Source organism: Aulonocara sp. 'chitande type north' Nkhata Bay, linkage group LG4 (assembly GCF_057382095.1).
Source record: "Aulonocara sp. 'chitande type north' Nkhata Bay isolate Kocher_YH1m ecotype deep benthic linkage group LG4, A_spYH_male_GT1.1, whole genome shotgun sequence".
Taxonomy (NCBI): Eukaryota; Metazoa; Chordata; class Actinopteri; order Cichliformes; family Cichlidae; genus Aulonocara; species Aulonocara sp. 'chitande type north' Nkhata Bay.
The window spans coordinates 7,174,006-7,246,094 of record NC_141347.1 but is presented as its reverse complement, the minus strand read 5'-3'; the positions used below and the strand labels follow the sequence as shown (position 1 = coordinate 7,246,094).

At 43.0% G+C, this 72,089-nt stretch overlaps 2 protein-coding genes across 5 annotated transcripts; both read left to right on the top strand.

Annotated features, from left to right (window-relative positions):
- Window positions 1-8,205: 8,205 nt before the first annotated feature.
- On the top strand, window positions 8,206-9,489 carry LOC147331878 (uncharacterized). Its single transcript, XM_086288181.1, has one exon. The coding sequence runs from the start codon at window positions 8,337-8,339 to the stop codon at window positions 8,943-8,945; it is 609 nt and encodes a 202-aa protein (XP_086144307.1). The 5' UTR covers window positions 8,206-8,336; the 3' UTR covers window positions 8,946-9,489.
- A 16,748-nt stretch (window positions 9,490-26,237) lies between these two features.
- On the top strand, window positions 26,238-65,699 carry LOC147331877 (NACHT, LRR and PYD domains-containing protein 12-like). Of its 4 annotated transcripts, none has more exons than XM_086288177.1 (13): window positions 26,238-26,290; window positions 30,781-30,916; window positions 39,861-40,010; window positions 40,117-40,230; window positions 48,682-48,923; window positions 49,030-50,833; window positions 52,335-52,508; window positions 54,977-55,153; window positions 57,299-57,475; window positions 59,621-59,797; window positions 60,827-61,003; window positions 63,342-63,515; window positions 64,176-65,699. In XM_086288177.1, exons 2-13 carry the CDS (start codon window positions 30,807-30,809, stop codon window positions 64,186-64,188), a joined length of 3,489 nt encoding a protein of 1,162 aa, XP_086144303.1. In that variant the 5' UTR covers window positions 26,238-26,290; window positions 30,781-30,806; the 3' UTR covers window positions 64,189-65,699. The 4 variants fall into 4 exon arrangements, with proteins under 4 accessions (XP_086144303.1, XP_086144304.1, XP_086144300.1 ...); XM_086288178.1 differs by having other exon boundaries at window positions 49,027-50,833; window positions 63,342-63,512; XM_086288174.1 differs by having other exon boundaries at window positions 49,027-50,833.
- The last annotated feature ends 6,390 nt before the right edge of the window (window positions 65,700-72,089 follow it).

Below are 72,089 nucleotides of genomic sequence, written 5' to 3'. Positions count from 1 at the left end.
CATACAGCTTTGTTTGACAGAAATGAAGGAGAAAAATGTTTTGTTGGTCATTCATTTTTGTCATGACATCACTTTGATTAGTTGAGTATCTGAGGCTGAGACCACGGGACTGTAAACATGATTGTTGGGCTTCATTTCTGTGCTGAACAGTCATTTAAGATTAGCTAGTAAATAACAATTAGCTAATGTTGTTCATGAGACTAAAGTCATCTCACTGTGGTAATGTAAATATAATATGGACAATATTATAGTATTGTCAGATTATTATGAAAAAAAAAACAAAAAAACAAAACAAAAACAAAAAAACAAAAAACACCCAGCACGCCCCTGCGGGCGGTTTATCCTTCAAGCTCGGGTCCTCTACCAGAGGCCTGGGAGCTTGAGGGTCCTGCGCAGTATCTTAGCTGTTCCCAGGACTGCGCTCTTCTGGACAGAGATCTCCGATGTTATTCCCGGGATCTGCTGGAGCCACTCGCCTAGCTTGGGAGTCACCGCACCTAGTGCTCCGATTACCACGGGGACCACCGTCACCTTCACCCTCCACATCCTCTCGAGCTCTTCTCTGAGCCCTTGGTATTTCTCCAGCTTCTCGTGTTCCTTCTTCCTGATGTTGCTGTCATTCGGAACCGCTACATCGATCACTACGGCCGTCTTCTTCTGTTTGTCTACCACCACTATGTCCGGTTGGTTAGCCATCACCATTTTGTCCGTCTGTATCTGGAAGTCCCACAGGATCTTAGCTCGGTCATTCTCCACCACCCTTGGGGGCATCTCCCATTTTGACCTCGGGACTTCCAGGTTATACTCGGCACAGATGTTCCTGTACACTATGCCGGCCACTTGGTTATGGCGTTCCATGTATGCCTTGCCTGCTAGCATCTTGCACCCTGCTGTTATGTGCTGGATTGTCTCTGGGGCATCTTTACACAGCCTGCACCTGGGGTCTTGCCTGGTGTGATAGACCCCAGCCTCTATGGATCTTGTGCTCAGAGCTTGTTCTTGTGCTGCCATGATTAGTGCCTCTGTGCTGTCTTTCAGTCCAGCTTTGTCCAGCCACTGGTAGGATTTCTGGATATCAGCCACTTCCTCTATCTGCCGGTGGTACATACCGTGCAGGGGCCTGTCCTTCCATGATGGTTCCTCGTCTCCCTCCTCTTTCTTGGGTTTCTGCTGCCTGAGGTATTCACTGAGCACTCGGTCAGTTGGGGCCATCTTCCCAATGTATTCTTGGATGTTCGTTGTCTCATCCTGGACTGTGGTGCTGACACTCACCAGTCCCCGGCCCCCTTCCTTCCGCTTAGCGTACAGCCTCAGGGTGCTGGACTTGGGGTGAAACCCTCCATGCATGGTAAGGAGCTTTCTTGTCTTGATGTCAGTGGCTTCTATCTCCTCCTTTGGCCAGCCTATTACCCCAGCAGGGTACCTGATCACGGGCAGGGCGTACGTGTTGATGGCCCATATATACACACACACACACACACACACACACACACACACACACACACACACACACACACACACACACATCACTGACTTTCAGCTTGTTGTGTTTGTGGATATATGACTGACTTTAATTATTAAACATTCGTACATAAATAAGTGACGTCATATTCAGTACTTTTGACAGTTCACTCTTCGGCCGCTCCATCTTATTAGGGAAATTCCATATATATATATATAAATGTAAAGTTCAAAACTCAACCCCATCATTAATTTGTTTTTGATTGAAATTGAATATTACTTAAACTCTCTTAAATTAAATTCCAATAAAAAAGGTTTATCATTGATTGAAGTTCATTCAGAAATGTTTAACGAATGAGCTGTCACAACTTTCAAGTACAAAGTTGTTATGAAGTCTGTCACATTCCCCCCTTTTTTTCTTTTTTTTATCCTTTATTTATTTATCCTTCTTATTTCATTGTACTGTATATTGTTACTCTTATTTGCCTTGTATGTCTACCATACAAACTGAACTGGAATGACTGACTGTTCGCTTTATAAGTTCAATAAAGTTTGGAAAAAAAACCCCTCTTCGGCCGCTCCCTTCTGCCGTATTTTGCGGCAAAATTATCCACACCCACCGCCGCGCTATGAATTGTGGGATATATGGGACCACGAAGCGTGCACCGGACCACGCTTGATATTTGGGGAAATCAACGGCGCATTTGAAGTACACTTCGAATTGGGACAGCCGTAGTCGCGTGGCGGTGACGTAACCGCACTTGAAATGCGTACTTCAAGCGCGCAGACTCTGAATTGGGACACAGCTAGTGCGGGAGCAGCGGCTTCGCTCATGCGCGATTCATTTGCCTTTTGGACGCACAGGTGTGAACGTCTCATGCCCGGATAGCAGCTGGGGAGGACTGTCCTCCGCCTGGGAGCGCTTTGGCACGGGTGAGGTGCCCACCGCAGCACCGCTGCTTGTTGAGAGTAAGAGCGATACGCGTTTTCACGTCAAAAAGTCGTCATAAATAAGTCTCCAATAATACCAGAAAAAGTCGCCAGATTTGTCGCTAGTCGCTTTTTAGAAAAAAAGTCGCTAAGGGGGTCTGAAAACTCGCTAAATATAGCGACAAAGTCGCTAAGTTGACAACACGGCCACAAGCACTGCTAGGAGGAGGAGGAGACTGCACTCGTGCACCCACCACTGTGGGGTTGAACCAAGGGCGTAGATTTGGCATGGACGGAAGGGACGTGTCCCCACCAATATCCAGCGATTATTGAATTGTCCCCACCAATAATTTGATCTCTTCGAGTATGTTAGGTGACGGCTGTGTGCGGACAGGAATAGGACCCAAGGTGCAGACTCCGGAGACAGAACTTAAACCAAAACAGCTTTAATGCTGAACGCAAACATCACATAACTAGAAAAACTCAAAATATACTAACACCGGTGGACTGGCAAAACACACAGCAAAATAAACGGTAGATCGCGACACTGACATAGAGAAACACAGGGCTTAAGTACACAGAGGGAGCAATCAGGGAATGAGTAACAGGAGGGAAACACAGCTGGGGCAAATCAGAACTGACGAGACAAAAGGAAGCGTAAACTGAACACACTGAGATAAGACAGAGAAACACATAACACAGACTCACATGCAGGCACTACAGAGGGAACAGAGACGTGGGACCAGGGCAGACACAAACACTGACTGAACACGGGGATATAGAAACTAAGGATACACAGAGACGCAAACTAGACAAGGGGATACAGGTGATAGGGGAGACAGAGCAACTAAAGAAGACAGAGACATAAACCATAAGACAGAACTCAAAGAAACCAAAGACTAAAAAGTATAAATAATATAATAAACTCAAATACCCTGGGTCAACGACCCAGGCATCCTAACAGAGTAAAGAAAAACTAACCCGATAGAAAAAAAGAAAAAAAAAACCCCAAAAAAACCAACATCTGTCGACGTCTCATTCACCCAGCGGTGCAGAAAGAGTTAAATCACGTGCTCTACTGAAGTCCTATGTCATGTGACAAATATGGCCAATGTGATTGGCTGAGCCTTTCAGGGAGCTGTTTAGTTCTAGCAGTGGCAAACCTGCGCTGCCAGGAGGAGAGGAGGACGACAGCAAAGAGGAAGAATCTGGATATAAGAAAGTCTTTTTCAAAGAAACCTGTGAGTCACTTAAAGCCAAGTTCACTCATAAAATGTGTCATAATAACGTTACAGGCTATGCCAGGCTTTGGCCCACATCAGTCTAAGACTGTATGTAACCATGAATAACGTGTTTGGGAAACTAACTGCACAACAGGCAGCACTGTTAGTTCTCTCAGTCTCAGAGCAGCATTTCTAATTTTGATTAAAGCTGTCAGAGAAAACTGCAGCCTCGAGCAGCCAGGATATTAGTTTACAGAGGCTGTTAAAATTATATGTCTAACGTTAAATGTTGGTGACACAATAATTTCATCCTAATGGTGCTGACATATTCATAGGGTTAAATTTTGAGACAAAATGTCATGAGGTAGTCATGATTTTGCAAATATTCCAAACAACACAAAGCTCAGAGAGTAATGGTGACACAAGATCACAGGTGAAATGATGACTTGTTGGTTCATGACTGTATTTGAAGCACATGTGTGACTGCATGTATGTGGAGTGTCTCACTGTTATTCATCAGGTGACAGAGGCAGCGCTGCCATGTTGTAGCTCAGAGGTGAAGAGGCGAGCTCACAGGTGACTGATGATTAACTAGTATTTATTATCATGACAATTGTTAGGCTGCTGATGTAAATTGATTCATTAGTGTATATTTGACAAAGAATCTGAATTGACATGTCTCACTTTTTATATGGCACGAATCAATGTGTTATTTTGTCAGGTGGCAATATGTCCTAGTGCAGTCAGAGGGGAGGAGCCAGGGCCAAAGCTGAGGCACATCAAGCACAGAATAATACTTTTAATCTGAGGATAAAACGCAGGTACTGAGGCTGAAAGAAGCTTCAGTGCTCTCAGAAGACTAAAAAGATGGGTAAGGTTAACAATGACTCAAATGAGATTAAACAATGCTGCTGTGTGTCCACCAGGAGAGGCTGGACAGTATAGATGTAAAACCAATATGCCAGCAGTTTATCTCAGTTAACGAGAGGAGCAGGCATGTGTTTGGCTGCTTCACATAGTGGACATTGAGTTGTTGTGTGGGACACCAGTAGCTGTAACAGTGTGGAGCAGGGAAATTATTTTACTGCTATTGTTAAATAATCATCATCATTACCATTGCATTAATAATAGAATCTGCAGCATTGATATTGTATTCAGAGGTTCAAACAGTGTGTGTCTTTTAGAAAGAATAAGTTGCAGGCTGACAGGAAGTTGCAGAGAGTTTGCAGAAGGGAAAGCAGAAGTGAAAGCAGAGTCTAAGTTATTCTGAGCAGGTTAGACGAGGCTATTTGAATTACTAGGTTATTCAAATTGTCTGTTATACTTTTATATTCTTTTATTAAGCTCTTAGTAGAGGTTCTTGATTAAAACATTTATTCAACATAGTACATATAGTTTCAGTTAGGTTATTACACATAAGGATGAGCCTCTGGTCTGGTAAAAGGTCAGAAGTGCAACGGGTGAGATGAGAGGGCATGTAGGGTCAACACATACACACACACACATTAGTAGACTCATTTATAGGTGAGAGGTTGGTCATGTTTGTCTCTGGAAAGAGGAACAGCGTCTGGTAGGATGTGGGGCTCGTGTTCCAGACGAGACGAAGACAACGTTCTTTTAAACTGTGTTAAAAGTCATTGTGGTTTTGATTTGACGTATGTATATATTCTGTCTGTGACGTATGAAGGGGCGTCGTTAATTCAAACCCTGATGCTATAAAAATCTGTGTATGCTTTGACTAAGTCGAAGATCAAGTGCTGTCTGCGTACAGACTGGTCTTCCCACGCGTGTATTCATTAAAATCAATTGTTTGACCAAGATCTTCTGGACCTGGTTGTTTGTACTCTCCTTCCTCAATATTTGAACCTTAACAACAGTAGTTCATGTTTAGAATAAAAAAACATCCCAGCTCACTGACTTGATCGGGGCAATAGTGCCTAAAATGTTGCATAATTTTGCTGAGAGATCTTTTACTTTGTGGTAATCTTAGACGAGTAGTTTTATGGACAAAACCCAGCAGGTCATTCAGTGTTCCCTTAGTGCTGATGTGTCAGAGATGTTGGTGTAACTGAAGTAATGTTGTTAAGTCCTTAAAGTCATATTCTTTTATTGTCATGACTGTATTTGAAGCTAGTTTTATTTTTGTATGATACCTGATTTATATGGAATATGGCTGAAGTAAACTAAAGCCTAAAATACTTCGTCAGTCATTTGTTTAATAGTAATTTAACATTATATAATTCAAATGTAAAACTATGAATTGTAATTTTAAATGGTTTAAAAGCAGGTAGAATAGCATATGTAGGCAAGTATATTTCTCCTTTTCTCAAGAAGCGAAGACAAAAAGGGGAAAAAAAAGAAACAGGGCAGGGTTCGGTGGTTGAATCATCCGTCCCCACCAATGCCAAAACCAAATCTACGCCCTTGGGTTGAACTGTTGTCCACTGACCTCACTGTAAATATGTCCACTGTCTTCTTCTTTCTACACCAGCTCTGACAATCAGTCATAACCAGAGCATTATCATTCACAGCGTGTAAAATACCGACAACCCGTCACAATCGTCTGTGTTTTATGTGCCGGGTTGAGAATGTGTTGGCCTAACGCCTGAACCTCAGCATTATTGAAGCAGTGTGGGATCATCTTGACAAGGAAAGCCTGCTCTAGATATGACTCTAGCTAATCAGTGTATCCCTGTGCCATGGTGAGTCCTGACCTGATAGGTGTTCCCATGAGTATCCGTATGACTCATGGCTGTTATAACTGTTGCGGCTCCTCCAACCTATGGCCGCGGCAGGCTAAACATGAGGACACCGATGACGCGCAGCAATGAACACATAAAATACACTGTAACATTTGCTCCTTTTATTCCACATGCAACTGTCCAATATACAAATCAGCACATGGGATTAACTATTAAACAAATGCACAGATTGCACAAACAAATAACTGCAATTTACCAATAACTGCACTAACTACAATGTCAAATTACAACTTAGTCTATGGTATCAATTAGTGCACAAATATACAAAAACCATCAAGTTACAGTTAAAATACATCAAAATCATTCAAGCTGCGGTCCACAGAAAGTTTTGCCTCAGGCTCACCCTACCTTTCTGCTCATCAACATCAGGTGCTGTGAACAGGTGAGTGCAACCACATTTATCATCTACCACACCCATGAGACACGCCCCACACCCGTGCACCAATAGAGATTGACAGCCCACGTGACTTTCGCACATTGCATGCCGTGAACTCGTGGCAAAACAATCCAAGTACCGCATCAAATGCAAGCATTTGCAGCACCGCAAAACGTTCATTCTTCTGTTCCAATACCTTCTTGTTTTTCTTTGCCCCCCAAAAAGGTTCTGTACAAAACGAAGGAGAACAATGCCGGTCCGTACAAAGACAGACTTAATGAAAAGACAAAGAAAAGATACGAGGAAAAAAATCAAAGGAGTGAAAGGGTCAGACCCTGACGAGCACACAGAGGGACAAAAGACGTCAGCGTGCTGCCCAACTTTCACCACGCTCAGATTTATAATCATACGGTTCTTGGAGTGAGTGCATACACTCATGAAGTTTAGTAACTTCAGGTCACTGCAACAAGCCCAGGTACAGTTTACCGACGGATGGGTGCAGGACCTTGAAATGCACCGTGTAGAACGAAAGACCATCGTACGTATCATAAGTTTACCAGTCTCACAAATTGTCTTCATAAATACACATTCGTTAACCGTTTATTAATATAACCTTTGAGCTCAACGGTAATTAATTAGTAATGGAAATAATTTCTGGTACGCATTACAGAAATGTAGCAGTGACAATAATACTGTATGCTGTAATCGTACTGGACAATTAGTGATACAAAACAACTGTTTTATCCTGTGAATAAAAGTATATGTTTTTGTCAATGTACCATAATAACAGAAGCGAAACACAATATTGTGTCAGGACAATTCACTATTTATGCACAATAAACAAAGGAGCATAGCGCGACAATTTCTGTTCAGCGCCAGACTTGCTTGTAACCTATATCACCAATTATGTTAAGAAAAATGACGCATTAACTACAACAGCAGACTGACCTCTGTGGAAATGCTTGGAGCAGACTAACCTGTGAGCTGGAGGGTTCTGGGACGTTATATTTTGTCTTTGAATGGCTGCAATCCAGGCCACCCGTCTCTTTGTTACTTCGGAAACACGGCTCGAACAATTTCTCTTCAACGACGTAATCCGATAACAACCGATCTCTTTACCCGTCGGCTTCCCGTGGCTGTCATGCGACCGGCTATTGCAGTTAATAATACAACAGCTTCTTGACATTTTTGTGTTTCTTTTTATCGCTGTGTAACTGAGTTCAATTGAAAACCTGCGTGCGCTAGTACCTCTTGCCATGAGTTCCCAGAATTCTTTGCGGTTTTACCCCTGAGTGACGTCACATTTTCAATCTCTATACAGTGAGTCCATTTAAACCAACCCACTTAGTCAAAAAAGGAACTCGTATGGCTCCTACATACCAGCCCCTAATTATTTTAGAGCAATAATTACATCATACTTACCATGTACTTACTTGGCTCTCTGTGAAGGCGGTCGCACTTTTCTCCTCTCCTCCTTCCCCTTATCTTCCCTGCTTAGCCTCTTGTGTCCTGTCTTGTCTCGCGTGCACTACTTTTCCCTGGAACAGTCTCTCACTGTCGTTCTCTAAAACCTAACAGAGAATTATGGATTTGATCAACTGGTCTCTGAACGCTATTGACACCCTCTTCTCAACGAGAAGTCTGGGCTCGGGAGAGCCCGAGTGCCCTGGAGGGACTTTCCCTGCCGGATACACGATGGATGGGTGGCAAACCTGGAGGATCTTGTGCCTGGCGGGACTGTCTATCGAGGACACTGAGGATATTTACCTATTCGGAACCATGATAACAGGGTTCTTGCTGATCGGAGCTGGCTTGGCCCTGACTTATCGGAGAAATAAGAGAGCGGAACCAGCTGTTCAAACCCCCCCTAAGCTGACCGCTGGAATTGAAGCGATGGGACGAGGCGCGGCCTCCCACACCGAACGCAGCATGGTTAACACCTTGGAGACGCTTACAGCTGCCGTGAAGACTCAAACTAACACCATTGAGCGTATGATGGGATACATCAGAGAGAGGCCTGCTCACAATAACACCCTTGAGCGAAAGTTGGATAACATCGCAGAACGGCTCACTGCAGGTGTGGGGTCTCAGAACCAAAAGAATGACAACACCACGGAACAGAAGCTTGATACCATCATGGGGAGGCTCGCAGCGCTCCAACGGGAAATCGAGGCCCCAGTGTCAGAGTGCTAAATTCACTGCTCGCATAAAGGAGAAATCAACAATATTCTACATTTGGACACCACGGCGCCAGCTGCTCAGGCCCAAGGCTGGAGCCCACCAAAACAACTCCCTGATAACGACTGTGTGATGACTATTCTTCCCATCCCATGAAGGACACCTGGATCGGCTGGAGGACTGTTTACTTAGCCTGATACAGCGAAGGACACTGTCTCAGCTGAACTATGGCCACGCACACACATACACTTACACTGATAAGCACGCACTCATCCCCTCCCTTCCAAACGCCTTCGATGCTTGTTCCTGCGGGGGAAGGCAGCGGGTCTGCGTGCCGCGCTGAAATGGTAGCATGGTGCAGGACGACTGCTGTGTTCCTTCGAATCACCCCCCACCCCCCTATCCATCCCCTGTGGCTAGTCACGTGCTCTAATGTTGTGATGTGGACATTAATGTGCTCTCTGTGCAGAGGAATTTTTTTTTGTTTCCTGTTCTCATGCTGTCCTCCCATAGGTGCCCAGCGTGAGAAGAGGTCTCTTTTTTTTCCTCTTGTACTTTTCCCAATGTTGTGTAATTTTTTCAGTGTTATTCTCCCAACGCTGCCGATCTCCGACTGTATTCCCTTGTGTTGTCTTGTTGTTGTGTGTGTAAGTCGGGGGGGGGGGGTCCTATTCCTCTGTGGGGCAACCTGCATATGGCCAATAAAGCATTCATTCATTCATTCATTCATGTAGGAGACATACTGATAAACATGATCAATCCTTTATCAAACATTCAAAGGTACAATTTTAATTCAAAATAAACAAATATACATACTAATAATACAAATAGACATTTGAAAAAGTCAATCTTCATGACTCTTCTGCTTCCTGTAGAAGACACTTTAGTGATCTGCCTGTCCAAACAACCAGTCTTTGTTTTAACACGAACCTGACGTACAAGTCCTTTACCGTCAGAAATTGCTTCCACAATCCTTCCAGTCACCCAAGAGTTACGAGGCGCAGAATCATCGACAACGATAACTACATCCCCAGGAAGTTCCGTCCGATTCTCTGCCACGTCTGACGCTCTGGGGCAGGTACTCCTTAACCCAGCGCTTCCAGAACAGGTCAGACATGTACTGTACTTGCCTCCATCGACGTCGTCCATACACGTCCCCCTTCTGAAACACTCCTGGTGGTATCAATGGCTTGGTCTTAAGCAGCAACAGATGGTTAGGAGTCAAGGCCTCCAAATCATTAGGATTAGTAGAGGCTTTGGTTATTGGTCTACTGTTCACAATAGCCTCTGCCTCACAAAGAACTGTACAAAGGCCTTCTTCGTCCAAATTCTGCACTTTCAAAATGGAATTTAACACCTTCCTGACAGACCTTATGAGACGTTCCCAAACACCGCCATGACGGGAACCAGCAGGGGGATTAAAAAATCCACTTTATGCCCTTTTGCAGCAGCATCTCATGAATCTGTTCCTGATTCCATCCTTCCACTGCCTCTTTCAACTCACGTTCGCCACCCACAAAGTTCACAGAGCACACTTCTTCCAGTGTAACCTCCTGGTCCAGTATTATGTCATTTCCTCTGGGAATATTCCTGTCCTGTTGCTGTCGGTTGCCACCAAACATGAACCCAAAATCACCAAAGAAACTGGAGAAGATCTTGCTGTGAGAGCTGTGGTGACCCTCTTTTAGCCTGTACTCTCCATACATGTCATACTGTTTCCTTTTCTCCTTATCTGAGAGGACCTCATAGGCTGCCACCAAGTCTGCGAACTTGTCCAGGGCTTGCGGGTCGTCTTGGTTTCTGTCGGGGTGTAACTGCAAAGCCAGCTTTCTGTAGGCCTTCTTGATGTCCCTGATTGATGCACTCTTGTATTCATTTGCATCAACAGCATTAACTAAATTGGCCATTTTAATCTCTGGATCATTTACAGAGAGCTTTCCAAAATCAAGGTTCACTGGCCAATTAATTTCTGGTTCAGCAAGAAACTTTGGCCCTGACAACCAGGAATCATCCTTGACAAACTTCCGTTTAAGGCTCACAGCTCGCTGTTCTACAGCCTTCCTATTATTTGACATTTTTACCCGATTGCACCTAAAAGGTAAACCAATGGTGTAATGACCATCAACCAACTTAACAGAGTCCATCACTGACTTCATAAGCTGCTGATCTTCTCTAGACAAAGTAAACTGCTCATCCTGAATACATTCTGGAAAATCAGCCTTCATTTGACCTTCCCACAGCTCATCCAATCTTGACACGGAAATCCTATTGACACTCACATCAAAAATGTCAGTCTTACGATCTTCTCTGAGAGTCACCGTCCAACCCAGCATAGTTTTTACCGCATAGGGACCTCCATCCTGACTTCTAACAACCTCCCATGGCTCTAAAGCCTTGGGCACATTGGTCCCGATCAACAGGTCTACCCCGGAATTTATCTCCAGTATCTTAATATGGCGCAAATGTGGCCATCTACTGAGATGCCATCTACATACTCAGCAGGCATATACTGACAGCTTCTGACCATTTCTCTTGGATGGCCTCTAGTGTATTGCTCGAGAAAATATAAACAATCCTTAGCACTGTGAGCTTGACTCTCCACCATGTGCTCAAAAGCTCTCATAAATGTTTGATATTGCAAAGGATCACCATCAAATAACTGAATGTCACGACTTGGTAGCAAAAACAGAGACTGCTGCTCAGCTAATAAAGTTGTAATTTCATTTTGTTTCTTCAAAACTGTGACTAGATGATCATAACCCTCACTACCTTGCACTGTATGTGTAAGAGGTTTCGATTGTGCGTGAGACTGCGACATCATCCGAGTAGTCGAAACTGCACCTGGAAATACTTGATATAACTTCGTCTCTGACTGTTCCAACGAAACGACCTTGGGCTGAGAAATATTTTTAACCTTGGGCCTTACATCCAATACCTGCGCTTGATGATCACTTGCATCAACACCCTGATATGGTCGCTCTGGTAACACAGGTTTGAACGTCGGAGCATTGGGATTTAAAAACGACTAAACTCCCCTGCTCTCGTTCTAAATTTAAGTTAAGATGGCGCCGGTGAGGTCGGCTGCTGTCACGACTGCTCCGACCACTTTTTCTTTGTCTTTGTTTTTTAAGTTAGTTTTCAGCGTTTCTAAATCGGCAAAATCATCACCATTGGGTACATTAGGTATGACAGTGACACTCTTGTTTCTATTGGTATACAATGTACTCACAATTCGAAGTTTTTAACTCCGGATCCGAGCTGGCCGAGTGAGATCTCGAGGGAGAACAAAGGGAAGCGGCGGCGGCCTAGAGGGGCTGCAATCGGGACTGCAATCTCCTCTGCTTCACCGAGACATGGCTGAACCCAGCGGTGCCGGACCACGCCATCCAGCCGGCCGAGTTCTTCTCGGTTCACCGCATGGACAGGACACGGGACTCGGGGAAGTCAAGGGGAGGCGGAGTGTGTTTAATGGTGAACAACAACTGGTGCAACAGTGCGAACGTTGTTCCTCTCACACGCTCCTGCACACCAAATCTGGAACTACTGTCCATCATGTGTCGTCCTTTTTATCTACCTCGGGAATTTACATCGGTCATTGTAAGTGCCATTTATATTCCACCACAAGCGGACACGGTCACCGCCTTATGCGAGCTGCATGAGGCACTCACACAGCACCAGACACAACACCGGGACGCTGCGCTTATTGTGACGGGGGACTTTAATAGCGCCAACCTCAAACGCGCAGCGCCGAACTTTTATCAACACATCACCTGCCCCACCAGGGGTGAAAGGACACTGGACCACTGCTACACTACGGTCAAGGACGGCTACAAGGCACAATCCCGCCCCCCGTTTGGCAAATCTGATCACGCCGCCATCTTCCTCATGCCAAAATACAAACAAAGGCTGAAACAGGAAGTTCCGGTTCAGAGGAAGGTCGCGCGCTGGACAGATCAATCGGTGGCCGCGTTACAGGACGCACTCGATGACGCAGACTGGGGCATGTTCAGAAACAGCTCCGACGATGACGTCAACGTGTTTACGGAAGCGGTTGTGGGATTCATCGGGAAACTAGCGGATGATACCGTGGAGACAAAGACTATCACAACGTTTCCCAACCAGAAGCCGTGGGTGGATAAAACCATCCGCGACGCTCTGAGATCCCGCACTGCTGCCTACAACACGGGACTCATGACGGGGGACATGGACCCGTACAAAGCCGCGTCATATAACGTGCGGAGGGCGGTGAAAGAGGCGAAGCAGCGCTACGGGAGGAAACTAGAGTCACAACTCCAACAGAGTGACTCTAGGAGCCTGTGGCGGGGACTAAGGACAATAACGGACTATAAAGCACCAACAACCGGTATGACGAACGCGGCCGTGACTTTGGCAGACGAGCTGAACACTTTCTATGCTCGCTTCGAGGCTGCAGCTAAGGTCTCCAACAATGCTAGTGTTAGCGGCGCTAACGGCTGCAGACAGGAAGATACTGCCAGCACCGGAAACGTGCTCGTCATCTCCGAGCATGAAATAAGGAGAGCCTTCAAGAGAGTGAACACCAGGAAAGCAGCAGGACCAGACGGCATCCCAGGTCGTATCCTAAGAGACTGCGCATACCAGCTAGCTCCTGTGTTCACTGAGATATTCAACATCTCTTTATCTCAGTTGGTGATCCCCACATGCTTCAAAGAGTCCATCATTGTTCCTGTCCCGAAGAAACCCCACCCTGCTTCTCTCAATGACTATTGTAGAATAAGGAGGGGATGTTTTTCTCATTATCATTTAATATTTTAATATGTCATTATTAGTTCATTAGAAGTATATAACCAGCTTTGCATTAAGCATAAATTGAAGTTTTTGATCTTACATTATTCTTTGCATTACAGTGATGGTGATAACTTTAATTTGATCTTTCTTACAGGTACCAGAATAATAACATGATTTTCCATTGCAGATGTAACCATGATCATTCCATACACATTGCAGTTTGTTGCTCATTTTAGAGTTGTGCTCAAGGTAATTAAAGGTTAAAAGCTACAGCCAGCGCGAGTCTGGCTGATCTATGGAGGGCAAAGGCTTTGAGCTTGGAAGGCCGCACGCGCTTACACAGCACATATAAGATGTCATTCTTGGTGATTTTGTGCTTAGTCATGTTTTAATATGTTTTAAGTAGAAGTAGCTGATCCAGCAATATTCATTTAATATTATATACTTGATTTAGAGCAATACACACTGATGGTCTTAATAAATGAAAGAGTCCTTGTAGTTGCCATGTTGTGTCTCAGCAGGGTACAGACGGTTCCAGGAGAAGGGGGGCAGTTAGCGTCTGCCCTCGGGAAGGAGACAATGTTATTCTTTGTGTTAAATAAAATTGTCAACATTGATTGTATTACACCTGTCACTACGCATGAGGGGGCGTTCTAATACCCTGATTTCATAAAACTATGATGATGTGTTTTTTGAGATGAGATCTGAGACTGTCTGCATACAGTGTCCATCTCCCACGTGTGTGATCATTAAATCATCGTTTGACTCAACCCGACCGGACCAGTGTTGTTATTGTGGGTTTTTCCTCTGGTGTCCATCTCCAATATTTTTGAACCATAACACTATCGCCCTGTAGCCCTCACCTCAGTAGTGATGAAGTGCTTTGAACGCCTGGTCAGAGACTTCATCATTTCTTCACTACCAGACACACTGGACCCACTACAGTTCGCTTACCGTCCAAATCGTTCCACAGACGATGCCATCTCTCATCTCCTCCACACATCACTCACTCACTTGGACACTAGAAGGGGGAATTATGTTAAAATGCTCTTCATAGACTACAGCTCTGCATTTAACACCATAATTCCCTCCACACTCACCACCAAGCTGGAGCATCTGGGACTCAGCTCATCTATGTGTCAGTGGATCTCCAACTTCCTAACTGGCAGACCACAGGCAGTAAGGATGGGCGGACATGTCTCAGCCTCCACCACTCTCAGCACTGGAGCCCCCCAGGGGTGTGTTCTGAGCCCCCTGCTGTACTCTTTGTACACATATGACTGCGTGGCCACTACCAGCTCCACCACCATCATCAAGTTTGCTGACGACACCGTCGTGGTGGGCCTGATCTCTGATAACAACGAGACGGCCTACCTGAAGGAGATTAGGAATCTGGAGAACTGGTGCCAGAGGAACAACCTCCTTCTAAACGTCAGTAAGACAAAGGAGCTGATAGTGGACTTCAGCACTAAGCAGGAGAGGAACTACCAGACCCCCGTCATCAACGAGTGCCCAGTGGAGAGAGTGGACAGCTTCAAATACCTCGGAGTTCACATCACGCAGGACCTGTCATGGTCCTGTCACATCAACACCGTGGTGAAAAAGGCCCGTCAGCGTCTCTACCACCTCAGACGCTTGAGAGACTTCCAACTGCCCTCCAAGGTGCTCAGGAACTTTTACTCCTGCACCATAGAGAGCATCCTGGCGGGAAACATCTTAACCTGGTTCGGGAACAGCACCATGCAGGACAGACGAGCTCTACAGAGGGTTGTGCGGTCAGCTGAGCGCACCATCCGCTCCGAGCTCCCTGACCTGCACTCAATCTACAGCAGGCGGTGCTGGACCAAGGCCAGGAAGATCGTGAAGGACCTCAGCCATCCCAACAACAGACTGTTCTCTCTGTTGAGGTCAGGAAAGCGATTCCGCTCCCTGAAGACCAACACAGAGAGACTGAGGAGGAGCTTCTTCCCGCAGGCGATACGGTCTCTCAATCACACCACCACACAGTACTGACCCACACATACAGTTCTTACACACACACTGGACTTTCTGGACTTTGGTTTTGCACAACACTGGTCACTATATTCTTCATTTCCAGTTAATACTTGTACAGCTGCTGTTATTGTGTATATATTTATTTATATTTAGATTTCTTCATACATTCTTATATAGTTCTATATTGTGTATTGTGTATTTTGTTGTACAGTTATTTTATTTTCAACTTTAATTTATATATTTTATCTTATTCTTCCCAGTTAAATTTACCCTTCATTCTAATTTGTGTTGTACAGTTATTTCATTTTTAACCTTAATTTATATTTTATTCCTTTCTAGTTAAATTTACCCTTTTTAATTTTTCATATTTATTTCCTATCTTATTCATAGCCTTTTCCTTTTTTGTTTTCTTTAGGTCACGAGCAGTTGTCCAAGCATTTCACTACATATCGTACTGTGTATGACTGTGTACGTGACAAATAAAATTTGAATTTGAATTTAAATAAGAATTCATTCCATCAGATTTAACATTAGCAGCACTTGAGACTCGGGACATTTCAGAAGTTTTTAAAACATTCACCTTTGCTGCTGAGGCTGCTATTTCAGTTTCTAAGTCAAGCAGCTCCTTTCTTTTCTTAAGCTGTATTTCTTGTTCTTCCAAAGCATGCTTTTCTTTCAACAACCTCTGTCGAACAAGAAGGGCAGCCATGTCAGCTTCTGCCATTATGCGTGCTGACAAGGCAGATTAAACTATTGAGCCACTGAGTTTGCTTTTCCTACAACTTCTGCTTACAACATTAGAGATGCTATCACTTGGATTAACATCATCTATCGTAGTGTGCCGTTCTGTTTGAAGCCTTTCAATCTGATTCTCCAAAGCCTTAGCAGTAGGTTTCGGCTGTCTTTTCTTTCCATCCACATCACCACATTGTATTAATTGGTGTGTCTCCATTTTTTTCAAAACATTACAAAATCCAAACGCTGAACTGCACCTATGCCACACAGCCTCATTCCAACACATCAACTTGATGACATTCCCTTCAATAAACCTTGGACACACACAATTAACAGGAGCAATATCCCCCACTATCTGCCTATTAAACCTAACTAACTCAACCTAGTCTTCCGTACATACTAGCGGTGGGTATTTATGTACCTCCATACCATCAGATGTGAGGAAGACAAACTGTCTTAAACACAAACTGCGGCGGTACTCCCAAGCCAATGGCTTCAGCCGCCTGATGCACAATAACTAGAAAGAAAATCAGTACAAGGCCTTGTGCAGCTGTACTGCTAAAACCTAACAGGGGAATAAGACTCCTGAAAGAAATCTGTATTGTGTAGCCAAAGGCTTAATCTAACAGCGTGTCGACAAAGGCAACAGCAAACTATAAAACTCTCACCAATAAAACTCATCTATATATAAATAAGACAATAAAACCTACAAAATTTTCTGTTGACAATTTGTTGCGGCTCCTCCAACCTATGGTCGCGGCAGGCTAAACATGAGGACACCGATGACGCGCAGCAATGAACACATAAAATACACTGTAACATTTGCTCCTTTTATTCCACATGCAACTGTCCAATATACAAATCAGCACATGGGATTAACTATTAAACAAATGCACAGATTGCACAAACAAATAACTGCAATTTACCAATAACTAGTGATGTGACGTTCTGCATCGAGGCTTCGAAGCTTGTGTCAAATCAAAATCAAATCAAATCACTTTTATTGTCACATCACATGTGCAGGCACACTGGCACAGCACATGCGAGTGAAATTCTTGTGTGTGAGCCCCACAAGCAACAGAGATGTGCAAACACAACAACACAAACGAGCAAAATACAAGAATGGCCAACCTGAAACTAATAAATATATGTACAATATATAATAGTGTATGCATTTCTGGATGTGTATACTAAATATTTTCCTACGTGTGTGTGTGTGTATACATATTTTTACAAATTAAATAGTAAAAAAATAATAATAATAATAATAATTAATAAATATATAAAAATATACAGAGTTGAATATGTGCAAAACAAGTGGCATTTATATACAGTATGGAGTGCATAATGTTAAAGTTCCAGTAGTGAAGCTGAGGTGTCTATGACGTGTTCAGCAGTCTGATGGCCTGATGGAAGAAGCTGTCTCTCAGTCTGCTGGTACGGGACCGGATGCTGCAGAACCTCCTTCCTGATGGAAGTAGTCTGAACAGTTTATGGCTGGGGTGACTGGAGTCCTTGATGATCCTCCCCGCTTTCCTCAGGCACCGCTTCCTGTAGATGTCTTGGAGGGAGGGAAGCTCACCTCCAATTATCCGTTCAGAGCACCGCACTACTCGCTGGAGAGCTTTGCAGTTGTAGGCGGTGCTGTTGCCATACCAGGTGGTGATGCATCCAGTGAGGATGCTCTCAATGGCACAGTGATAGAAGGTCCTGAGGATGCGGGGGCTCATGCCGAATCTTTTCAGTCTCCTGAGAAAGAAGAGGCGCTGCTGCGCCTTCTTCACTGTTTTGTTTGTGTGTACTGACCACGTAAGATCCTCAGCCAGATGTACTCCAAGGAACCGGAAGCTGCTCACTCTCTCCACAGCAGCGCCGTTGATGGTGATGGGGGTGTGTACTTCTCTGCACCTCCGGAAGTCCACTATCAACTCCTTTGTCTTTGCGACGTTGAGGGTGAGATGGTTGTCTTGACACCAGTGGGTCAGGGCGCTGACCTCCTCCCTGTAAGCCGTCTCATCACCGTTGGTGATAAGACCCACCACTGTAGTGTCGTCCGCAAACTTCACAATGATGTTGGAGTTGTTAGTGGCTGTGCAGTCGTAGGTGTAGAGTGAGTACAGGAGAGGGCTCAGTACACACCCCTGTGGAGCACCAGTGTTCAGTGTGATGGGGGATGAGGTGATGCTGCCCAGTCTGACCACTTGGCGTCTGTCAGACAGGAAGCTAAGGATCCAGCTGCAGAGGGAGCTGCTCAGTCCTAGATCCTGCAGTTTCCTGTCCAGCTTCGAGGGAACGATGGTATTGAATGCTGAGCTGTGATCTACAAACAGCATCCTCACATACGTGTCTCTCTTCTCCAGGTGTGACAGGGCAGTGTGTAGTGTCAGGGCTGTGGCATCATCAGTGGACCTGTTGTGGCGGTATGCAAACTGTAGAGGGTCCAGTGAGTCGGGTAGTGCAGAGCAGATGAAGTCCCTGACCAGCTTCTCGAAGCATTTGCTTAGGGCTACAGGTCGCCAGTCGTTCAATGAGGAGATGGTGGAGGATTTGGGTACAGGGACGATGGTGGCCATTTTGAAGCAGGCTGGGACTACAGACAGAGAGAGGGAAAGGTTGAAGATGTGCGTGAACACTCCAGCCAGCTGAGCCGCGCATGACCTGAGGACGCGGCCGGGAATCCCGTCCGGACCAGTAGCTTTGCGTGCGTTCACCTTCCTGAAGCACTTCCGCACATCCTCCTCAGACACAGTGTGCGCACTGACGTCATCCGCGGCGCGCACACTGTCCGGTCTCATGGTGTTCGCTGTGTCGAATCTAGCGTAGAATACGTTTAGATCCTCACACAGAGAGTAATGGAGGGGGCGTTTCCGCGATGCGCGTATCGAGGCTTGCTTCATTTATGGGAGGAGCTGAAAATGATGACGTCCGAAGCCTCACTGCCCGGCTGTACCACGTGACTGGTTCATGAAGTGGTTCGAACTTTGCCGCGAGATATGACAGCGATATAAACCCCTCAGACTTTATTCAAAAATGTGGGTGTTTGATGGAGAGTTGCGGTTAGAGAGAGTTTGGAGACCGTTTGGAGGTTTATGAGAGTGAGGAGAGAAAGTCAGGAGAGAATGGAGCCAGCTAAGAAGAGGAGGATGTCCTCCCCTGTGTGGGAACATTTTGATCTTATTCCTCCCAACAAGGTATGTAAATTTCTACAGAAGATGTATTTTCATAATACTGATGCTGCAATAGAATTAATGTTAAGCTGTCTTGACTTTTGTACAAGGTGAAGTGTTTGCTATGTGCCAGGGAGCTGGGATATAACAACAACACCTCATCCATGCTTAGGCACTACAGAGCTTTGCATGAGAATAAGGGGAACAGCGATTGTGGAGCAAGACCAGGTGAGCATCAAATGCCATGATAATATAGCATGCAGTAATGTTACTAAATGATAATAATAATAATAATAATAATATTATCATTAATAATAATAATAATAATAATAATAATAATAATAATAATAATAATAATAATAATGGATTTGATTTATATAGCGCTTTTCAAGGCACCCAAAGCGCTTTACAATACCACTATTCATTCACTCTCACATTCACACACTGGTGGAATATAACAATATTATACAACTGTTATAAGTTACGTGTGTGATATTTATATTTGTGCTTTGTCTTTATTGTCTTTCCTCAGGAGAACAATCTCAAATAGATGAAGACCAGGGGTCCGTTCTTCGTACCTCGCTAAGTAAGTTAGCTGGATTTGATTGCTGACGATTTCACGTGATCTTGGATCGTTCGGTTCCCCGAAGCTCATCCGGGACTTGCTGCCATAGCAACAGAGCCGTAAGCAGGTCCCGAGCAGGTTTACTTTATGTAAACAGGATTAGATCGCGGCCACTCAGGTATGTCCGCTTCATTTATACGAAAGCAACAGCGATATTTTTCCACTGTTTCACCATAAATAAATAACATCAATGTAACTAAAGATAATGCAGCACTTGATCCTTTTATTGATGTCACACAGATACATACAGGTCATTTCCTAAAAAAGGGAAATGTACTATTAACATTCTATTACATGTATGTGATTATTACAGATGTAATCCATATTTCAGAGTAGTAATTGTAAATTACTTCGTGTAATCAAGATGAGAGACCACAGCTATAAAAGCGAAGGTGGATTTGGGAAGTCTGTCGCAGCCATGTCCTGTCCGTTTACGCGAGCCACCCATTGTGGAAGGTGCAAGATTGATAAGGAGAGTCCTCAGAATTCAGCGTATATTGCGGGACAGACAGGATCCTTTAGCTCAGCGCGACAGTGTGCTCATAGAGAGATATCGATTTTCCCGTGAGGGTATTATTTACGTAACCAACTTGTTGACGAGGGGGTGCAGGACCACCACCTGTCTTTTTTTGCTCTGCCCTTTTCTTGGTTGCTGTTATAAACAAACAAACAGATTATTTCAGGGTCTCTTTCCAAGAGACTAAAAGCAATATAAGTGATAAATATTACCATTCTATAGAATATTCTTATATTTCACTTTTACTTGTTCCCATGTTCTAGTGGGTCCTGTTGTGGCTCTAATGTGAAAGGGGATATAATATAACATATTATAATATAATATAATGTAATATAATATTGGATAATATAGTGTGATATGATAAATCTACCCTACCGCCTACTGGTGTTGGCCAGAGGGGCTGATGGCGCGATATGGCAGCCTGGCTTCTGTCAGTCTGCCCCAGGGCAGCTGTGGCTACAACTGTAGCTGCCTCCACCAGTGTGTGAATGTGAGAGTGACTGAATAGTGGCATTGTCATGTGCTTTGGGTGCCTTGAAAAGCGCTATATCAATCCACTCCATTATTATTATTATTATTATTATTATTATTATTGTTATTATTAAATTACTTACGAGTTTAATTTGTCAGCAACTTCCTGCCAGCCCTCTCTCCTTGTTTTTGCAGCCTTTGCAGTGTTCCCTTGCGTTCTGATTAAACTCTGAAACTCCTGAAATCCCTCACTCAGGAGTTCTTGCTCTGCTGCCGAAAAATACCGAGCGCTCTCCTTCGACATTTTCGCCGACCAATCAGAGGGTTGCTGATCAATGTTTCTACTATCGATGCGTAGCCCCTTTTACGACACCCAGTGATCTCACATTACTTCATCCAGCTGTACTAATCGTCAACAACAGGTGTGTTCGGAGAACCGGATTAGCGAGCTCAAAGTTAGCGCGATGATTTGGTCTTGGATGTAGTAAGCGAGGTAGGAAGAACGGGCCCCTGGTTAGCATGGTGATTGAGGACTCCCAGCCATTTAGCATTGTGGAGGACAAAGAATTTAAAAGATTTGTTAAATCATTAAATCCTAGCTATGTTCTCCCCACTAAAAAGGTCATAAAAGCAGTGAAAATTTAGTTTTTACAGAATAAAATGTGAACAGGCAGTGTGTAGCTGTCCATACTTCAACGTTACAAAAGCACAACCACTGTCCACACCCCAACCACACCTCACCTCACAGTAAATGATCATTTCCATTTTAAGCATTTCCAAATAATCATTTTCCATACTGCCAGTATAAATATACACAGTATACTGCATCACTACAATATACATGTTTCACACACTCCTTTTGTTGTTGACATTTACAGGCTGTGTGCAAAAGGCCACACACTTCAAATTCATGCCAACTAATATTTTTACGTCCAGTAGGTGTCCTACTAGAGCAAATGAAGCTTCAAGAAGCTTTGTGCTGGGGTGAACCAATTGGAGGAAGAGCTTCAGTGCTTCATGAGGCTTCGTCTGCCCATCACTACACAGCAAATTCAAAAGTGTTAAATGTTTTGGTGTTAATAGTCTTCTTGCAAAAGTAGAGTTAATTTTACTCTAAGCAGAGTCACATTCTTTTAATGTAACTCTGAGGTGTAAAATGATAGTAGTTAAAATCGAGTGTTAAGAATGAGTGTTTCTCTGTCAAATCTGGAGGTGTTACAATGGAAACATTAACTCTTGACCTCTTAACTCTGAACTCCTAGAGGGGCTATGACACCAACAGAGTAAATTCACAGACTCCGCCCCCAGCACGGCTCCAATCGAAGCTGAAGTGAAGCCGTTTCAGAACATTTTGCTCTACATATTTGAGTTGTTTGCCATGCTTGGTAAGTCATTTTTTCAAAGATTGTTTCAATTATTATTATGAGCTTTTACTTCTGTGGCTCTTTGGAGTTGAGACAAAGCTGTGTGAAAGGCATTAGCCATGTTGCTCGCTGATAGCATAATATTCTGTTTTAGCTAGCTGAAAGGTATCGTTTGCGGGCAAATACCACAGCCTTGAAAAAAAGCTTGCATGTGAATTTTCAGTCAAACTTTTGGTCAAATACGCCTAAAACAATGTCTAGAATGTGAAATGTTGGTATAATGGTGCTGCTTGAAGCCTGAAAACGATCGCCCATAAAAAAAACAAAAAAAACCGAGCAAACAGCAGTAGCTGACGTCCTGACTGGGTTCTACGTTAGCATAGATCCCTCCAGAGTTTTGTGCACACGGTTTAGGTAAAAATGAAAAAGGTTGAGGTTTTACATTTAGTTCAGTATTACCTGTTGCCTGTGTCTTTGTCTTTTGGGAAAATACTTTACACAAGTAATGGCTCAAAGACGATTCCTTTTTTTTTTACTGTGCTGCAATTGTTTACTGGATTATTTGTGCCATTAATTAGTGTCAACTAATTTTTATTCAATCTCTGCACAGGATATGCTTGTGAAGATGGAATATGGGGGAGAGCAGAAGTGCGTTGAAGTTCCACAAAGTGATGAATGAAGGACATGCATATTGTATTGAAGAAATAAGTGATGAGATGCTGTTATTTGCATTTACCATGTCAGACCTTTTGATAAACAAAGTTCTAATGAAAGTGCGAACATGTATACTGTTACATCTTTCAGAAAATGTTTTGAAATTGTGGTGCACAGTTCAGAATAAATGTTTTTCAAAAACCATTGCGTCTTTTTAGTAAATGTTTATTTCCAAAAGAAATTTCTAGAAGTTCAGAACGGTGAAATTCCCGCTTTTTAGAATGAATTAGAAGATAACTCTTACGTAGTTAAACTAAAATACTCTTTGAGAGTTTATATATTAACTCTTAACACCAAGTGTTAAATTATCAACTCCAGACAGATTTGGTGTTTAACACTAAATCAGAGTTAACGTACCAACTCTCCAAAAAGAGTTAAATTAACACTCTCTGGTGTGGACCCATATAGACACTTTAATAGTGTTGAAATCAAATCCGACAGTGTTAATTTGGACATGCTGGATTTGCTGTGTACCAATAACTGCACTAACTACAATGTCAAATTACAACTTAGTCTATGGTATCAATTAGTGCACAAATATACAAAAACCATCAAGTTACAGTTAAAATACATCAAAATCATTCAAGCTGCGGTCCACAGAAAGTTTTGCCTCAGGCTCACCCTACCTTTCTGCTCATCAACATCAGGTGCTGTGAACAGGTGAGTGTAGTGATGGCCCGCTTGAAGCTGACGCTCCGGAGCGTGTGTCGAAAAAAACAACACACTGGTTCAGAAGCACTGTGTCGAGGCTTGCTTCGTTTGGCAAAAGTCACGTGACCAGTGACGTCCGAAGCTTCGTTACGCACGTAACTGCTTCGGTACCTGATTCAAACAGATATAAGGAAGTGAATCATCCACGGGATTCGTGGAGTGTGTTGATGGTGACAGAGAGCGAAGAGGTGATCATTCCACTGACAGATATGGAGCCAGCGAGGAAGAGAGGACGTTCTGGCGTGTGGGAATATTTTGAGTTGATTTTGCTCAATTCATTTTATCTGCCGAAGTGAAAAACTTGAAATGTCCAAAATCATGTTTTCATAATGTAAATATCATTACAGCATATGACTTTAGGAACACTTCCATGTGAATTAAAGCTAATGAAGACTACAAAAATGTATTTGACACTATACGTACATGACATTGCTACAGTTTAGAAAATCATTTTGTTTATTGTTTTTAGGTGATAGTCTGCAGGACCCAGGAATACCTGCATATCTACCAGCTTGCAGTGTGGTTCCTGCACTCCACAGCCTCTTCTGTTCCATGCAAGTGGATTTTCTCCAGGGCAGGAGAAACTATTTCTAAGAAAAGAAACAGACTCAGCCAGCGCACAGTAACACTAATCCTCTTTTTAAATGTAAATAACAAAAGGGCTACCTGACATAGATCATGTTTTTACTTTGCAAGTTCTTGATTAGGGGTGGGTTTTGATTATCGCCTTTCTGATTACAATCCATGCTAAATTGAATAAAGTGATATTGATTCATTAAAATCCCGTGTCGATTTGTAAATTAACGTTATTATGCCTGAAACGCCAGCATCTCAGGTTAAACCTCACAACATGTCGTCAAACACCATGCAGCTAAAACAGTAACTGGGAGCAGGTTTACGGATTCTGCATACAAAGGTGAACACAGAGCGCGGACCTGACGCGTCAGAGTCAGATTTTGATGTGTCGGCGGGTCCGCGCTGTGTTTGCCTCTTTTTTTTCGCTGGCTTCTGCAGCTGCAGGTTTCATAACTCTCTGTTTACATCTCTAATTAAGTCTCACATGTGTCAGCTTTCTTTTAATAGATACGAAATTATGGATATATACTGATACATGACCAGAATTGTAATATTTCTGACTGAGGCAAAACTTTCCAGATTCCAATCAAATTGAATCGGATCCTGTATCGAATCAAAATGATTCTACAAATCAGTGACGATGCAGCCGTACTCAGCTCCCTAAGCATTTTCCCTTTCCAGTTCACAATCAATCCCACCCCTAGGTCAAAAATATGTATAGGACAATTGGCCTCATCTAATATTTTGTATGAACCTGTCCAGCTGTGATTAAACGACAAGTAGATGGAGGCAGGACTCCACAGCAGGGGCATACTCCATAATGTGCTGTGTGTTATCATATGTATATTATATATATTGCTCACTTATTGTATTTACCAACATCAAGGAGTTATGAGCAAAGAAAGGCCACACCATAGTGCATGTTTAAATAGGGAAAGTTTATTGATCAAAATGTATTACGCAAATACGCATTACATTTTTTTCAGCCCCCCAATCGAGAAAACAAAACCAATTACATGTTCAAAGCAACGGAACGGTGGCCCAATATCAGAGAGAACTCCACTCTTGAGTGAGCAGTGATGATTGAGCAGTCCGTTTTATTTTGCAGATTCAAGCTGCTCTTCAAAATTTTCACCACCAGATGTCACCGGAGAGGACTGTGTTGAAAAGCTTCGAGTAATGAACCGTTTTTCAATACAAGCTTCAGTGCTTCGGAAAGCTTCATTTGGCCATCACTAGGTGAGTGCAACCACATTTATCATCTACCACACCCATGAGACACACCCCACACCCGTGCACCAATACAGTGAGTCCATTTAAACCAACCCACTTAGTCAAAAAAGGAACAACTCATATGGCTCCTACAATAACTATTAGAAACTGGATTCACAATAATATTTCTAACAGACCATTTCTAACTGAGCAGCATTGTTTCCTTAGTCACACTGTTACTCTGAGAAATTTCAGAATGGACTGCTGGACCATAGTGACTAACCCTCAAACCCTCCTACCCACCTCGACATACAAACTCTGTGTGGCTTCACGTGTTCTGTTGATGTTTACATGATCGAAATGACTTGAACACAAACAAACAAACAAAGAGGAAGACCACACCGGAAGGAAAAAACTACAAGTCCCAGCATCCTCTGTGTTTAGGGCGGAGCAGTGAAAGTGAAAGCCTTCAGAGTAGCAGGAGGAGGAAGGTGGAGCTGAGGCCGGTCAGTGTTAACATGAATATGTTTCTTCTTATGACATAAAATAATTCCACGCTGTTCGTGTCTGTGGGTGAAGCGTGAGGCCGGTCGGCTCCTCTCAGCACTTTCTGTCCACTCCGTTGATTTCCTGTAAGTAGAGAGGAAGTGAAGCGAAGTGCGCAGTTTAGCTGAGCCTCCGTTTAGTGTGAGAGAGCAGGAGGAGAGTGAGAGCTGTGCTGAGGCAGGGTGAGTGTAAACACCGCTCTGACATTACTGTGTCTCTGTGGCGGGAGCAACAGGCTCCGTCAGTGGAGGCAAAAATAATCAGACTTTGGTTTTTCAAAGGAAACAACTTTATGTCGGAAGTTCCCGCACGCTCATTGGATAACGGTGTGTCAATCGCAAGTTATTAGCCAATGAGCGTGCGGATTCACAGAAAGACCCGCCTTTATCACGGGACTTTAAAAACAACAATGGCGACAGAAACTCTGTGAGTGGAGTTCAGGGTGACGTTATGAAACTGTGACGTTTGAGCCACTTCCTGTTCTCAGTCCCAGCGTCCTGATCACCGAGGTTTCTGTTGCTCTGATATCTGATATTGATTATATCGGTAAACAGGCTGTAGCATAAACATCAGGTCTGTTCTTCCTACCTCGCTTACTACATCCAAGATCAAATCATCGCGCTAACTTTGAGCTCGCTATCCCGGTTCTCCGAACACACCTGTTGTTGACGATCAGTACAGCTGGATGAAGTAATGTGAGATCACTGGGTGTCGTAAAAGGGGCTACGCATCGATAGTAGAAACATTGATCGGCAACCCTCTGATTGGTCGGCGAAAATGTCGAAGGAGCGCGCTCGGTATTTTTCGGCAGCAGAGCAAGAACTCTTGAGTGAGGGATTTCAGGAGTTTCAGAGTTTAATTAAAACGCAAGGGAACACTGCAAAGGCTGCAAAAGCAAGGAGAGAGGGCTGGCAGGAAGTTGCTGACAAATCAAACTCGTAAGTAATTTAATAATAACAATAATAATAATAATAATAATAATAATGGAGTGGATTGATATAGCGCTTTTCAAGGCACCCAAAGCGCTTTACAATAGCACTATTCAGTCACTCTCACATTCACACACTGGTGGAGGCAGCTACGGTTGTAGCCACAGCTGCCCTGGGGCAGACTGACAGAAGCCAGGCTGCCATATCGCGCCATCGGCCCCTCTGGCCAACACCAGTAGGCGGTAGGGTAGATTTATCATATCACACCATATTATCCAATATTATATTACATTATATTATATTATAATATGTTATATTATATCCTCTTTCACATTAGAGCCACAACAGGACCCACTAGAACATGGGAACAAGTAAAAGTGAAATATAAGAATATTCTACAGAATGGTAATATTTATCACTTATATTGCTTGTCGTCTCTTGGAAAGAGACCCTGAAATAATCTGTTTGTTTGTTTATAACAGCAACCAAGAAAAGGGCAGAGCAAAAAAAGACAGGTGGTGGTCCTGCACCCCCTCGTCAACAAGTTGGTTAAGTGAATAATACCCTCACGGGAAAATCGATATCTCTCTATGAGCACACTGTCGCGCTGAGCTAAAGGATCCTGTCTGTCCCGCAATATACGCTGAATTCTGAGGACTCTCCTTATCAATCTTGCACCTTCCACAATGGGTGGCTCGCGTATACGGACAGGACATGGCTGCGACAGGCTTCCCAAATCCACCTTCGCTTTTATAGCCGTGGTCTCTCATCTTGATTACACGAAGTAATTTACAATTACTACTCTGAAATATGGATTACATCTGTAATAATCACATACATGTAATAGAATGTTAATAGTACATTTCCCTTTTTTAGGAAATGACCTGTATGTATCTGTGTGACATCAATAAAAGGATCAAGTGCTGCATTATCTTTAGTTACATTGATGTTATTTATTTATGGTGAAACAGTGGTGGAATATCGCTGTTGCTTTCGTATACATGAAGCGGACATACCTGAGTGGCCGCGATCTAATCCTGTTTACATAAAGTAAACCTGCTCGGGACCTGCTTACGGCTCTGTTGCTATGGCAGCAAGTCCCGGACGACCCAAGATCACGCGAAATCGTCAGCAATCAAATCCAGCTAACTTACTTAGCGAGGTACGAAGAACGGACCCCGGGGCCCTATTTCAGGAAGCCGGTTTAGAAAACTCAGAGTGAAAAACGATACTCAGGGTTGAGTAACCCCGAACTGTCCAACTCGGAATATTCGGTTTCAGAAAGGCTGATAACAAGTAGTTCAGTCAACGCGGAGTTGCTTTAACCCCAAGTTAAACGCGCGCACGAGGATACATAAAGCCCTGATTAGTGGAGCACAGATTAAGCGAGTCACCATGGAGACGGAGGGAAAGAAGGCGCGGTCAATGCATCTTACAGCGCTTGAGGCTGAAATTCTGATGGCAGCATATGCCGATGACATGCAAATTTTGCGGAAAAAAAGTAACACAGCCTCAGCTGCAAAAGAAAGTGAGCATGCATGGCAAAACATAGCCGACAGAGTCAATGCGTGAGTGTTAATTTAAACATTGATCTAGGGATTTCCACCCATTCAACACGTTATTTTATTATATTTTATTTTATTTTTTATTTCATACATTTTATTTTGTGATGTGATGTGAGCGCAGGTGCAACCCAACAGGCCCCAAACGTTCCTGGCAGCAAGTAAAAATGAAATATAAAAATATAGTCCAAACAGGTAAGGTGTAATTGTATTGTGAGCCATAGTGCTTGGTCTGTTTGTCCCATGTAAATCAATTGCAGTTAGAGGCTACATTAATTTCCCCTCTGTAAGCACTTATTGAAATTATCTGAGCACATTACAAGTACATATTTGCTTACTCTGTATGCTCAAATGTGACCCGTTATAGCCAACAGAAAAAAAGCAGAGGCCCGAAAAACAGGTGGGGGTCCTCCACCACCACCACTCACAGAGGCTGAGCAGTTGGCTTCCACATTTGTGATAATGTTGGCAGCATCACATATGATCTTCACAGTGCAGAGAACACAAATTAGCATCCATTACTATAATGAAATAATTTGTTAGTTTGAAATGCTACAGGGAACTATGTACCTGTACATTAATGCTGTGGAAAGACTTCCTGTTCACATAGTCTCCTTCATTTACTGAAGGAGCAATGATTGGAATGTGAGTGCCATCTATACAGCCAATCACGCCTGGGAACCGTGAGAATAAATGTAAAATTTAAGTAGTAGTTCAAGTATCACCACATCATGAATTAAGTTCTGTTCATCCTGATACCTGCAATTTTGTGGAATCCCTCTTTGATAAATCTTGTGGGTCTATGACCGGGGAACACCACAAACGAGTACAGGAGACGTTTCAGTGCAACTGTAACATTCCTGACTGCCCGACAGACGGTAGCCTTGGAAACGTGCTCAGCGTCACCAATATTATACAGAAAGCTCCCGTTTGCAAGAAACCGAAGTGCAATACAAATAATATGTAATGAACTGAGAGCATGTCCGCGATGTGTCACATGAGCAATATTAGGCCTGAGGATGTTATTCAAATAAATTATAGATTGTGCTGAAAAACGGTAACGTTCACACAGGAAATCATCAGGAAATGATAAAATGTCCAAACGCGCTCTAATCACTCTCTCCCGGCGGAGAGCTCTGCGGAGAATTTGGGCTTCAACATCTACTGGCTCTTCAAGGAAGGAGCACGCCATGTCTGACACTTCCTACAGTCAGGTTTCTGACAAAGAGGCGGAGAAGGTCAGGGTTAGTTGAAGTAAACCTGCTAGGGGGCAGGTTAGCTTCACGGAGTGTGTCGTCATAGTAACTCACTCAGAATTAATCTAAACTCGCTTGGTGAAACCGAAAACCCAGAGTTTTCGTTAACTCAGGGTATACTTACTCAGAGTTTGCACTAAACCGGCTTCTTGAAACAGGGCCCTGGTCTGTTCTGAAAACTGGCTTTATTTTTTCAAAGTAAGGGAATATCTGTGGTGTGATACCGCGGGCTCATGGGCTAAGGACTTGGATTGACAAGTCAAGCGCAGATGATTGTGTTGTTTCTTATAAAGGCTTGTGTGTGTGTGTCTTCCTATGTGTGTCCTTGTGTCAGTGGAACTGAATCAGTGTGTTAGAGAAAGTGCTCCTCTGCTGTGCCGTCATCGTGTGGATGCTTCTTTTAAAGTTGGAACTCATGTTTTTATGATCTGCTTCATTTCATTGAACCTTTATTTCTAACCATGAAGTCCCTTTGAGGTTACAGCCTCCTGGTTAGGTTTAGGCTGTTATTGTGCTTCAGGCTGAAACATGAGGAGTAAGGAGTGGGGCTGGTTAGCCCTCATGACCCTCACCATAACACATACGTCACAGGACAGTGTTTACCACAGAAACTCCATGAAATGATCAATGAGAACTTTAGAAACCCGTCAGTGTGATGCTTCCAGTACAACAGCACCTCTGAGTGTGTGTGTTTGCCTCTCAGACTAACTCCACCCTGACATCAAGAAGATGGAGGAAGAGGATGAAGCAGGATCTGCAGCATCCAGCTGTGTGTCTGTGAGGAGTGACTGGTCCAATGATAAACCTCCAGACTTCAGTAATGAACCTGCAGCAACAATGTAAGAGAGCTGCTGACTCATTTATTCAGTGTAAATAATGATTTTTGATGCAATGGAGAAGAAAAATGACAAAAACAGTTTTAAAAATAAGGATTAAAATATTACAAACTATGTTTTTGAGTTTCCTGATGTAGTACAAAAATATATGAACATAACTGTATATAGGGCAGATATTTTACGGTTCTTTTAGGCAGCACCAAAAAACAAAAAGACTATTTTTAAGCTGTCTGAGGTAGTGAGTCAACATGTCACACTGGGTCAAAGGTCAGGGAGTAAAAGTGTGTTTTAAAGGAGGTTTAAAAGCAGCGAGTGAAGGAGCCTGTCGAGGTAAATCGTTCCATAACTGATCAAATTCAGTTGGTGGACCTCTGTGTGAAATCAAGCATCTGGTCCACAGAGAGGATAACCCTCACATGGGCTGTACAACATTATATAGTGAGACAAAAACAGAGATTATCGTAGCCATGGCTCTCTCGCATGGACGTGGCAGTCTTGCTGTCTGCTGCGAATCCTCCCCGTACCTCCGTGACCTCGTCTGGTATCTGCTCCCTCCTCTGTAAGAGACAGTAAAGGAAAACACGTCTCTGCCTAGTCTTGAAAATCTCATCTTATCATCCATTGTTCTTCTAGGGCCTCTTCTTCTTGTGGCCTCAGCTAACTGCTAATATTTAAATGGCTAACAATAACATGTGTGCCAGCCAGGTTAACATTTGTGATGAACTATGATTAATTAACTGATGTTGAAACTGGAGCTTTACTGACCTCTGAAATTCCTCCTAAAGTGTTATTCAGTGTTGTGACAGTCAGCTGCTTCAGCTGCTGCTGGGATGGGCTGTGGCAAAGAGAGCAGAGAAAAACTCTGATTTTCTCTGCTGATGGTTTCTGGTGTTTGGGTCTGTTTTTCTGTATTTATGCAGATAAAGTGTAAACTCAGATGAATTATACCATCAAATTTTAAAGGAAAATATCAGAATGAGCCAGTTGGGATTAGTATCTTGCCCAAGGATATTTGACACGCAGACTGGAGGAGCCTGGGATCGAACCATCAACCGTCCGATCAGTAGGTGACCAGCTCTACCTCCTGAGCTACAGCCACCCTGATTCATCAGATTTGAGGTGTTACCTCCTTTGACAGTATCACAGTATCAGCTTGAAGCACTTGTTGCTGCTGAGTTTGCATCTTTTGCTGTGAAGTACAGCCAGACTTTTGACCGCTTCGCCTTGGGCATTTTTAATCTGTAGCTCTGCTCTAAAAGAACGTACGTACCTGGACCCGCCTACAATCCTCGGAAACGTAAAATGATTGGCTAGAATCCAAAGTGTATGACATCTCAGGAAAAAAAGCACTGAAATGTGCGCTGCTTTTTGGTCTGGTTACTACCGTTTATGTCAGAACTGGTGCCATAATGGCACCGGATACCGGTACCCATCCCCAGTTAGGAGGCAATGGTAGAGAAGGAAAGACAGGAGAGTGGAGGTGATGTATCTAAATGCATCTGAACAAAGCAGAAGTGCACACCAAACTCAACGGATAGTCAAATGTAGAATCACAGAACAGAACTGCAGGCTGAGTTTGGATGTTTGACTTTGTCTTTCACTCCTCTCTGTGGCTCACACACACAGTGACGTCAGACACATTCACACTCACTGTTTCATCTGCTTTGTGCACAAACTCATTACTTTCTTCCTTCAATGATCTACATACTACGTGCTGCCCACTGAATACTTTGCAATGTATTTCATCTCGTTCACACACAAAATAGGCACCAGTGAGAGCTCTGGCCTCCTTACATATTGGTGGAGAAACCAAACGCTCAATGCCCTCAGCGGCGGAGGAAAAACCTCCTTTCAGTGGAGAAACCATCCTTAACCCTCCTTGAAAACTGGCGAAGAAACCAGACCTCCTTATGTATGTGTGTGTATATGCATGTGCTTGAATGTGTGTGTGTATTTGTGTTTGGAGGTGCGTTTGTGTGACATCCTGCTCACCAAAAGGGTAATAAAAGCAGGAAGCTTATTAACCAAGAAAACAGAACCTTCAGATAGGATGTCCCCATAATAAAATGTGAACTATGATTCACATTGGGGATGTCCCCCACCAGCAGACTGGTTGCGGAGGAAACAAAGGAATGTCTTTGATCCTGCTGCTTGAACTAAGACTTACAAATTTAAGTAACAATGACAACATTTAACAGTTTGACTCCAACAGCTGCCAGCTGGAATTGAAATGTAATTTAAATGAAGGATTGAAGGTTACTGGGTTTTTTGAATGTAGAGATCACATGAACGTATATGAATTGTATGATATGTCTCTTCTATTGTTCTATTATCGTACTCTGTTGTTGATTGTGATTGGTTTTATTTCTTTCTTCAGTGGTTGTAGTGTTTTAATATTTAGTCATTTTTTCCATTATTGTAATTGTGTATAAAGTTTAATTTGAATGAAAGTTACACTCAAATGCTTTCAGTGTTGCTGTGTTGAGTGTTTGCATGTTTAATGTTTGTATGGAAGACACAGAAAGACATGTGACTAAAGAAATCTGTGCTAGAGGGACATTTCAAAAAAATAGTAGAAAACAAAACCGATGATGAATTCTTTAGAGAATTTTCTAGAAATCTTTTTCTTTCTAAACAGAATTCAGAATATTGATGTTTGAGCTGGAAGCTGTTTCTACAGGATCCTGATGGACACTCAAAGGTTTTAGAAAATGTTCTCATCATTTGTTTACAGCACAATATCAACGTATGTAAATCAAAACAACAAAAATGCACAAGTGGTGTGTGAGACTACAAATTCTAGAATCAGAACTGCTGATTTCATTACTCTTAACTTTTAAAGGCAGATTTTGTATCTGAGAGCAGGGACACTTGCTGTGTTCAGTGTGACTGTAAATTCAGGCTACCCTTGATTTAGTAGTTCGATGTTTTTAAACTGTTTCATTTATAAGGCTCATTAAAAGCCATTTGAACAGAACATTTTTGTATTTATAACGAAAAGTTTTAGAATTATTTTTGTGGTCAAAAAAGGAGGAGAAACAAACGGAGGGTGTGTTGTTCAGGAAGTACAGACTGTAGCTCAGCAGGTAGAATTACTAACTGGAAGGTTGGAGGTTTGATCCCTGGCTGCTCCAGTCAGCCACGGTATCCTTGGGCAAGATATGGAACCCCGACTTGCTCTCCGATGCATCCATCATAGTGGCATTGTTAGAAAAAGAAGTGCTTGTGTGAATGAAGCACGCTGTATAAAATGCTTTGACTGCTCATATAGAAAAGCAGCTTATAAGAATTGGTTCATTTTCCAGATAATTCCACTAGTAAGACAACAGACATTTGGGAGGCTTTCTCTGAGAGTAACACTGAAAGTCTTGCTGCTCCTCCACAAAATGAACTCTTCAGTTTAGATTTGATTAAAGACACAGCTCAGCTAAACACAACTCAAACTAATCTACACTATTTTTCTTTATTACGCAGCATTTTTTATAACTATTTCCAGATGTTTCTAAAGATGAAAACAGAATTAAACTCCAGCCTGATCCGTTTCTGAGGTTCCTGACTCTGAACGTCCCTCAAACGCCTCTCTGATCGTCTCCTTCCGTTGCTTTTACTTTGGCTTTCGTGAATGTTGTGGCGCAGTTGATCGTCTCCATGTTAAGGTAATGTTAGCAGTCGGTACTATTTTCCTGGCTAACATCAGCTGTGTGCAGCTTAGTTTCAGCATAAATCTGCTTCGTTTTATGTGAGATCAGAGTCTGGGAATGAGACAGAAACAGTTAGTTGATGATCAGCAGCTCAGAGTCGATGTTACTGTGGATCCACTGACTGATGACTGTAGGCAGCTTCTCCTGCCTCCATCAGTCTGTTATGGAAGCTCGTTTCCGCCACAAAAAAGGATCCATTCTCGAAATTTCGACTTGTAACTCGAAATTTTGAGAAAAGTAGCTCGAAATTTCGAGTTAGTTCTGCCAATCAGTAATCTACGTAGAATGCGCACTCAAAACCGGATCGCAACAAATCTGCACTTTCGAGAGTACGTTTGCTGATATTAACGCCATGTGATTCAGCTAATAACAGAAGGATTTCATCATCTCTGAAGCCACACGGAAAATTATCTGCAATTTGTGCATTTATGACTGGCTGTAATTCTGGTATCTTTAGCTGTAGCATTTGTAGCTGAGGGCTTCAGCTTCCGGGTAACAAGGAAATTACGTCATTCACGTAAATTACTGATTAACAGTTAGTTTTCTCAAAATTCCAAGTTAATAATCAAATCAAATCCATTTATTTTTACAGCACTTTTCACAGGATAAAACCACAAAGTGCTTCACAGTAATATAAAACAGAAATACATAAAATAATCAAACACACAGCACAAATCTAATTAAAAGCTAATCTAAATAAATGAGTCTTAAGCTGCTTTTTAAAAGAATAAATACAGTCAAGTCAAAGTAAAGATGGAGGGAGAGCACTCCACAGCCTGGGGGCCACCGCTCTAAACATCAGTCTCCTCTGGTCTTAAAACGAGTTCGTGGGACTACCAACAGCCTTTGATGAGAAGATCTCAGGCTGCGAGAGGGAGCGTGGGGCTCTAAAAGATCAGAAATGTAAGCAGGGGCATCACAAGTCAAAGCTTTAAAAGTCAGTACCAAGATTTTAAAATGAATTCTGAAGTGTACTGGAAGCCAGTGTAATGAGCGTAACACTGGTGTAACGTGCTCTCTTTTTGGTGTCTTAGTTAAAAGCCTTGCAGCAGCATTCTGGACTAACTGAAGAGGCTCAAGATTCCTTTTGCTCAAACACAGAAAAAGGCTGTTACAATAATCTAAGCGAGAAGAAATTAAAGCATGAATAACCTTTTCTAACTCAGACAGCAAAGTTCGCAGTTTGGAGATGTTTCTTAGCTGAAAAAGGCAGCTCCTAATTAACTGTGAGCGTGTTGTTGTAGGGACATGGCAGAACCAAAGATCACACCGAGGTACCTGAGGCTCAGCTGAACAGATGAGCCAAGAGAACCAAGATGCTGTTTGATTAGAGATATCTGGTTGTCGGGGGCAATAATTAATGTTTCTGACTTCTCAGAGTTCAACTGTAAGTAGTTGTCACCAAGCCTCTGTTCAATGGAAGCTAAACATTTAATTAAAGAGGACAGTTTATGGACTTCCATCGGCTTAAAAGAGCAATAGAGCTGAATATCATCAGCATAGAAGTGATAAGACACCTCAGGGTACTGCCTAATTATAAGTCCTAGAGGTAACATGCACAAAAGAAATAGAATAGGACCCAGAACTGAACCCTGCGGTACCCCACATGTCAGATCTTTAGAATGTGACATAAACCGATTCGCAAAAACACTAAAAGATATGTTGGAGAGGTGTGACTGAAACTACTTCAAAGCCAGACCAGACACACAGACTACGTCACGGAGCCTGTTAATCAGGATGGTCAATGGTGTCAAAGGCAGACCAACAAAACCATGACTGAGGATGCTCCGGAGTCAGCTGACATCATAATGTCACTAGAGACTTTAAGTAATGCGGTTTCTGTTGAGTGACTTTTACGGAAACCTGACTGAAATTTGTCATAAATTTCATGTTTTTCTAAAAAAGTGGTAAGCTGATCTGCAACTACTTTTTCCAGAATTTTGATAATAATGGAAGCTTAGAGATAGGCCTATAATTCTTAAGCTGAGTTGGATCCAAACTGCTCTTTTTTAATATCTGCTCAACCACAGCATGCTTACAGAACGTAGGGACCACACCTGTTAAAAGAGAGGCATTGCATATCTCTACAATAGAGCGGCCAATGGCAGAGAGAGCATTTTTAAACAGCCCAGCAGGTAGAATGTCATTTGCACAAGTGGTAATTTTCATTTTATCCAGCAGGAGTGAAAGGTCATGTATGGTCATTGGGTTAAACACTGACAGTAAATGAGGGGGAGGTGGCCCAGAGACACAAACAGATGGTATTGAAGAGCCAATGCTCATACAGACATTATTAACTTTATCCAGAAAGAAATTCAGAAACTCATCACTCTCAGATATGGAGGTCACTGGTACTGGGTGGACCACGGGGGAAACAATAGAGTTTATGGAGTCAAACAGTACCTTGGAATTTCTCTTGCTTGATGATATTAACTGAGAAAAATATCCTGATCTGGCTGTTTTTATGGTTTCATGTAAGGAAACCCAAAGTTCCCTAAGGTGGAGCCTGTGAACTTCGAGTTTGGTTGATTTCCAAAGGCGTTCTACTTTCCTACAGATTCTTTTGACCTTCCTTATGTCATCATTTATCCATGGATAAGCTCTATTTGAGGCAGCAATCACAGATTTCATAGGTGACACTGAATTTAAAATCTCCAAGCAGTGATTATTAAAACACTGTGTAGCAACATCAGCATCAGTACAGCCATTGATCGCATGAGGGTCCAACAAATTAGAAAACTTCAAAGCAACATCCTGATTTATGAACCGCTTATGGAACATGAGATTAGAAGGTGGTGCGTACAGAGGGAAGACTAAAAGTAACACAGGAATGGTCACTCACTTGTACGTCTTTAACACAGACATTAGTTATGTCTAAGCCAAGAGAAAACACAAGGTCCAAGGTGTGGCCTTTAACATGGGTGGGTCCAGAGACATGCTGAATGAAACTAAAAGAGTCTGTAATGGATAAAAAGTCAGAGGCCATGCTACAGCTAAGATCATCCACGTGGAGGTTGAAATCCCCAATCATTAAGACTTTCTCCAGTTTAATAATGGAAGATAAAAAGTCCGTAAAATCTTTAATGAAAACACCAGCGAGGCCGGGAGGGCGGTAAATTAAAACACAATAAAATATATCTGAAGAACCAACCTTAAGAAGTTGTGACTCAAAGGAAGGGAAAAACTCAGAGTCCATAGTCCTGCAAGTGAAATTGTTTCGGTGAACAGCGACCAGACCACCACCACGACGGTCCAAACGCGGAGTCCCAATGAAGCGACAGCCGACCGGGCAGAGCTCATTAAGGTGGATGAATTCATTCTCCCGCTGCCAAGATTCTGTGAGAAACATGAAGTCCAGACTATTACTGCTAAAAAAGTCATTCAGTACAAATGATTTGTTGGCTATGGAACGAGCGTTCAGGAGAGCGATCTGAAGCGGAGGTGACAGGCTGACGTCATCAACAGCTGATTGACGGGGAATTGACAGCAGACACCTGGAAAGAGGACGTAGTCTCCCGGTACCTCTAGCTGTGGAATTGTGGTCTTGTAGAATGATAGGCCAAAGTGAAAACATCCCGCATCTCCAGACAAGACGCCGATCCAGGTAATCGTTCTGTTCGCCCGTGATGAAAAGCCGGCTAGGTGGTAACCGATCGGCCTTATCCGCGTCCTGGAGGGGAACCGGTACCAAATACCGGAGACGTTCTCTACCATGGAGCGGAAGAAATCCCCTCTGTCGGGCGCGTTTCCTTTTAGCCTGGACACCAGACCTACAGCCCCTTCTAGACGATCTCCTTAACCTTGTTCTTGCTCCTGGGTTATTATTTGGAGCTAAGAACAGGTACCGGTAGTCGGGAGAGGGAGGAGGGCAGACAAACGGCGGAGGGAAAGCCTGGTGGTAGCTCTGCCAGCTGTCAAAAGTTTTTTCCATACATATTTTGATACTCAACAATGTATGTGAACTGTAGATCCGAGTAGCAATTAGACCTTCATGATATATCACAGATGAGATGAGAAGATAAAAAATAATATACTGAAGCAGTCGGCAAAAACACGGAGCAGCAACAGCGGCCAAGCCGAACACAGGCGCCATGTTGCAATTCCTACGAGTTACTGATGCTCGTAGGAATGGGCGTCAGTAACCCTTTTGACTGCTAATAAGTCGAAATTACGAGAAAATAACTCGAAATTTCGAGTTATGGATCCTTTTTTTAGTGATGGAAACGGTCTTCCAGTCTGTGGATGTTCATTACCTGCTGACAGTGAGACAGGGGTGGCCTAAGAGTTGCTTTTCAGAAGTCGCTGCCAACACTTCATCTATAAAATGCATTTCTCTGCTCGTTCGCTATAGTCTGCTGTCGGATTTGTATGCAGGTTATTTTCCTTTTTCAGTTTAACTGGTGATATTCATTCGTGTATTGTAGGTGAATGTGCTGATGCTAGATCATAAATTCCGCAGAGTTAGTAAACTGTCCGTTTTTGTTCAATAATTCCTGTTTCATGTTCAAACCATCAGACAGAAACTCTGCGTTTGTTTTTATGTTCTTCAGCCTGTTGTTCTTGAGGTAATCTGTGATGTGTTTAATGACCTCTGAGGGTCATTTGAAGAGAAACAGAACTTCATCTTTAGAGCATAAGTGGGTTTTTGCCCTCTGTATGCCCGCGGTCAGGCTCTGTTTATTGTAGTATAACACTCATAGGACACGGTGTCCTGCTGCACACACACTGCACACAATGACAGCTGCAGAGTTTGTGTCTGATGTATGAAGTATGAAACACTGTTGGGCTAAAATCTGGTCAGAATGAATCCAGGTGCAGGTGTGTCAGTTTAGGACCACTGGACTAACATCCAATTGAACACAATATAAAGTGTATTCTGTAGTAACATCCTGGTGTTGCAGCAACAGTCAAACTCAAAATCTCAATTTGAACAAAGTTGGTAAAATGCTTCAGAAATTAGTAAAATACTAAAAAGTGTCTTGATGCTCAATCATGCAGTAACTCCCCAAAAAGTTGATTCTGTTCATCTGGATGTTTTCAGCAGCATGGATCAGTGTGAGGACAGAGAGGAGGGAGTGCCTCCCTCTAAAAGCACTCTGTGTGGGGAACATGAGAGCCAGACCAAAGCTCAGAGTTGAGATGACCATCTCTAACTGTCCATGACTCTTCTCCATGTCACAGCTCAGCACTCACATCACTGCTCCATCATTATTCACACTCATACCTCTGTGTGTGTTGTTTTAAAGCCCAGAGCTGTGGGGCGTACCAGGCTCAGCTGGACATAACCCTGAAACTAATCCAGAACCTGGACCTGAACCCAGCTGTGTTTCCTTAAAGAGCAACATGTCAAAGGATATCCGTGTAAACTTTAACAAAAGACTGTTATGTGACAAAGAGTGAGTACATTATTTTTATGAGATTGTTCATCATGTCTTTAATTTAATATTTCCAGTTTTTCCTTTCTGTCTCATGAAGCTGTTACATTTATTGTTTTTCTTTTAGGATCAATAAGAGGCCAGAATCTCCTGGACCTGAACCCAGCTGTGTGTCTCTAAAGAGCAACGAGTCGAAGGATATTCCTGTAAACTTTAAAGGATGTTCTTCTGCTGCTGAGAGGTAATGTGTGTCTAGATGTTGTTCCTGACTCTGTATTTTTGAATAAATCCTCATGTTTAATATCAGCTCAGCTCTTTTTCACACACATTTCTTTTTTTTTTTGGGGCTCAGATGGTGTGATTTATTTATTTATTTTTCAATATATTTTTATTGATTTTATAATTGAGCAGTATACAACAATCACCTTCAAAATAACACAATAGAAGGTGGACGGCAAGTCAACAAGGTGGTAATACAGCATACATGAATGTTAAGACAGAGTATATTTCACTTAAGTTTATCCATCAGGCTAATGACTGGTTGCCAAATCTTATAAAACACTCTCTCGGTTAGACAAGGTAAACCTGATTTTCTCCAGATGGAGTACATTTCCAAATTCTCTCAACCACATTTCGAAGGTAGGAGGTTTATCAGACTTCCAGCTTTCTAGCCACAAGTGTAGTCATTGACACAACCTGCGTCTCTGTCTTGTCCCTTGCCCATCCCGGTTCAGACACCCCGAACAATGCTGCAAAGGGGAACATGGGACGTTCCTGCCAATGGCTTTGGTCAGAAAATCAAACAAATGATTCCAAAAAAAGCTGTAGTTTTTGGCATTGAAAGAAAAGGTGAGATAAAGTTCCTCGACCACTTGAACACTTAACACAGAGGGCTGAAACGTTCTTATATATTTTTTCCACTTTAGTGGGAGAAAAATGCAACCTATACACAACCTTAAATTGGATCAGACTATGTCTAGCATTTATAGAACTACAATATATATTCTTAATGCACTCTTGCCAGAGATCATCAGTAACATCCACCCCCAGTTCTTCCTGCCACTGCTCCCTAAAAGTATCAGATGAAGGACTGTATATATCCAGTAAGGCCCTGAAAAAGCGAGACACAGCACCTCTAGTGTAGGGCTCAACTGACACGAAGCTGTCAAGCACTGAGTTTCGAGGAATCAAATTGTATTGTGGAATAGATGGTTTGATGAGATCCCATGAGATCCCTCTTCCCTGCCATGTCACAAACGTGATGTCCTCCAGCCCAGGCCTGAAGGCATGATTGTTATATATTGGAGCATCCACATACATTTTAGGAGCCTTTACTGTGCCCAATAGTTGGTTCCAGACCTTAATTGAATTTTGAATCACAGGATTTCTGCCATATAGTGTATTCTTCACTTTTATCGGGCTATTAAGCAGGGCTGGAAGACAAGTTTGTCTACAAGACAGGTGTTCCATCATCAACCAGGAAGGTTGTCCTTCCAAATCAGCACCTGGAGTGCACCTTCGCCAAAATGAAAAAATATTTAAGTGTGCTGCCATATAATATAATCTAAAATTTGGGAGTCCAAGGCCACCACAAGTCTTATGTTTAACAAGATGTTTTTTGGAAATTCTAGGAACCTTACCCGAGCACACAAAGGAGGATACAATAGATTCCAGCTTTTTAAAATATGACTGGGGAATGCACACTGGGATTGACTGAAAGATGTACAAAAATCTGGGCAAAACTACCATTTTGATGGCATTAATCCGCCCCACCATGGAAATTGGCAATGTGATCCAAAACTCAATATTCTTCTCCAATTGATTAACTTTTCTATCCCAATTTTGCTTTAAAGTTGTGACACCTTACGTGTGACTGTGATACCGAGACATTCAATCTTATCTAGCGCTATTCTAAATGGAGTATTATGCAGATAAGCCATGTCCACCCCATCCGACAGAGGCATAAGTTCACTTTTCGTCCAATTTATCTTATACCCTGAGAGAGAGCCAAATTCGTTAATAAGCTGCAATAGTGGACTGATCGAGGTCTTTTGATATGAATAAGACTACATCATCAACATAAGCAGAGAACTTATGAGGAACACCCTGATGTATAATCAGTAGTATATCAGAACTTAGCCGTATACGAGCTGCTAAAGGTTCTAGGGCCAGGGCAAAAATAAAAGGAGAAATGGGATCTCCCTGTCGCGTGCCCCTGTGCAATCGAAAATGGTCCGATACATCATTATTAGTCCTTACCGAGGCCATAGGTCCTTTGCACAAAATTCTAATCCAATTGATAAAAGAATCACCAAATCCAAATTTGGATAATACAGTAAACATATACGGCCACTCGACCTGATCAAAAGCTTTTTCAGCATCCAAAGCTATTACCACAGAATCATCTGAACACCTAGCAGGACTATATATGAGATTAAATAATCTACGCAAATTAAAATAAATGTAGCGGTTAGGGATAAACCCTGTTTGATCCGGATGGATAAGTTTAGCAATATGATCTTTAAGGCGGTTTGATAACACTTTTGTTAATATCTTGGTCTCAACAGAAAGGAGAGATATAGGCCGATAGGACGAGACAGACATAGGATCGCGATCTTTTTTAAGAATCAATGAAATTACACCATGATATAATGAACTTCGCAAAGAGCCAGACAATTTTGAATAGTTAAACATACGCAAAATCAGAGGGGCTAGCAATGAGGAGTAAGCTTTATAAAACTCTGCTCCAAAACCATCTGGCCCAGGGGCCTTATTATTTGACATCTGTTGAATAGCTGTCTTAATCTCATCTAATGTGAAGTCCGCCTCCAAATCTGCAACTGCCTCATCGTCTAATTTTGGGAGATCACACTTTTCCAGAAAGTCCTCAATTAATGACTGACTCGCAGAACTCTTAGAGCTATAAAGATCATGATAAAAATCTTCAAAACACTTGTTTATTTCTTGGGGTTTCTAGTGGTCCGCCCATGTTTGTTGTTGATTGATAGTATCGTTTGTGATGCTTGTGTTTTTCTAAGTAATCTTGTAAGTAACCTATGAGGCTTATCACCCAATTCAAAAAATGTTTTGAAAAAACTCAGGGCAATCAAAGTTAGGACCGTATACGTTTACAAAAGTGACGGGTAAGGAGTTCAAGAGACCTGTAAGAATTAGGTACCTTCCCCCTGGACCCACAGTAACTGTGCTTTGACAGAAAGGAATATTCTTCCTGGACAAAATTGCAACCCCTCTTGCTTTAGCTCCAAAATTAGCATTGTATGCCTGACCCAACCAATTAGCACGGAGCACAGATTGAACTTTGCGCTTAGCATGCGTCTCCTGTAAAAAAATTATGTCAGGTTGCAATAGTTAAAGGTGTGCAAGAACTTTAGCCCTTTTTACAGGATTACCCAGGCCTTTCACATTCCAACTGACCAACCTCAGTGTAGTCTTATTGAATGTGTTTAACATAAATGTTACTTATCCTAATTTGACTAGCTAACCAGTAGTTATACACTCTGTACCACCATAGAACAAAAACATCCAAACATAAAACACTAAGAACAGTCCCACCAAAAATGAGGGGCCTCCCCAATTGAAGCCCTTCTCCACCCAACATATCCAATAGGAACATAGTAGTAGCTACAATCCTACCCCTTACCCATCCCGCAGCCCCACACCAGCAAAGGGAGATTTATAAGACACTTTATAAAAGAAAAAGAGAAAATTCAGATAAATGAAAAACAAAAGCCGTATAAACCATATATGTGTGAGCTTTACTAGGCTCCCATACAGCAAATCAAAGAGTAAACAAAGACCCTGAGGGCTTATAGTGTCCATATTGTAGGAAGTAATAACAGCAATAATACTGACCTAAGCTGTATGAGCCCACATCAACACGCCCATAAGAACAGCGAAAATAAGGCTTATGCAGAAAAAACATATACCTGAGGAAGTAAACCGTTGTGTTAAAAAGCCCTACTCATTTGTACCCACGGCCAGTTTCTGGTCCAGGAATCTTTTGGCTGCCTCCGGCTTATCAAAAGTCTGTGTGACCCCGTCCAGCGTCACCCGAAATCGAGCCGGATGACTAAAGCCGTAGCGTAGATTGGCCGCCCTGCACCGTTTGCGGATTTCTTCAAACTTCTTGCGCCGTGCCAGCACCTCCGCGGTCAGATCTGGAAAGATGAAAACTTTCGCCCCGTCGTACTGCAGCGCAGCTTTTTGTGCTGCCAGCCTCAGGATACGCTCGCGGGTTTGATAGTAGTGCAGCCTTACAATTAAAGGACGAGGCCGGTCCCCGTCAGCTGGCTTGGGGCCCAGGGCACGGTGTGCTCTATCCACCACAACCCTGCCCGTGAAGTTCTCACTCCCCAGGAGCTTAGGAATTAGCTCAGAAGCAAAGTCCAGTGGGTTTCCTTTCTCTGTCCCCTCCGCAACTCCAAGGATCCTGATATTCTGTCGTCTTGACCGCGACTAGAGGTCATCCAATTTTTTGTGATGTAAATCGTATCCTTTCTGGAGTGAGTCGCAGAGCGCCTCTAAAACGGCAATCCTCTCGTCATGCCCATTTACAGCTTCCTCAATATCATGTATCCTCCCAGTTAACGTGGAAAGAGTGGTCTCCACAGCGTTCATCGTGGTTGAAATAGCAGTTAATTTGCTATCAACCGAAGTCTCCAATCTAGCAATTGCACTCATTATGTCGGCCGACGTCGGGTTAGCTACTTGGGAAGTCACGGGGCTAATTGCACTTGGCTCCTCAGCTAGCACGTGCTCGTTAGCCACACTCGCTGGCTCACCTTCATCTTCTCCAATTTTCTCAGTCTTTTCACGGGCTTTTGAAGCTTTAGGTTTCGTCATTGTTATAAAATATATACAAACGTCAGGAATCAACAGAAAGGTGTCATAAAAAAGGAGGTTATGAGTAAAAAATTATAGGCTGGTGCGGAGCTCTTCCAAGAAACGTTGTGTTTGCTGGATGGAGGAGGACAAATAGTTTTTCCCTTCAGTGACACTTCAGCAGCTGGGGAGATGTTTGTCTTTATGAAGGTTTATGGATTATTGTTCTTACTTTGGTTAATTTTCCATCTAACATTTAAAGTAAATTTCCAGGTGAATAAAAGATCTGCAGCTGCAGCCTCTGTGATGTTTCACAGTCTGAAAGTAACAAATTCAACCAGAGTTCAAACAAAGGCTTAATATACGTGTGTATTTGATATAATGCCAACAAGTACAAATAGGTGTTCTTACAGGTCTTAATCATAGAGCTCTGATAAGTCTGGTGACTTTCACAGTCAGCAGTTTTGCTGCCTTTTATTTTATATTGGCCTTTTTAAAGCCCTTCAAATGCTCCCACATTCATACAGAGCTTTTAATAGCAAACTCCTTTACTGTCCGTCTCCTCTCACACACGATCACACGACTGATTTGTCTGCAGCAGCTGTGTTACTGCTAGTATTTTATTATGTGTGTAATCTCCTCATATTGTTCCTGTGGTTTAGTTTGACTTCCTCCTGCAAACTCAGCTGCTCTGTTGCTGATACACGTCTCCATGAATATGATTGATCAGATGCTGCCAACACCACGTGTTTCATGTGAACGCTCAGCTGAAACCCTGGGTTGACTTATCGAGTTAATAACAAGCTTCACGTGACTGTGAATGCTAAAGTGAATCCAGATAAAGGGAAGAGACCCTGCTAATGTTGGACTCACTTCTTAGTGTAGATCCCAGGAGGAAGTTCAACATAGCCAGCCATTCTTTGTGCTACCTCGACCAAACCTGAGACCACAGTGCAGAATAATGATTATCATCTGTCTCTGTCAAGGACATTTAAAATCCACAAATAACAAAAATAATTATATTTGATCATTAAAAATCTCTTTTCACTTAAAAAAGCATGAGCACACTGGTGGATTATAAAAACATGAAAACTCGTTAACAGTAAAGTTAATTTAGGCGTAAACAAAGAGGCAAACATACTTAAGTAGAAGGACTGATGTTGGTGTTAAAATACCCTCTTATATCTGAAATGCTGATTGAACTTTCTCCAAAAGTTAATTCTGTTCATCTGGAAAATTCTCATGACCATTGATCAACAATCACTGATCAATGGCCATGAGTCCCATTCACAGAGAGGTGGGGAATGGCTGCAATCACAGCATTGTAAGATGGTGACAGATGTACCCTTAGGCCCCCTCCTCTATTCAGAGATGGTCTTTCCCTTTTCACGTAAATGGCCTCCTTGACTCCGCCCTCAAACCAGCGTTCCTCCCTGTCCAGGATGTTACATCCTCATCATTGAAAGAGTGTCCACTGGCCTGTAGGTGTAAACAGACTGCAGAGTCCTGGCCTGACGAGGTGGCTCTGCTGTGTTGTAGCCAGAGGTTGTTTGGTTTCCCCGATGTATAAATCCTGACAATCCTCCTGCACTTAACAGCGTACACTATGTTACTCTGTTTGTGTCGGGGACCCGATTTGTGGGGTGGACCAGTTTTTGGGGCAGGGTGTTTTGGGTTTAAAAGACACAGAGACCCGGTGTTAGAGCTGCACGATTAATCGTTAGAAAATCGCGATCTCAATTCATACTTATGTGCGATCTCATTTCCAAATGACAACAATTTTTAAAAAAAAGAAAAAAAAGACGATGATTGTACCGCATTTTGATCCGGGACGTACTCTGCATGAAAACAAGCGCTCACTCTTCCTGCTCAACAAATGACAAGGGCGGAGCCTTATACCACGTGATACAGAAGCTGTGCCGTGTGACGCTAAAATTAGCAGGGAAAAAACAACGGAGAGCACGTCAGGGATGACGAGAAAGTGACAGGAGAAAATCTGTCCCGGTCAACCACCCAAACATCAATAACAGGAACCTTATACAGCGCTTCCCTATACCCGTCGAACTCCCGCAGGCACAAAGAAATTACGGAGGCTATCACTTATCACCTGACCAAAGATATGGCTCCATCAACACTGTGCAAAACGAGGGATTTAGGAAAATGATCAACACCCTAGACAAACGCTACACAGTGCCAACTATTTTTCTATTGTTGCACTACCTGCTCTGTACACGCAGTGTCGAGCAACGGTGGAGACGGAATTTCAAGCAGTACAACATTTTGCAGCAACGACAAAATGTGAGACATTTGTTGTTTTTATGTTTATTTATTGTTTTTATGTTCAGTCTCAACTGTTACGAAGTTGATGTGCAGTTAATAAGTGCAATAAATATTTATACTGGAAAAGAAAATCGTGAGAGAATCGTGATCTCAATTCTAAGCCAAAAAATCGTGATTCTCATTTTATGCAAAATCGTGCAGCCCTACCTGGTGTTTAGAAAAAATGCATCTCAACTGCTCCGATACTCCTGACACGGGATCACTACAGGTTTTCTCTTGGGCAGCGGTTGTCCTTCTCTCCTGGATCGGCTGGAGCTTTCTTTAGGAGCCTTTCCAGCTTTGACAAAAGTCCAGCTGGGATAACCACATTTATGCTACGTCCAGATGAACAGAATCAACTTTTGGAGATTTACTTTCCTGGATGATTGAGAAAGCATCAAGACGTTCCTCCTAAAGTGTTATTCAGTGTTGTTACAGTCAGCTGCTTCAGCTGCTCCTGGGATGGGCTGTGGCAAAGAGAACAGAGAAAATCAAAATCAGAGTTTCTCTCTGAATTAAAAGCAAGGAAACAGCAATATATTCTACATGGTGAAACTGATGGTTTCTGGTGTTTGGGTCTGTTTTTCTGTATTTATGCAGATAAAGTGTAAACACAGATGAATTATACCATCAAATGTTAAAGGAAAATATCAGGATGAGTGTCTGTGAGCTGAGAAGGACGTGAAGCGAGCAGTTTATCCCAGAGCTGAAGCTGCTCTGTGTGCAGAGATGAGCTCAGATTCCTGCTGTGATTGATCAACAGTCACAGAAATGCAGACTTGTAGTTATTACTGCAGTATGGTCACAGCAGATACTGATAAACATGTATTATGAGGATGGATGATCAAGTTTCTCACTCTCTCCTTTAAATCTCAGTTTTTTTCTTCTTCACAGTTTATCTGTTAATTTATTAATGAATAACACTGAAAGAGTTTCTGTTATATTTCCCCTTGAACATCACCTTATTAGGGCGGCATTAGGAAATAGCCCCCCTCCAAAGAATGAATAAATGAATGATGATAATAATAAAATGATTAAAAAGCAGAGCTCAGAGTGGTAGAATGGTCAAACATGGATCCACGGGTGGTTCAACTGCATTTGGTGACGTGACTAAAGCAAATCTTTCAAATAATCCCACCATCAACGGGATGTTGTCTCCTTTACTACGGTTACTTTACTTGGTCACCGTGTGAATTTCTTTGAAATGAACCAAATTCTTTTATTTGTTGGTTGTTGCATATTTAACCTCTACAGTCAGGAAAGGAGGAGATGAGGCCTCAACAATGTTGGGTTGTAGCTGTGGTTCAGGTTAGAGTGAGTGTCCATGGAATAAATGTAAGTCAGTGAACTGGAAACATGACTGTGTTCAAACTTTGTTTTCCTTTTTGTAATGAGTCTAATCAAAGGTGGACAGAAGTATCTCCACTTTGACTTTTCTGTGTCACCATCACAGCTTCTGCACAGTGTCATCAAATCTGGATGTTTGTCACTAACAGTCAATGTTTTTAGTGATAAAGAAATGTGTTCACAGAGGGAGGAAGAGGAAAAGGAGTGGTGTCTGTGAGGAGGAGCAGCTGTCCTGCTGTGCTTTGTGTCAGGACGTCCTGAAGGATCCAGTCTCTACCAGCTGTGGACACTGGTTCTGCAGACAGTGCATCCCCTCATACTGGGACCAGTCTGCTTCATCAGGAGACTCCTCCTGTCCACAGTGTGGAGAAAGATCCAGAAGCAGAGCTGGACTGCAGACAGCCAGTCAGAGCAGCTGTGTACAAAGTAAGACTGAACATCTGTCTGCTGATGGACTCATTTCTGAAAACTGGACTTCTTGTGTTGTTCAGACATTGAAGAGTTTTCTTTCTGTTTTTCTTTCTTTCAGCAGATGTTGGTGTGCAGGAGGTTTTAGATGAACATAAGATCAGTCTGAGGAGGAGATGTGAACGTGTGACTGAAGGAAGCGATGAAACAGGAAGTAGAACCCTCCTCAACACCATCTACACTGAGCTCTACATCACAGAGGGACAGCGTTCAGAGGTTCATACCCAACATGAGGTGAGGCAGCTGGAGACTGCTTCCAAGATGGACGCCCTCCATGACGCTCCAATCAGGTGCCAGGACATCTTTAAAGCCTTACCTGACCAACAGAGACCCATCAGAGTGGTTCTGACCAACGACGTGGCTGGTGTTGGAAAAACCTTCTCAGTGCAGAAGTTCACTCTGGACTGGGCAGAGGGCTTGGAGAACCAACATGTCAGTGTGGTGGTTCTGCTTTCATTCAGGGAGCTGAACCTGATCAGAGATGAGCAGTACAGTCTTCTGGAGCTGCTCCATGTTTTCCATCCAACATTACAGAAGGTCTCAGCAGAGAAGCTGGCTGTCTCTCAGCTTTTGTTCATCTTTGACGGCCTGGATGAAAGCAGACTTTCATTGGATTTCACCAACAGGAAGCTGCTGTCTGATGTCACACAGAAGTCATCAGTCAGCCAGCTGCTGACAAACCTCATCCAGGGGAATCTGCTTCCCTCGGCTCTCGTCTGGATAACTTCCCGACCTGCAGCAGCCAATCAGATCCCTCCTACATGTGTTGACAGGCTAACAGAAGTACGAGGCTTCACTGACGCCCAGAAGGAGGAGTACTTCAGGAGGAGATTCAGTGATGAAGAGCTGTCCAGCAGAATCATCTCCCACATGAAGACATCCAGGAGCCTCCACATCATGTGTAGCATCCCAGTCTTCTGCTGGATCACTGCTACAGTTCTGGAGCACATGTTGACTACAGAGCAGAGAGGAGAGCTGCCCAAGACCCTGACTGACATGTACTCACACTTCCTGCTGGTTCAGACAAAGAGGAAGAAGAACAAGTACCATGAGGGACATGAGACGAGTCCACAGGAGCTGACGGAGGCTGACAGGGAAGTTCTTCTGAAGCTGGGGAGGCTGGCGTTTGAACATCTGGAGAAAGGAAACATCATGTTCTACCAAGAAGACCTGGAGCAGTGTGGTCTGGATGTGACAGAGGCCTCGGTGTACTCAGGAGTTTGTACAGAGATCTTCAAAAGAGAGTGTGTGATCTTCCAGAAACCAGTCTACTGCTTTGTTCATCTGAGCATTCAGGAGTTTCTGGCTGCTGTCTACATGTTCCACTGTCTCACCAATAGGAAGACAGAGGTGCTGAAGAACTTCCTGGAAAATAATCCAGATGATCCTTACTATTACATTTCGTTTTCTGATGATTTGCTTATGAGAGTCATGGAGAAATCCCTCCAGAGTAAAAATGGCCACCTGGACCTGTTTGTCCGCTTCCTTCATGGCCTCTGTCTGGAGTCCAACCAGAGACTCTTAGCAGGTCTGCTGGGTCAGACAGAGATCAGTCCAGAAACCATCCAGAGAGTCGTCAACAACCTGAAGGAGATGAACAGTGATAAAATCTCTCCTGACAGAAGCATCAACATCTTCCACTGTCTGATGGAGATGAACGACCTCTCAGTACATCAGGAGATCCAAGAGTTCCTGAAGTCAGAGAACAGATCAGAGAAGAAACTCTCTGAGATCCACTGCTCAGCTCTGGCCTTCATGCTGCAGATGTCAGAGGAGGTTCTGGATGAGTTGGACCTGCAGAAGTACAACACATCAGAGCAGGGACGACAGAGACTGATTCCAGCTGTGAGGAACTGCAGAAAGGCTGGGTGAGTCCAGATGTGATCATTAACATCATTGATCAGTGTAGGTTAGAAGTTTAATTTTGAAAATAAAATCAGATTGTAACCACAAAGTGTTTGTGTCCGTACGCTGCAACCTTCCACACCATTCCTTTATTGTACAGACTCAGCAGCAGCTCCATGGATCCCAAATCCAAGAGTGGAGAACAGATTTGAAGTGTGTCACATCCATGCAGTCACAGCTGTTTCCACCATGTTTCCACTGATATTGATCCTGTTCAGTGACACGTTTCATATCAGTGAATATGTTCTTTAGGACGTCCACTGACATGTTTAAGTGTCCTGCTGGAAATCAAACCATCCATGAAATCCATGAAAAATCCTTTTAGTGTTTCTAACTTCACCCTCTGTCCTCTCTCTCTCTCCATCCTCCTCACTGCTTCTTTCACTGATAATCACACAAACATCGTATTCAGCTACAAAATAACACAATAACATCATCTGATGATCGTTATTATAAGAGCAGGATCCATATTTGATATCAGAGTAACACACTGATGGTTATGTGCAGTCATCATCAGTGACTGTGGGTCAAACAGAAGCTCTCTGATTGGTTGCTGACCTTGGTCACCTGTCCACTCTCACCTGTTTGTGTTGCTCTCTCTTTGCTGTCTCCATCCTCTCTCTCCTTTCTCTCCCTCTCTGTCTTTGTACGTCACTCAGGTCCAATGGAAACAGTGACATTTACAAACCAGTCAAAGACAAACTGATCCATGTCAGGTTATAACAATATTCAAAGTGAATACAGGCTGCTGCTGGACACAGACAGGTAACATCATTTTGACTTGCTGTCACCTGGATCTGGACTCATAAACACTGAAGCCCTGAACAGGAATACAAATCATTTTCTGCCAACTAGCGACACACCAGCAGATAATGGCTCAGAAAGCTAAAATGAGCCAATCATTTCTGTGTTTAGTTCCCCTGAAATCAGATGTGATATCAGCAGCTGTGAGTCCATCATTATTGTCCAGTGATGAGATTTCTGCTCCGTTTGGTAACAGTCAGCAGGTTTTTCCTGCGTGTGGACGTGAACAGTCGTACCTGACAGCAGGTAGCAAACAGAGATCATCTTTCCAGCTGGAACTCTTCACTGAGCTCAACTCATTCAAATGTTCTGGAGTCAAAACAGGAAACAATCCAAATGTGTGTCTTCACTCTGACTCTGGATCAGATCTCAGTGACAGACTGTGGACATTATGGAAGCCTAAATGTGACACCATCTTCCTCCTTCATCTACAGATTAAAGCCAAACAAAGATTCTCATTAAAAGTCTGCAGGTCTGAGAGAGACTCAGTCGTTGTGTCATGTCAAACACAGTAAGAGGAGCTGAAGCACAGATGTGAAGAGCAGATGTTCATCAGATTATGACCTCACTCTGTTTTGTCTTCATATACATTCAGTCTGTGTTTATAATGCAGATTTTCTGCTTTTATAATAACACATTTTATATTTTCTATCATCACAGACTGACTCACTGTGGACTCTCAGAGACTCACTGTGAAGTTGTGGCCTCAGCTCTGAAGTCCAACCCCTCCCATCTGACAGAGCTGGACATGAGCGAGAACAAGCTGCAGTTTTCAGGAGTGAAGCTTCTGTGTGCTGGACTGCAGAGTCCAAACTGTCGACTGGAGACTCTGAGGTGAGTTCACTGTCTGCAGCTGTTGTAGTTTTTCTATATTTCAGGTCTTTGATGTTTGAAACTTTCTTTAGTTCCTTTTTTTTTTTTTTTTTGCCTGTCCCATTTGGTTCTTTATCCGTCAGAATTGTTGTCTGAAGACCAACAAGGAGACACAATGGATTTACTTTGCCAAATGGATCATCGTGGCATTGCCGTATTGGTCCATTTGATCGACCTTTGTTTTTATTATTTATTTAATTTTATTTTCAGTTGTTACAGACGGGACAGACATGAGTGAGGGACAGGAAAGGGAGAAAGAAAGAGGAAGGAAAAGAAAAACAGAAGGGAAGAGGGACAGTGAGAAAGGGGTGGGGGGTGGGGGGGGGGGGAAATCTCCTGGATCACCTGTTGAGAGAAAAAGAAGAGAAAACAAGCAAAAAAAAAACAGCAACATACTAAACACAACACCATCACGTTAATCTAGTGTAAACAGCAGTAAATACTAAATATTGAATGTTGTTGTGCAGCAAGCAGGACCGACAGCGCACAATGTGCTTGGAAATAGCACCAATAGAGGTGTAGTTTATGTCTATGAACAGTGAACACCCGTGTGCACACCTGTGTGGATCAGCACGCTTGTATTCAAAAGGTTTCTTCATGTAATGGTCTGCTAGAGGATGTAAAGAGCCATAGCCCCGCCCCCCAGGGCATGAAGCAGGCATGGAGGAGATCCAGGCCCCAGACATCCAGAGGCCCCAGAGTGCGAGAGCCCAAGGAGGACCACCGGAGGGGCATCCGTGCCACCCTCCTGGAACTTTCTTTAGTTCCTAAATGTTCAGGATGTGTCTGAAGACAAATGTGAAGAAGTTTGAGTGCTTTCAGAAATGTTGAGTCTTTCCAAACGACTGAACAACAGTTTTTTCTTTTGGCTCCAAACAGAAGTGACAGACTTGAGCAGGGTTCATTTAAAGGCTGACAGAAGTGGAGTGGTGACGGGGAGATGTTTGACAGGACAGTGTTTCAGCCTCCACAGGTTCATGTTGTGCTCCATCAGTCAGTGAAGATGAAGTCAGTGCTGATGAGGCTGTAGAGTGTGTGAGGGGTGTGAATGAGGATGATGACGATCTGATGATAGCAGATAAAAACAGGCTGCAGAGACTTTGAGCCATACAGGGCACACAGTGTGTGTACAGAACAGCTGAAATCATTATGGAGGCCTCACTGGAATATGGAAGCATCACAGTACAGCTTCAGTGAAGCTTTAAAGTCTCTGATATGAGATGAGAAATGAAGCAGCCAGAGCTTTTTCATGAGTAGAAATCCACTGTGACTGTGAGCTGCTGCTACAGCCTCCAGATTAGCCAGCAGCTCATCCTGCTCAACATTTCCTCACCAACTTTAATGGAAGTGTGATGTTTTCAGCTGGAGTGATGGTCAGGGTGGCCTCCCTCTCCTCTTCTTCTCCTCTTCCTCTTTCATTTGTAAAGCCACTTCTGCTGCTTTCATTCATTTGGAAGTCCTGTAGCTGAGTTTGGGAGAGACTAACAGCCTCGGCAGCAGAGGGGAGAAAGGCTGTAACACCACCACTTTACTCTGTTCTACCTGTCACATCATTTTATCAGGAAACAAATATGCTCATGTTTTTACTATGTTTGTCTTGAAGATGTAAGAAGATCACATGGTGCTTTTTATTATTGTGTTGGTTTGTTTCCTGTCTCTTGGATGGAGCCCAGCTGTGCGTGGCCCCTGGGCCTGTGGTCAGAGTGTGTGCTGGATAATCCGGCCCAGGATGAGGCCAAACTGACATGGGATGAAATGTCTGTCACATAATTGAGCTTAGTGTTGTTTCATTTCTGCACAATTTAAAACCAACCAAAACTTTGCTCTGTCTTTTCTGTGTTATACTGTAGACTTTCTTTGATACTGTGTCCAAAAGGAGCAGCTTTTACTTTGAAGGGGAGCCGTCAGTTTCCTCTTCAGGTTGGATGATGGAAGCAAATGAGTGTGTGATGTTCTTTCAGTGTTGCCCTTTGTAGACGCTCCCTGAGCACTGGTCTCACAGCCAGCTGCACATAGAGACCAGTGTTGTTAGTCCAGGTCAGAAGATGACTTGTTGGAATGAAAATGAGCTTGTAGTTTGTCTGCTTTAATAATGTGACTGGAAAAAGGTGTTGGACTTCAAATATGTCCGTTTCTGTCACACTTCACCTTTAAAAGTGAAGCCATGTGGTTCCTGGAAGGAAAAACACGACTTTTTCAAGTCTTTGTCCTGTTTTTATGAGAAATGTACGACTTTAATGTGAAACATTCAGAGTTTTTTCTCTTGTTGTGTTTGTTTGAAGCTGCTTCCTGTTGGCTTCAGCTGTTTGGAGTTTCCATTTTCTAAACTTCTACATTCTGAACCTTCTTCAGCTCTGAACAGATGATGAAACACTGAATGCTTTCAAGCTCTTTGTCTAATAAACTTACATCTTTCATTCTTTATACAGATTGTGGAGCTGTGGTTTGTCAGAGATCAGCTGTTATTATCTGGCAGCAGCACTGAAGTCCAACCCCTCCCATCTGAGAGAGCTGGACCTGAGCTCCAACAACAAGCTGAAGGATCCAGGAGTGAAGCATCTGTGTGGTTTCCTGGAGAGTCCACGTTGTCGATTTGAAACTCTGAGGTCAGTCAGCATGTTTTAGTTGTGCTGAGATGAATATGATTGTTGTGCTGACACTAAACTGCAGACATCAGGCTGATATTATACTGATCCACACTGAGGATCTTCATGGTAAAGTCTGTTTTCTTCTTCTCTGGTTTAGTCCATTGACTGCAGCAGAACAATGTTCACATTTCAAACAGTGATACTCAACGTATGGCCCGCGGCCCACACGCGGCCTGCCCACCTTTCCTGATTCAGAGAGAGGGGACCCTGATTAACTGTGTAGCTTCTTCCTCACAGTTCTAGGTATCAGACACAACAATGAATCATCCACAGCTGACTGTCTTTAGCAGGTCAAAGGTCACGGCACACAGCAGACAGTGGGAAATATTCTAACTCTGATCATTTATCAGCACATATCCATATGTATAAAAACAAAGCTGACACTGTGAGACCTGATCAGAGGTGTGATCATCACAGCAGAGGCCTTTGTGTCAAAGTCACTGAGGATCAAACAGAAACACATGAAGCAGGTTTTCCTGTTCTGGCTTTTTATAGCAGATAACCTTCAAAATCTTCTGCAGTCGATGAAAAACTGAAGCAAACCATGAATCAACATGTGAACATGAGCTGATGCTGCTGAAGTGAAGCAAAGTTACAGAGGTTTGATTACAGACACAGCTGAGAGTTTGTAATCTGTCATCATTTTAAAAGGTTTCAATTTCTTCAGTATTGAACAGCAGAAATGAGGCTTTGTTTTCGGAGGCTGACAGCAGTGAACACAACAGCAGACTGGTGCGTAATAAGCAGTGAATCATGCAGGAAACAGATTTCTGAAGGTAAACTGTTCTTGAAGCACACTGAGAGAGAGAGAGAGCTGTGCAGGAAGTAAACGTCAAAGTCAGAGAATTCATGACGATGTTCATCAAACGTAAAGCAGAGTTTGGATCTTCTTCTGCTGCTGCTTCACTCAGTTTTGGTTGGAGACAGATGAAACCTGCAGCTTCAGGATCTGTGAGCTGTCCACTGTCAGCCCCGACGGCGTGTCCGTGTACGTGCCGTCGAGTGAACGATCCACGCTCTGTGTTTCCATCTTTGTGTGTTTAGCTGCTCTCATTTACTGTTTTATCTGTTTGCTTGTTGTTGAAATACTTTTGGGAGCTTTAAGCTGAGATTCTGGCAAAATACATTAATATTAAACATCGATTCAGGATTGAATGAATCAACATCGCTTTATTCAAATTAAAACCATTTAAATGGGAACATGAATTTTTTACAGCCGCCTCTAATGCTGGGTAATGTCAGCTGGTCCATGTGCAGCTGGCTGTGAGGCTCAGGGAGTGTCTACAAAGTGCAACACTGATAGAACATCATCCATAAATATTGAGTAAGAACTGGACTCTCATACAGCGAGACTCAAATGCCTTTAAACATCAGCTTATCCTGCTGATCCAAGTCCAACACTGAGTTTGTAAAAACATGTTTGTCAATCATTTTGTTTGGTTTCTGAGGAAAAAGATTCAATAACTTGCTGCTAATACACAACATTTCATCATATTTCCTCATAACCCTCTTTTGTCTGACCATTTGATCCCATTTGAATTTGCAATAAAGGATCCACAGAGTTTGGTGACAATAATGACAGTAGATGTTTGTGTGAAAGTGCTGGAAGCAAATGAGTGTGTGATGTTCTTTCAGTGTTGCACTTTGTAGACGCTCCCTGAGCACTGGTCTCACAGCCAGCTGCACATAGAGACCAGTGTTGTTAGTCCAGGTCAGAAGATGACTTGTTGGAATGAAAATGAGCTTGTAGTTTGTCTGCTTTAATAATGTGACTGGAAAAAGGTGTTGGACTTCAAATATGTCCGTTTCTGTCACACTTCACCTTTAAAAGTGAAGCCATGTGGTTCCTGGAAGGAAAAACACGACTTTTTCAAGTCTTTGTCCTGTTTTTATGAGAAATGTACGACTTTAATGTGAAACATTCAGAGTTTTTTCTCTTGTTGTGTTTGTTTGAAGCTGCTTCCTGTTGGCTTCAGCTGTTTGGAGTTTCCATTTTCTAAACTTCTACATTCTGAACCTTCTTCAGCTCTGAACAGATGATGAAACACTGAATGATTTCAAGCACTTTGTCTAATAAACTTACATCTTTCATTCTTTATACAGATTAAGGGACTGTGGTTTGTCAAAGATCAGCTGTGATTATCTGGCAGCAGCTCTGAAGTCCAACCCCTCCCATCTGAGAGAGCTGGACCTGAGCGACAACTACAACCTGAAGGATCCAGGAGTGAAGCATCTGTGTGGTTTCCTGGAGAGTCCACGTTGTCGATTTGAAACTCTGAGGTCAGTCAGCATGTTTTAGTTGTGCTGAGATGAATATGATTGTTGTGCTGACTCTAAACTGCAGACATCAGGCTGATATTATACTGATCCACACTGAGGATCTTCATGGTAAAGTCTGTTTTCTTCTTCTCTGGTTTAGTCCATTGACTGCAGCAGAACAATGTTCACATTTCAAACAGTGATACTCAACGTATGGCCCGCGGCCCACACGCGGCCTGCCCACCTTTCCTGATTCAGAGAGAGGGGACCCTGATTAACTGTGTAGCTTCTTCCTCACAGTTCTAAGTATCAGACACAACAATGAATCATCCACAGCTGACTGTCTTTAGCAGGTCAAAGGTCACGGCACACAGCAGACAGTGGGAAATATTCTAACTCTGATCATTTATCAGCACATATCCATATGTATAAAAACAAAGCTGACACTGTGAGACCTGATCAGAGGTGTGATCATCACAGCAGAGGCCTTTGTGTCAAAGTCACTGAGGATCAAACAGAAACACATGAAGCAGGTTTTCCTCTTCTGGCTTTTTATAGCAGATAACCTTCAAAATCTTCTGCAGTCGATGAAAAACTGAAGCAAACCATGAATCAACATGTGAACATGAGCTGATGCTGCTGAAGTGAAGCAAAGTTACAGAGGTTTGATTACAGACACAGCTGAGAGTTTGTAATCTGTCATCATTTTAAAAGGTTTAAATTTCTTCAGTATTGAACAGCAGAAATGAGGCTTTGTTTTCGGAGGCTGACAGCAGTGAACACAACAGCAGACTGGTGCGTAATAAGCAGTGAATCATGCAGGAAACAGATTTCTGAAGGTAAACTGTTCTTGAAGCACACTGAGAGAGAGAGAGCTGTGCAGGAAGTAAAGGTCAAAGTCAGAGAGAATTCATGACGATGTTCATCAAACGTAAAGCAGAGTTTGGATCTTCTTCTGCTGCTGCTTCACTCAGTTTTGGTTGGAGACAGATGAAACCTGCAGCTTCAGGATCTGTGAGCTGTCCACTGTCAGCCCCGACGGCGTGTCCGTGTACGTGCCGTCGAGTGAACGATCCACGCTCTGTGTTTCCATCTTTGTGTGTTTAGCTGCTCTCATTTACTGTTTTAGCTGTTTGCTTGTTGTTGAAATACTTTTGGGAGCTTTAAGCTGAGATTCTGGCAAAATACATTAATATTAAACATCGATTCAGGATTGAATGAATCAACATCGTTTTATTCAAATTAAAACCATTTAAATGGGAACATGAATTTTTTACAGCCGCCTCTAATGCTGGGTAATGTCAGCTGGTCCATGTGCAGCTGGCTGTGAGGCTCAGGGAGCGTCTACAAAGTGCAACACTGATAGAACATCATCCATAAATATTGAGTAAGAACTGGACTCTCATACAGCGAGACTCAAATGCCTTTAAACATCAGCTTATCCTGCTGATCCAAGTCCAACACTGAGTTTGTAAAAACATGTTTGTCAATCATTTTGTTTGGTTTCTGAGGAAAATGATTCAATAACTTGCTGCTAATACACAACATTTCATCATATTTCCTCATAACCCTCTTTTGTCTGACCATTTGATCCCATTTGAATTTGCAATAAAGGATCCACAGAGTTTGGTGACAATGATGACAGTAGATGTTTGTGTGAAAGTGCTGGAAGCAAATGAGTGTGTGATGTTCTTTCAGTGTTGCACTTTGTAGACGCTCCCTGAGCACTGGTCTCACAGCCAGCTGCACATAGAGACCAGTGTTGTTAGTCCAGGTCAGAAGATGACTTGTTGGAATGAAAATGAGCTTGTAGTTTGTCTGCTTTAATAATGTGACTGGAAAAAGGTGTTGGACTTCAAATATGTCCGTTTCTGTCACACTTCACCTTTAAAAGTGAAGCCATGTGGTTCCTGGAAGGAAAAACACGACTTTTTCAAGTCTTTGTCCTGTTTTTATGAGAAATGTACGACTTTAATGTGAAACATTCAGAGTTTTTTCTCTTGTTGTGTTTGTTTGAAGCTGCTTCCTGTTGGCTTCAGCTGTTTGGAGTTTCCATTTTCTAAACTTCTACATTCTGAACCTTCTTCAGCTCTGAACAGATGATGAAACACTGAATGATTTCAAGCACTTTGTCTAATAAACTTACATCTTTCATTCTTTATACAGATTGGTGAGCTGTGGTTTGTCAGAGATCAGCTGTGATTATCTGGCAGCAGCACTGAAGTCCAACCCCTCCCATCTGAGAGAGCTGGACCTGAGCTCCAACAACAACCTGCAGGATCCAGGAGTGAAGCATCTGTGTGGTTTCCTGGAGAGTCCACGTTGTCGATTTGAAACTCTGAGGTCAGTCAGCATGTTTTAGTTGTGCTGAGATGAATATGATTGTTGTGCTGACTCTAAACTGCAGACATCAGGCTGATATTATACTGATCCACACTGAGGATCTTCATGGTAAAGTCTGTTTTCTTCTTCTCTGGTTTAGTCCATTGACTGCAGCAGAACAATGTTCACATTTCAAACAGTGAGACTCAACGTATGGCCCGCGGCCCACACGCGGCCTGCCCACCTTTCCTGATTCAGAGAGAGGGGACCCTGATTAACTGTGTAGCTTCTTCCTCACAGTTCTAAGTATCAGACACAACAATGAATCATCCACAGCTGACTGTCTTTAGCAGGTCAAAGGTCACGGCACACAGCAGACAGTGGGAAATATTCTAACTCTGATCATTTATCAGCACATATCCATATGTATAAAAACAAAGCTGACACTGTGAGACCTGATCAGAGGTGTGATCATCACAGCAGAGGCCTTTGTGTCAAAGTCACTGAGGATCAAACAGAAACACATGAAGCAGGTTTTCCTGTTCTGGCTTTTTATAGCAGATAACCTTCAAAATCTTCTGCAGTCGATGAAAAACTGAAGCAAACCATGAATCAACATGTGAACATGAGCTGATGCTGCTGAAGTGAAGCAAAGTTACAGAGGTTTGATTACAGACACAGCTGAGAGTTTGTAATCTGTCATCATTTTAATAATGTGACTGGAAAAAGGTGTTGGACTTCAAATATGTCCGTTTCTGTCACACTTCACCTTTAAAAGTGAAGCCATGTGGTTCCTGGAAGGAAAAACACGACTTTTTCAAGTCTTTGTCCTGTTTTTATGAGAAATGTACGACTTTAATGTGAAACATTCAGAGTTTTTTCTCTTGTTGTGTTTGATTGAAGCTGCTTCCTGTTGGCTTCAGCTGTTTGGAGTTTCCATTTTCTAAACTTCTACATTCTGAACCTTCTTCAGCTCTGAACAGATGATGAAACACTGAATGATTTCAAGCACTTTGTCTAATAAACTTACATCTTTCATTCTTTATACAGATTGCAGAGCTGTGGTTTGTCAGAGATCAGCTGTGATTATCTGGCAGCAGCACTGAAGTCCAACCCCTCCCATCTGAGAGAGCTGGACCTGAGCTACAACTACAACCTGAAGGATCCAGGAGTGAAGCATCTGTGTGGTTTCCTGGAGAGTCCACGTTGTCGATTTGAAACTCTGAGGTCAGTCAGCATGTTTTAGTTGTGCTGAGATGAATATGATTGTTGTGCTGACTCTAAACTGCAGACATCAGGCTGATATTATACTGATCCACACTGAGGATCTTCATGGTAAAGTCTGTTTTCTTCTTCTCTGGTTTAGTCCATTGACTGCAGCAGAACAATGTTCACATTTCAAACCTGCAAAGAAGAAGAAAAATCCTCCACTGGATGATTCACTGTGAAACTCTCAAATTCTTCGTTCCACCTTAAAGTCTGTGTGACACTGAAATCCAAAGCAAAATGTGCGTTTGCTTTACAGACAGCAGTCCAACACAAACATACACACATCATCCAAACACCGTCCAACATCCAAATCTCCTCCACTGCCAGCATGAATGATGGGAAAGAGAAGGAGGAGCACTCTGACATTCAGGGTTAGAATGAGTTTCATGAAGCAGACTGTGAAGATCAAAGCTGCATTAGAAAGCTTACATGAATGAATGAGTGGACAGAAGTGGACAGAGATCATCTGAAGCACTTCAAAGGCTTTAAATCAGCACATTTCTCTTTATTCTTTATCAACTCTGTTAGTTTCTCTCAGTTTTCTGTGGAATGAAGCTAACAGCAGGCTAATAAGATGCTGACCAATAGGTTTCTATTAAAGGTTGTAATTTGTATATGAAAAAGTACTTTGGCTCAGCAGGGATCAGCTTACAGGTAGAATACAGCTGCTGGATGGGATCAGCATGTCATAGCTATCTACCAAACTGCTAACTGGGGGATTTCAGGCCATCTATGGATCATTTTTGCTAACTGTTTATTCAGCTTAGGCTCACAGGGCTGCAGCCTGTGCCCTAGCTGTCATAGGGCAAGAGGCGTGGTCCACCTGCACAGGTGAGCAGTCCATCACAGGGCCAACAGAGAGACAGAGAAGCACTCTCTCACATCCACACCTACAGCCAATTTAGAAGCACCAATGAACCTAAGCAGCATTTCATTGGACTGTGGGAGAACATCCAGCCTCCACAGAAAGGCCAACAAGCTTCAACCTACAACCTTCTTGCTTTAAGGCACTAGTGCGAACCACTTTTCCCCATCTCAGCCCAAATCCTGCATCTTCCTGTTTCTGACTCCAGGCCAGCTCCACTAACACTTTCTCATCAGACACTGCCACCTAGTGGAGGAAGTCTTAGTTCCATTTGAAGCTTCAGATTACAGTTAGTTCCTTTACAAAGAGGTGGAGGTGGTGGGGCCACAGCACCATCATCACTGAGTGCCATAGGACACTTAACCTTTGTTTCCATATGCTGGGAACTTCCTGTTGTTCCAAGGAGGACTGGAAAATGTTCCTCACAGCACACTTCAATCATTTCCCTCCCACAGCATCAGGACCAGGGCTTTTTCTCTCTTTGGTCCCACTAAGAGATTTCCACACAAACACCTCATCAGTGGGACTCTCAGAGCTACCAGCCCTTTGCTACAATCACAAAGCTCTTCATTAAAATCAATGATATCAAAGCTGGAATCAAATGAGTCCAAGTCTTCTGCTGATTCAGCATCACATTCATCTTTGCTCCTTGTCCTGCATCCCCACCATGGACTTCATTCCTTTCCAAGCCAGCCTTGAGTGTCCTTTATTCAGCTCGTCCTCTGCTTTACTTTTACACCTGATTTTAGCTGCTTTATCTCTCTTTCAACAGGTTTCTGTGCCTCAATCTTTTTCTTCTCTCCCTCATAACAAGACAGCTTCTTCTGCCTGAGAACATGTTGGAGTGATTTACTAATCCAGGGCTGCTTATTGGGGAAAATACTTCCTGTTTCCAAAGTAATCCCCATTTTTCCCAGAAAGAAATGTCAGTAGAAATCGATGATCTAAGTGAGAACATGAGCCTTTAAAAAGTCCCAGTGGGTGCAGTCAGAGCAGTCCCTCAGTCCCAGTATAGAGTCTTTGGTCCAGACTGGAACAGCTGTGTGCCCAGTTTGAGCTCTCTTCAGTCCTGTGACCTGACAGACCCAGAGGGGCCATCACATCACATTTAGAAGCTCCTCTAATGGAGCCACAACACATGTCCAATACTTAGTCTGTCTTGTTGGACCAACTGGAAGAAATGATTCAAGGACTTAGTCACAGAACAGAGATTCAAATCTCCAAAATCCAACTGGCTGCATCAGGACATATAGTCTGAAACTCTGCACAGTTTCCTGTTTGAAGCTGCTTCCTGTTGGCTTCAGCTGTTTGGAGTTTCCATTTTCTAAACTTCTACATTCTGAACCTTCTTCAGCTCTGAACAGATGATGAAACACTGAATGATTTCAAGCTCTTTGTCTAATAAACTTACATCTTTCATTCTTTATACAGATTGAGGAGCTGTGGTTTGTCAAAGATCAGCTGTGATTATCTGGCAGCAGCACTGAAGTCCAACCCCTCCCATCTGAGACAGCTGAACCTGTGGGGAAACAACCTGAAGGATCCAGATGTGAAGCAGCTGTCTGATCTTCAGCAGAGTCCAGACTACAGACTGGAGACTCTGTGGTGAGTAGAGTGATGGAGTGAGTGGGTGGTGCTGTCAGCAGTATTGTACTAAACACAGTCAGTATGAAACAAAGATCCAGTGTTTCCTGTAAAGCTGCAGCTTCTCAGTGAAGCTGTGAGAGGAGAACGGTGACAGGCTTCAGGATTGGACACAAACACTTCCTGTTTCTCACCTTTATGGTCACCATGGTAACGGCTGACACGCTCTGATCAAACACTGTCAACAGCCAATCAGCTCTCTGAACAAAGCAGCACGCAGACGAATGACTGCATTAATTTCCGAATTTAAGGCAGTGAAGAACACAGTCTGTAGGTGAGGAAGAGTTTAGTGAGAGCAGATGTTTGGATGGAATTCCTCCAGTTAACAGCTGGAACTGTCCATCTGGATTGTTGGGGTTCCTACAGAGCTCAGAGTGGACACACCAAGGTTCTTCTAATGAATGAAAGTCCAAACTAAAACTAGGAGTCAAAAACATTTTCATCAACTTCAATAAAAATCCAAAGATTAGAAAAAGTGAAGCAACAATGAGTCCTAGTACAGTCCCAGCACTGACGTCCCTGCTGCTCTTTATACTGGATGTGCTGCATCACTGACTGACAGCTGATGAAGAGTCTCTGGAAACACTCGTTTATCTCCTCTGCTCTTCCTTCTCTCTGCAGGTGGAGGCGATGATGGTAAACAGGACGGTGTGTGTGCTGAGAGAGGAGCAGCTGTGTCCTGATGATCCAGAGAGGTTGAAGCAGCAGCAGCTTGTGTGTAGAGACGCTCTGACTGGGCCATGTTACTGGGAGGTGGAGAGGAGAGCTTCATCCAGCAGTGACTGACAGAGGAATGAAGTGCAGATGACTGTCAGTGCTGCAGAGTGAACTGCTCTGAGAACAGCTCCACTGTCAGACACAATGTAGAGTCCAGCATCAGCCCTGTGTGTCCCTCTGGATCTGACAGAGGATCATCAGTGTATCTGGACTGCTCTGCTGCTGCTCTGTCCTTCTACAGTCTCTGCACAGTCTCTGTCTGACTCTGGCTTCAGACCCTCCTGGATCAAACTCACCTGGAAAGACTTTCAAACATCACTCAATAGATTTGAATACAGAACATATTTGATATATACTGTAGATGTACTGTAGAGTTGCAGTTTGTCACTTGTAAATACAGTCTGTGAGCAGCTGTGAGCTGAAAGATCTTTCTAGAAACACGAAATGTTTTCACTCTTCTGTTGCTTTTTCATATATTTCCACAACATTAATATTGATCCCACCTGTCTCACCTGTTTCATGCTTTTAGACATAAGAACAGGACACCTGTGATCTGAGCGCTGCTGTGGTTGCTGTGCTGCACGTCTTCATTTAGATAACAGAGACATCTAGTGGTTCAGAGGGAGAACTGCAGGAGGTGGAGCTGTGTTTTAGCATGGAAAACTTTTTATCTTTTAGGCGCAGATACAAATATGACAAGTATCAGTGTGAGATACAAAAGGTCACATCAGTCAGCAGAGGGAACAGTGATCACACAGCAATGTACGAATAGAAACAACAGTGAATCTGGACATGTATACAGATGGAAGCAAACAAACAGGATGTAACACTACATTAAAGCCACAAATGGGAAGAAAACAAACCCAAAGGAAAATATATTTGATCTCAAGAATCCAAGTCAGAGGTTGTGGCCTCGTACACATACCTCGGTATTGTGGTTGATGACAGTCTTTCCTATAAGCCACACATTGAACATCTAATAAAGACACTGAGGCTGAAGTTGGGCTTCTCTTCCAGGAACAGATCATGTTTCACAGGAAAAAGCTTGTTGCTGCCACTTTTTTTCTTTTACCCGCCCTGGATTACAGTGACATGATTTATTTGAATGACTCTGCTTGCTCTCTTAATCTGTTGGATTTTGTCCATCATGGGGCTTGCTGTATGTATATATATATATATATATATATATATATATATATATATATATATATATATACTTACAATACCTACAATACCTAGCTTTTGGTTAAGTATAGATAGTTTGACGATTAGGAATCTGCCCTCTGGATCTATAACTGCATCGAGTACTGTGAAATTAATATTTTTATGTATTAGAATTGCTACTCCTCTTTGTCTAGAATTATAACAAGCTGAGAACACATGAGGAAACTCAGGTGTTAAGTTTGTTCAAACCTGTGACAGGCATGTGGGTTTCTCGTAATAAAACAACGTCTGCCTGTAATGTTTTAAGTTGGTTAAGTATTTTTAACCTTTTTTCCGTAGAGCCAGCTCCATGCACATTCCATGTGACAAATCTTAGCATGCCCATAGTTGTGTGTTTGTGGCTAATGATGTACGCTGTGTGTCTCGCTTAGACGGGTGAGGAAAATGGAAACACAACATTTTTTTTTGTAAGTAAAGAGAAGAAAATGCGCGGCAAGAAGCTCCATAGGTCTGACTATGAGTGTGCATAATAACTAATATGAGCAAATGTGTGTGGCTGTCCTATATCTGTGTGCGCTGTGTGGCTGTTGTCAATGTGTTTAATGCCTTTAAACGCATGTGTGTGCGTGATTGTGCAGAGTGGATGGATAGGGAAACAGGTGATCGACATAGTGATAGAAAAGAGAAGCAAATAAACCAAAGAGCAAGGTGCGCGACAAGAGAGAGACGGGAAAAAGAAATAAAAACGGAAACATTCCAATTAAAGCGTTGGCAGAGAGTGACGGTGACGTTATACTAAATTAGCAAACTGAAATTACATAGTTAAGCAAAAGTTAAAACAAGAGAGTGTGAGTGAAGAGGATAGTGTAGCGGATTCTTATCTGGTGTGCGGACAATACAGCCATGGAGTGATGCCGGGGTCACGGTAGAGCTGTCCGTCCACGTAGAGCCGGTCCACGGCGATGACAGCCCGGGAGCCTTTCTGGATAAAACTACGTCGGACTGGGAAGAGGACCCTGCGTCGTTCCAGGATCTCTCTGGGGAACTGGTCGTTCACGCTAAAATCCCTTCCTTTCAGCTCTCTGCCGCGACTCTTCACCTGCTCCTTCTACTTGAAGTGGCCGAATTTGGCTACAATAGGACGTGGTCTCCCGCTTCCTGTCTTCGGATCCCCGATGCGATGCAGTCTTTCGAACCCTATGTTTTTCACCGTGTCCTCCGGCAGCTTCAGTTGGATTTTAATGAAGCTTCTCACGGTCGTTTCCGGGTCCTCTCCGGCAGACTCTGGAATACCAGAAAACACCAGATTATCTCTCATGCTACGGGCTTGTAAATCTATAACGATCTCTTTTATTATTTTATTTTCTATGTTTAATTGGGTCAAATTTTCGGTTAGAGATTTGACCGAGTCCCGTAGCGTGGCATTTTCCGCAGCAAGTGTTTCCACCTGCCGCTGGCTGAACTCCAGGGATTCTCTCAGAGATTTAAATTCCCGGTGTAGGATCTCCACCAGGGACAGCCTCGCATCAAAACTGGACAATCACTTATCGATTGACTCCAGGATGTCGACGATATCTTTGCCTGCAGGCGATGTTGTGCTGGGGGAGTCTGCCGGGCAATATCTTTTAGATGACGGCGTCTCAGCTTTGGCTGGGGAGGATGCGCTCTGGGCCTTCTTCATTACTAAATCTTGGAAGCACCGGTCGATGTAATCTTGGAGAGCGTCTAAACTCTCCTCGTTGTCCTCCAGGGTGTTAGAGATGATAGAACAGATGTTGTTAGTTATATGACAATTGGTTAGTTTATTTGGTAATACTGAAGCTTAAAGAAACTTTATTAAATTTTACGCTACCATCCGCTTTTTTTCCGCCAAATCTCCGGCGTCTGACGTCACCTGCAACATGGGTCGCTTACCTTTTCCCGTCACTTCCGTCACTTACCTCCACACCTAAGTGACATGCGAAACGGCTCAAAAGCTGCAACATAAATATGGAGAGTAACACCAGAATTTCAACTAGAAGAGGTTTTATTTTCAACTATGTAACAAGTTAGCTAAAATAGCTGGTACCACAAAGACGAAGACTAGTGTGGCTACCAACACAGCTCACATTAACAGTGCAGTGGATCCTGCTTGTGCCGTGACGTTCAGGACTGCAAACCGAGCAGCATCACTGACTTTCAGCTTGTTGTGTTTGTGGATACATGACTGACTTTAATTATCCACAAAATCATCACATCTCTGTAGGATTAAGGTCGACTATTGAACGCCGTATATTTGAAAGTAAAGGCTTTAAAACCAAGTTAGTACAAACGTCACTAATGTCACATAACTCTGCCGACATGTGGCCAACAGTCATGTTTTAATGTTCTTCATTATTAAACATTCGCACATAAATAAGTGACGTCATATTCAGTACTTACTTTTTAAATATTTGCTCTTCGGCCGCTCCGCTTCAGCCCACACCCACTGCCGTGCTATGAAGTCTGGGATATGTTGGGCCACGAAGGCTACACCGACCCATCCTTAAAATTCAGGGAAATGAAGGACGCATTTGAGGGCCGCATTTCGAGCAGCCTTTGAATTGGGACAGCCTTCGTCGCGTCGCTGTGACGTAATCGGCCTTAAAATGCGGCCTTTAAGGCTGCAGACCCTGAATCAGGAAACAGCCTGTCTCTGTGTGTTGGCCCTGCGACAGACTGGCCACCTGTCCAGGGTGTACTCTGCCTCTTGCCCTGTGACAACTGTGATAGGCTCCAGCCAGGATAAGCAGAAGCGAATGGATGGATGGATTTTTAAGGAATAACATCTAAAATAAATAAACAAAAATGGTACAGCAAAATATTATGTAAAATATGATCATACTTAAACCCATATCTGAAAATTTATATTTAATTAATTTTGAAAAACATTTTGTCAAAGCAATTCAATAAACACTCCACGATTCAGGCTCTAAAGCATTAACTCATCATAACTCTTGAAACACAAAATATTTGAACTATTCCTGAAAGCTCAAATATTTTGTGTTTCAAGAGTTATGATGAGTCTCTTGGAAGTGTTGAAATTCTTTCAGCTGAACAAATGGTTATGGTAGTTACAGGTGTTTAAAAAAACTTTGCAAGCTATCATAACACTATGCATAGCTTCTCCAAACCCTTTCATGTCTGCCACATGTGCTCATGTGAAAAGCACAGTTGGGCTCAGTGGTGCTGGACAGTGAGCACCGGGTCCACTGTGGAGGACGTGAGGCCCTGAGACCACCCTGATGAAGTCTGTTTCTGGTTGTTTGGTCAGAGACATTCGTGCTGTGTGGATCTGGACAAACTCATCCTGCTCCTCCTTACACAAAGGAGCAAATACAGGTCTATATATAGAAATATCTATATATAGACATAAGAGGTGTCTTATTACCAAGGAGTCGCAGAATAAACATCCCATAAAAAAACTCTCTCAAGACTGTCACAACCTTATTCTTACCAAACATTGTGACGGCACTGGTTACAGAAGCATTTTTAAACTACTGAAGGTTCCACTGAGCACCGACGGAGCCACATTACAGAAGTGAAAAGAACATCAAGAAGCTCCCTCCAAGTTTTCAAGCTGAGGAGTAAAAAAGATTTATCATAAGAGCTGTCCAAGAGCAAGGGACCACTTGTGGAGAGCTACAGAGAGACTAAGAATGAAAGGAAACAATAAGTAATGCAATCAGCTGCCATGGCCTGTATGCATGCTCACCACACAAGCGCATTTAAAGTTTGCTGAACAATTTTTAGACAAGTCTGTGAAATACTGGGAGAGTATAGTCTGGTCAGATGAGACTACTAAACTCTTTGAATGCCACACCATGTTTAAAGTTCAAAAGGAGGAGGTTGGAACATCCTATTGATGGGCTCTTTTGCAACATATTGCACTGAAACTGAGCTCCAGGAGGAGGCTGGGTCGGCTGTGTTGATGCTGGAGTAATAACCTCAGGGGGTCCAGAACAAACTATATTCTCTAAAATTGTCTATGTATTCAGCACGAGCAAAGTTTCAGTCCTGGTCCTAATGTTTCCCTGCTTCGAAGGAGCAGGAAGAAAATTCTTTTAAATCCTCTGAGTTGGAGATAACGGCTCCTTTGGCATTTCACAGGAATCTTAAGCAGTGGTCCTTCCACCACTACTGTGAACATTTATTGGTATTTGTTTTCACAGAGAAAATGATTTACAACTATCAATAACATTTAAAGTTAGACAATAATCAGTAAAGTGTTGCTATGTAAATGTTCCCAAACATTTCCTCCTCTTTGGGTTCAGTTGTTGCCCAAGGTGCAGTCAGAGATCCAACTGCCAACACTCCCATAAGAAGACAACCCCCTGATTTCAACATTGAGCCTCGAATGAACAAATAATCTCGCTAATCTCATCACACCCATTCACATGCCAATGGGTGCATCAGAGAGTAACACAGGGTTAGTATCTTCCACACGGATATTCAGGATCAAGACAGGAGCAGCACCAACCTTCCTAGTAGACCTCTTGAGCTACAGCCAAAAGCCAAAAAGACTTGTTCAGCTAGGCTATGAAGTCCAGCTCAGGGTATGGGCACTATAACACCAGAGCAGGCAACATTGTATTAGCTGATATCCTTCTAGGCATCTATTTGGTGTCTAATATAGAACAGATCATTTAAGCTGTTTTAGTTCCTGTGCATTTGTAAAACACCAACAGTCCGTTTGACTTAAGTACCACCTCTTTGTCACAGGATTGTGCTGCTGTTCTCCAGCTTTTGGTGTATGGACACAGGCAGTGAGAACACAGAGCCATGCCAGCAAACATAAAGTTACAATTAATGAACAATCTCGACTGTAGTGGTCATTAAACTTCCCTTTAATTTAAACCGATTCCAGAAACTCTTCCTGTTTTCTGCACAAAGCACCACGTTTATGGCCTGCCATGATCTGCCGTTGTACTGGATTCTCACAGCTCTGTGTTCATCGTGAGGAGATATTTATGTGAATATGTAAAAAAAAACCAACTCCCCTAGTTTAGTACTGAGCGCTCTGACAAGTCCCAGATGTTTGGATGCTGGAGCACAATGCCTCCGTGAGACTGGGTGTGTAAATCATGTTGTGGGGAACAGAGTAGGAATCATTTCACTCCTATTTTATGGTCTGCTGAGTCCGAGTGCTGTGTAAGGTTTAAACGTCTTCTTTCAGGAGTTCCCTTAACTGAAAGTTTTTGAGTTTCTGGATTTTATTCAAAATGCTTTTTCTGTCCTGCACAATTTTGTGGGCACTATTTGAAATCATTTACATCAGGGACATTCAGTTCAATTAAGTTTTATTTAAATAGCACCAAATCACAACAGTCATCCAAGGCAGTTTTGTATTGTAAGATAAAGACCCTACAATAATACACAATAGACATACTGAGCTGGTTAAAGGTGTCGTGAGGCGACAGGAGGAATAGAGGAAGAGACAGGACATTCGCCTATTGCAGCGCTTGCACGGAGAGAACGATCCTTCATGCTGACAAACACAGCTACAGTGCATGTGGAAAGTATTCGCAGCACTTCACTTGCTCAGCCTGCTGTCATTGTCATTCCCAGGCCTGAGCGTAAACTTAGAGGAGATCGTGCTTTTGCTGTAGCAGCTCCCAAACTGTGGCACGATCTGCCTTTAGAGATCAGGAGGCCTCTCCTCTGCCTGTTTTTAAATCACTTCTGAAAACTCGTCTCTTCACCCTGGTCTCTGACACCTTGAGAGATGCTGTTTTTTAGTTTTTATGTATTTTTATTAGTTGATTCTATGTTGTTTTCTTTTAAAAATAGGGTTGTTTAAATTTCATGTATTATGTGTTTTGTTTTTTCTTCTTTGTTCTATTCTATTATTCTTAACTGATTTACTGTACAGCACTTTGATCCTGTGCTGGTTATTTTAAAGTGCTTGTAAATAAAGTTGGATTGGATTGGACGCTTTGGAAAGCCACACATTTGTCTATATAAGTTCTAATAGCTGACAATACAGCTATAAGGCGGGATTAGATCATGGCACAGATCTGGGAAAGGGTAAAGAATGATTTTGGTATCACTGAAAGTCCTAATGAGTGGCCTCCATCATCTGTAAATGGAAGAAGGTTGGAACCACCAGGACTCTTCTTAGAGGGTTAAGGACCTTCTTACCCTGAGTGATCAGGGTAAGAACGTCCTTATTCAGGGAGGTGATCAAGAACGCCATGGTCACTCTAACAAAGTCCCAGTGACTTTTCTGTTGAAAGAGGAAAATCTTCCAGAATGACAGCCATTCATGTAGCACTCCACCAACAAGGTGTGTGGCAGAGTAGCCAAACAAATGAATTAAAGTTGGCAATAACGGACTTACCAAAAACATTAGATGAATTAATGAATATGTGCATCAGGTTAGACGGCTACATGCAGGAAAGTCTGGGTGTTTTTGGGCAAAGTCTCCTCTCTGGGAGTGGAGAAGCATGAGAGCGCGCAGGCAAATGAGGAGGAGCCAGTGCAGCCTGGACGGGCCCGTCTCAGCCCGTCAGGTCAGGGAAGAAGATGTTGGGCTGGTGAGAGTTTTGCCTGTGGCCAGAAAGGTCATTTTGTTGACACGTGGCCCTCACAGGGAAAAAGGTGTAGCCCATTAATACCGTTAGGGATTCTGATGGG

Coding starts and splice junctions, on each gene's coding strand:
- LOC147331878 (XM_086288181.1), top strand. CDS start 8,337: ATGGATTTGATCAACTGGTCTCTGAACGCTATTGACACCCTCTTCTCA.
- LOC147331877 (XM_086288174.1), top strand. CDS start 30,807: ATGGAGGAAGAGGATGAAGCAGGATCTGCAGCATCCAGCTGTGTGTCT. Junction 48,924..49,026: donor TCAGAGCAGCTGTGTACAAA/GTAAGACTGAAC, acceptor TCTTTCTTTCAG/CAGATGTTGGTGTGCAGGAG. Junction 50,834..52,334: donor AGGAACTGCAGAAAGGCTGG/GTGAGTCCAGAT, acceptor CTATCATCACAG/ACTGACTCACTGTGGACTCT.